Below are 71,421 nucleotides of genomic sequence, written 5' to 3' on the forward strand. Positions count from 1 at the left end.
GAGCTTCTTCAGGGGGAATTCTGCCTTCAGCTCCCCCACTTGCCTTGCGTTTCGATGTGTATGGCCGCGGTTACTGTGTTTATTCAGGCTGTGAATCACCTGTGGCCCATACCCGCATAACATGAACTGTGAGGGTATGTGCCACACGTGACTGATGGAGAGGGTTTCATGACGTACGCTGCAAGCGTTTTGAGTAATTTATGTCATAACCAGTGCATCGTGTTGGTCATAAACTGATACCCCGCTATGTCAATTTCGGTACATTACAAGTTATAGAGACGACCAGGAGAGCGCCCAGACGTAGGCGGCTAGATAGATAGATACGTAGATAGAAACGGCCAAAGTGCCAGAGGTTCGCTAAGAAATGTTTCGCGTAAAAAAAAAATCATGAGTTGGAAATCGGATACCGTGTCGGAGAAGGTAAGAACGTCATGAAAAGGAAATTGCCTATAAAGAAAGGAAACACTTACGCCGCATTGCTGTCTTAATATTAATAATAATTGTTGGGGTTTAACGTCCCAAAACCACGATATGATTATGAGGACGACGGCGTGGAGGCCTCCGTAAGATTCGGCCACTGAGGGCTCTTTAACGTGCGCCTAAACCTAAGCACACAGGCCTCAAACATTTTCGCCTGCATCGAAAATGCAGCCGCCAGCGACCGGGATTCCATCTCATAGTTTTCGGGTCAGCAGTCTGCCTAATAAAGAAGAAAAATCATCAAAACACATCCCACACTCCCGCTTCGCTTCGCTTTTTGTGTTCCTTCCTTCCTTACTTGTGGTACTACGCAGGCAATTTAGAACATGTTTTTGCGGGAGACATGCATCATGGCTTCGAACCATTGTGGCTGATATGGATTACTCTCCACAATTTATGCTCGTGTAGTAAACCGTTTCAAATAAACGAAAATAATCAATACTTTTTTGTGCTAATTAATTGAATGAATCGAATTTGGGTGCTCATCATCCGATGTCGCTTGGCTAAAAACAAGCTACGGTGAACAATTATCGGTCGGCAACCACCCAGTGTAGCGGGAAATTTTCACTTTCGTCAAGTACAGTAAAGTATGGTCAGCAATGTTACCCCTACATATATTCTTAAGTCGGATCTCTTGAAATCTACTTCACAAAAGCTTCGAGATGTACAACTGTGCTGCTTGGCGTGTCTTCCTCTCATTTCTCGGTAAAATGCTTATTTCTGAGTATGGATTGCCTCATGCACAAAAAATAATTCTTAGATTTCACTACAGATCCATCAAAGACGACGCATGCTTAATTTGGAGGATGCGAATTCGTATCCCGCCGATGGAAGGTCGTCCTTTGGTCCCCCTTTATCCCATAACTGCTGCGCTTTATTTAAAGCTATATAAATGACGGCCACTATAAGCTTCCCCTAACTTCGTTAACAAATTTCTGAGGTTTTACGTACCAAAACAACAATATGCTTAAGAGGCACACCGTAGTGGAGGACGCCGGATATTTTGAGCATTTCGTATTCCTTGACGTGCACTGGCATCGCACAGTGCACGGGCCTCTAGCAATTCCCCTTCATCAAAATGCAACCACCGCGGCCGGAATCAAACCCGCGTCTTTCGGGTCAGCAGCCGGGCGCCGTGACCACTCTACCACCGCGGCGGCGTTGCCTTTGCTTCATTGTCAGGATTGTGTGACTATACCTAACACAAATATACCCTTCATCGATTCTACTCTGACATTTATTGTTCTAGGCTGCCGAATTCACGGGCTACTTCGTACTCAAATATTGTGTAGAACTGCAATGTTCTCGTCGCAATAAATGAGAGAGCACCAATGGAGCGACAAAAATCGTTTTTATTTGTTCACGATTCAGTTTATGTGTTAACGAGGCTACCAAAAGTTACGTAATAGACGCAAACTACGTGAAATATATTTTTATCGCAATAATATCTTTCTCAATGTTACGCTCAACCGCTTATTTTGGCCTCATAGGCTCCATACTGCGTTTCAGTAATAACGCGTAATTGACATAGAGCAGCCGTTGCTGACATAATGGACAGCGGTTGCGGTCGCTACGCCAAACAGCACTTTCAATGTAGCCCCTGAAGTCGTAGCCGAGCTGGTGAACTTGAATGATCTGTAGATAATCCGGTTGCCCAGGTTTTGAAGCTTGCGCAAGTTGCCGGCCACCCGGTTCTTGCAAGTGCCGAAGTAGTAGTAGAGGTTGTTCCTTAGCTTCTTCAGCTGCATACAGGCATCAAAAACGCAGTTCGTTAAGCACGACCGGGTCACTCTCAACTTAAGGTGACAACATGAGTATATTAGCGCGAGTGAATTATTCGCATGCCTGTCATGCTCACCGATGCGTCTCTCGGTGCAGGGAAATTCGACCTAACTGTCTCTGACTAGCATTAATTTACTGCGCCGACAGTCGGCATGTCACGACAAGAATCGGAGAGCATTGCCAATAGTATAGACATCTACTTTGAAAGAAGCGTCGGGATTTTGCTCAGTGCCCTTATGACCGAGATATGGGTTCTTTTGACAATTGATGCAATTCTTAAATCTTAAGTGTTGTGACCGCACCAGAGCTCAACAGTATCTAGCTTTCTTTTCTGCAAGATCCTCAATTCGCTACCATACATCACGTAAGAAAACGGGGGCATTAAACTGTTATATTTTTGTATTGGGGCTATGATATTTGTTTTTCATATCCTCCAAAGCTCTCTGTTAGAGTAGCGAAGTGCCAGCGGCTGTCTACTTGTCATGACCAAAATCCTTATCTCCAATTGCAACGCTTAACTCGTAGGCGAAGTATTGCCATAACTGCAGTGAGTGGGTGAAGACGTTTCATGGTGTAGGATAAAGGCTTTAAATGATGACAGTGTTGCGGTAGGTAGAAATTAATTTTTACGATGCGTTCATGTCTTTCTAAATACCCAAGCTTTACGGCAACGACGCTTGCCTCTCAAGACATGACCCGAGAGTCATATTTTGAACAAGTGAGGACATGATGAGTTGATAAACGCCGCAGTTAGGTAAGTGGTTCACCGAAACATGACTGATGCCACATGTTTGTGTATAGTTTCGACAGTACTCGAGACAGCCGTGAAGCCAGAGTCAGGTGTTCATTTTTTAAGCGTGAAATGCTTTTACCTCCCGTTGTCGGCGACCTTCGAGTGACCTTGAGAGAAAAGCCAGCACCGTTATTCGGACTTTTAAACGAGATCATTTGGGTACGCAAATGAGACAATCCAGGCACTCAGAGAAGAACAAAACGAAACATCCGGCCAACCAGTGAAAAAACAATTAGGTCTCGCGGCACGGGTTCTGCCGCCTCTTCGAAAGATGGCGCCGCGCTGCGTGCGGCAATTGTTACCGTATATGACTCCTCTATGCGATGCACTAGGTATGCGTCGCGTCTTTGCAGCATGCACTAGAAGAACCCAAAGATTTTGTCCTTACAGCAAGAGAAAGAATGTCGTCCCAGTAGACCAGTTCAATGTGTGATGTGGTGTGGTGAGTTGGGTGCGCCTTTGCGAACATGCACTACACACTTTCTTAGATTGTGGCTGTATTATCGTCTCCAAACCATCTACTTTGTTGTTAGCCATTTCAAGTCGATATCTACTCTCGATTACAGGAGAGCCAGCCTTTTAGGGGCGAAGCTCCTTAAAGCGGCACCCTTTCGTCCCTCGTAGTCGTAGTAGTCGTAGTGCGTAACCAGTCGTAACGCTAGTACCAGATCTTGACCTCCAAGGTGGTGCCGGTGGGAGATTTTTCCTGTGCGTTGTTGAACAATAAAAAATTCGCAGCGTGCGCGTTAACTAAAAGCCGAATTCTTCTGTCTCTCATTCCCCATTAGCAGCCGTTGGCATGTTCCAGTAGAAACGAAGGTAGAAGTAGAAGTGTAAGTGTTAGCTAAAAGCCGACTTCTTCTGTCTCTCATTCCCATTAGCAGCCATTGTTTACCTCCAAGGTAGTGCCTGGTGAGATTTCTCCTGTGAGTGATTAAACAATAAAAATTTTGTTCAAAACGCCGATGACTGATGAAATAAACCAACGAAAGACGCCAGATGTTTTCTAAAAGCAAAACGAAAGAACGCCAAATGTTTCTAAAGCAAAACGAAAAGACGCCAGCTGCTTAACGAAACACGCCAGATGTTTTCTAAAGCAATGGTTTTCTAAACAATGAAAATTCACAGCGTACATGTAAAATTAAAGTGAGCTGCAAGTAGTCATAACTCTCATCGAACCTTTAGTATAAACGCGCCCGATCTCACGACGGTGATGATGTACTGGGGGCAGAATTCACGGAAGATTCACGGTTTACCGATGAACCTCCGCAGCTTCGCCCACTCATCATCATTCACTCCGTGGACATGCTGTGATTTTTTTTCTATACGGCATGTGCGAGTAGTATACGATAATGATAAGCAGCGACTAATAAGCGGACGGATATCGTCTTGCCTGCATCTCTCCAATGGAGACGACGTTGTCGAAAACCACCACGATGGCCTTTCCTGTGCACGGCGGGAAAGTGAGAGAGCCCAAGTAAAGGTAGTAGTTGGACGTCGAGTTCGGGAGCAGGAAGGCCATAGGAATGCGGGTCTCGGTCGTGTTGCCTCGCGTCGTCATGTGCTCTGTGGCGTTGATGAGTATGTCCAGGAATGGATTCGACACTTCCTTTTTCTGAAACCCAGCAGCGTTTTCGAGACAGCAGAGTCAGTTTCTGTGATGCATCCCTAATGCACTGACAACTGTCAACTTAATTTGCAAATAAATAAATAAATAGAATAAAATAAAATAAATAAATAAATAAATAAATAAATAAATAAATAAATAAATAAACGGAAAGAAAACAGCACTGCTGCGGAAAAAAATTTTTACAGAACGCTGTATCACGCACTTCGTGGCTTCATTAGAATTCGGATAATGCTACGAATATTTCTCTCAAGGCATCGGTCAGTGTATTCCTTTTTGCAGGTTTTCTAATGATCTAGTGGTTATGGTGCTCAAGTGCTGATTCGCGTGTCGCGGGATCGAATCCTGGGCCGCGGCGGGCGCATTTCGATTGAGGCGAAATGCTAGAGGCCCTTGCACTCAGATTTAGGTGCACATTAATAAACCCCAGGTGATCTAAATATCCGGAGCCTTCCTCTACGGCGTCCTTCAATCATAACGTGGTTTTGGGATGTAAACCCCCAACAATTATTATTATTATTAGGTCCTCTGATGAGCTAAGAAAGGGGGGTGGGTATGGTGCTCCTAGTGGACATCATCGTGTTTATGAACGATAAAGAAATGTGACACTTGGCGAGATTTCGTCGTTGCGGCAATAATGTAAATAACATATCTTTGCTTGAAGCGAAGTCGTTGACTGTGGGCAGCATCACATGCATGATACCTCTCTTGCTCATGCGCTATCGAACAATTTATTATTATTATTATTTAAACGAATGAGTCTTCCACGATAGTCGACAGCTCCAAATACATTAAAACAGCGCAGAAGAAACGTAACAATTAGTGGTTGATGTTTCGATAGGCCTAAGGTAGCATTCCCTGGCTTCGCTCACAAAGTCGATTTTCAGCAGCACACGTTCTTAGGCATAGCAACCTTGCGAACACATCGGTGTATGCTGTCTATTCATTCGCTCGTCACATACGGCCGAATAAATCCACACGGACCTAGACGTGCGAAACGCATTTAATTGACGTCTGATTGGCAAACGCGCAATAGGGAAACGGGACACCACACAAAAAGACCTATAAAGAATAGTTATCGTTGTCGTACAATTTAATCACATTATGTCAACCACAATTTCACAGATTTGTTATTGCTGCTGCTGTTACTGCTGCGGCTACGCATTTAACCGTAGCCGCAGCGTTTCACTGCGGCTACGGTTAAATGCGAGAGACGGAAATGGCATTTGACTGTTCATAAGTCGTTGAACGATTACTCTCACCCTGCTCTGGAGCTTTATGGACTTCGCTTTCACTAGTGAGCGAAAAGTCAAGCGATCCTGAACCGGCGTTGTATTGCCTTTGAGCGTCCGCGGCGGCCTTTTGCTACGGTGGTTCCTCTTGGTGCTTGCAAGCTTTCAGCTCCTATTGGCCTCGAGGCCCACCACTGGAAACGCCGGCGCCACCGTCGGCGTGACGTGCTTGGCAGGATCACGTGGTCTCAGCGGCCGCGTCGGCTGCTTGTGGCGCACTGCCGCGTGCTTTGAAAACGAGTTTCAAGTCCCACATGCGCTGCGGTCTGTTCAAATTCGGAAGTTTTCTCTCATTTCCTACTCAATTGAAACCATTGTAATAGAGTGGCTGCCTCCGAAGGCGACGAACATATGGGGCTCTACCGCTCGGTGCCGCAGTGCCGCGCTTACGCAAAGGAGCCCAGTGTCAGCCTGCACTGGTAACCGCGGGACAAGAAACAGCGTGAAGCATGGGTTGTAAAGCTAAGAACCGGCAAGTAGCCATCCGCTACGAGTTTTGTGTGCAACAAGCACTTCCGCGACGAAGACTTTTGCTACTGCGTCGGGCCTGCGATGTTCGGTGAGTAGCAGACAGCGCACACTGAGACGATGGCTCGCGCGCGCTTCCCGCCGGCAAATGATGCTTATCTGCCACAGGATGGTAAAAGCGCTACCTTTTACCACGTGCGATGCCATCTCAGAACCCTCCAATGCGACCTCTTGATCGTCGGCCCCGTGCTCAGCGTCCACAAAAATCGGCTGCAGATGCGCAAGTCATTGTTTAGATACGTTAAATTAAAAAAAAACGCACAAGGTCCCTTATGCATTCGTTACAGATGACTAGAAGGCGAAAGCCATCTTCTTGTCAGTCGATGTACTGATTCTCCCGCGCCCCGTCCAAAAGCGTTCTGCGCCTAACGCGGTTTTGCACGGCCTCCGTGACCGATCACGGAGGCCATGCAAAGCGACCATGACGTGTGAATACGTCATCATGTGACGTCACATTATGTGAGGTCATAATGACGCTACTATTTTGGCGATCTGTGACGTCATGATGACGTCATATGGTGACACCATCATGTGACGATTATTTTTTGCATCACTCGTGTTGACGCCGCCGACGCGGGACGCCGACGGGCAACCTTCTCATTTGATGAGGCATGCATTGCTTCATAAGCTACATAAATTTTGCATTGCCTCCGTGATCGGCCCACCGGCCAACCCCATGTATTTTCTTGGAGCCTCATTTATTTACGTGGGAAAGATGCCACCCTGTTGGCGTTAGACACGACACTGCTGCCAAAATTGCTGGGGTACTCGCCAAATAATTACTATCCTGTTTTGCGGCTGCTGGTTGCTGCAATAACTTCTACTTTATTCACCGCTATTTCAAGTTCATGTGGGTCCTAGTTCACAGCCGACGTTTGCAGAACAAGTCCGGCAAACGTTACTGTATTTTCTTTCTTTTCCTAGGCGTCGCATGCTACTACATGCTCGGTCTCGTAGACTGGTTCTTCTTCCACCAGCAATCTCGAAGTGGTGAAGCTTTGGTCTATGAATTTGTTGATGACAGAGAGCGGCAAGTTCACTGGAATGCAAACGAAACGATAATTAAGGAGCATTAAAAAAAGGCGTCGCATTTGCTCACGTTTTGTGTGAGCACCAAACGAAACGAATGCGCGGAATAAAGAAACATAAGCAGCGGCATTTGCCCGCTGAGAAGACCGATCAATACGCAGTGCGAGACAACTTGTCAAATGACATTGAAACGTACCCGAATTTAGACCGAAAAAGAAAAAAAAAAAAAACACTGAATCGTCGGGACGGCAGATACAAAGTTGCCATGCGCACCGAAGCCGCAGTTGTAAGGAAATTGTTTTTGAACTGCTCAGATAGCATCCGCGCTACAGTAGTTGTTTGTTTACTCACAAATTCTCATATTTTGCGGCCTAAAGTTCACAGCGCGGTGCCAAAATGCGCTCGTAGCAAAAGCGAAACCATCAGTATACGAACATACATGCAGACGCTCATACATGCAGAGGCACCGTCAGTCGTCGCGAAACCGTGCGATCGCTGGCTTGATGCTTCTTTCTGTAATGCTCCGCTTGGTTATACAGGCAGTCTACTCTAACGAGATATTTCACGTAGTTTGCACTCAGCGAGTCACTATCTTTCACGCAAGAAGCCGGTTCAGGGGTCTCCAACGCGGTGACAGCGTGAAGCGGGTGCTCGGTTTTCTGCAAAGAGACAGCGACTGTAGACTATCTTGTGCATCCAGTTCGTCGAAAATGATTATTTTGACATTAAAGGACACAGTTCGTTTCGAAAGTACTTACAGAAATGCCCTGGAGGGCTTCCGCGAGGTGTTTTTGTAGAGCGCCGACAGCAAAACCTATGGGGAGCGCGCCGGCGGTATCCTGCCTAGCACGCAATCGAGGCGCGTCCGATAGAGGGCGACTCCGTAACTCCTCGAGGCCAATAGCAGCGTTAACGCGTGTGCCATGTTACACGGTATATAGCCCTCAAAGTGAGCTCTTACCTCAAAGAGGATTACGAATATGGCCAACCCTTTGTCACGCCGAAGGCAGTCGGTAGGCGTTGGCTTCTCGCAGGACATCAGAAGCTGGAGCTGAGGAAACAGCAGAAGTTCCCACACATATCTGTGTGCTTTACGCACACTCTTTTTTGTAAAATCCATCGCTAGCATATCTAGACCTGCCACTTTGCATGAGTACTGGTGGCACCTAAAATAAACTTCATTACCCAAGGTCAAACAGAACAGTAACCTTCAGATGCTACGATGTTTACCGGGGCAGAACGTGCTGCAAAATGCCCCACAAAACGTGTCTGAAAGATTGTAGCAAGCTTTAAGACAGGTTTCCTATTTCTTGACAAGGCTAAACGGACCTTCAGCACTCGCGCTTGCTTTTTATAGATTCACCCACTTTTACTGCTTTATTTATTCTTACGCCCTAAGTAATATGTTTCAGAAATTACGCGGATGGACTTTTTCGGAACCTGTCACTATATAGACGAAAAATAAGAATCGATAATGCCCTGCATCGCTGCAAACGCGGCCTGTTGGGATGGGTTTATCGTCGGTTTTCGATTACTCGACGCAACCGCCCCAATACTATGATCTTCCAAGCTTTGAGTACCAATAGGTACCAAGCTGCGGGCTACGCGTACCAAGAAACGCGTGGCTCACAGGTTGATGCTTAATTCGCACGTAAAGCAACAATGTTCAGCATGAGCGGTTCTGCATGGACGGCTTGATGTAGTCATCGTAATAAACGGCGCGAAAAACTAGAGACGAAATTGAAGAACAACACGGGACGATGAATACACATCAACTAGCCAACTTACCACTCTCTTGAGCTTGATGTACACTGGAATCTTGTTACCTGCCGTCAAACTATCTATATCGCAATGAACTCATCCCGACAGACTCAAAGCGTTTCACTGCGGCTACGGTTAAATGCGAGAGACGGAAATGGCATTTGACTGTTTATAAGTCGTTGAACGATTACTCTCACCCTGCTCTGGAGCTTTCCTTTGCGACAGCAGCCCCACAACGCACAGGCAAAAGAGTGGTAGGAGCAAAATTGGACAAATATGATAAACCCTCGCCATGACATCAAATTTCTTATCGCGTGGCATTAATTTCCCGCAGTCTCAAAGCTTCCAAGTGCGCATGCACTTCATGCTGTAAGATATCAAACTCGAAGCGTGCTTTCGTGTCTCTTATTATTTCATTTTCTTCGTGCCCCTAGCAGTCGATGACGGCGAAACTGGGCCGATAAATGAGAGACGACATAGCGCCTTCCCTCTGGCTAGTGCACGGTGATACGAGCATCAGTTGACGTACCTCGGCGTCGTAGTAGCGTCCATCGAGCGTGTGCTCCGAGCCGCGCTCGCTCGTCTCGTTGCCGAAGCGGAAGACGGCCTTGGACAGCGTGTAGCGAGCGGGCAGCGGGCCACCGTACGACTCGAGATGCGCATGCTCGGGCGTGATGTAAACTGCGTTGCATTAAAGAGTAGATTCAATGCGCACTCTCAAACATCGAAGTGATCGCATTCTTTCTCTCGGGAGTTTCAGTACGACCTGCGTCATTCATTTAGTGCGTATGCTTACGGCAGCAGAACGTTGGTTCGAATTGCAAGCTATACAGAAAAACTTACTCTCAAAGCAGTAGCCGCTTTGTACTATACCGTAAATTCGTGCACTTTAACTGTGCACCACGCCACTGTGGTGCAGTAGTTATGGTGCTCGACTGCTGACGCTCAGGTCGCGGGATCGAATCCCGGCCCCGGCTGCCGCGTTTTTGATGGAGGAGAAAATGCTTGAGGCCGGTGTACTTAGGTTTAGGCGCACGTTGAAGAACCCCAGGTGGTCTAAATTTCTGGAGTACTCCGCTACGTCGTCTGTCATAATCATATTGTGTTTTCGGGACGCAAAACCCCAGCAATTAGGCTATTATATGTTTAACTCTAGCCGCACGATTACTTGGATAAGTGTCACAAGGCCGCTTTAACCAATGAGTCAACTCTAAGAGCGGTGGTTAATGAACTCCCATATTGACTCCCTTTGGAGAGTTGCAGTTCTCGGTGCTAGAACTGATTTATCTCTTCTTCCTTTCGCGCCGCACGCTTACGGGCGTGTCCCTCCATTCTCGACCTTGAAGCGGAAGGGCACGTTGTAGCCGAGGAATGCAATGGGTCCGAAGCTCTTGAAGCTGGTCTGCAAGAAGTTGATGTTGATGGGTGACTGGCCAGGATTGCCGCATGCCTTCTCGAAGTGTGGCCATGCGTCCTGATCTGCGGGAACAGAGCAACTAAATCCCAACATCCACGCGCATTTAATGCAGGTACCGCAGTAAAGAGATATGCCAAAATCTTAAGGCGTCTGAACACTAAACTCTTGCTAGAGATAGATATACCAAAGTCTTGTTGAAGCCGATAAAATAAAGAATAATATTGCAGCCGCAGGATTATTGTTGGTAGCGTGCAGGCTGTTTGCCAGACAGACGCGGATCATTATGATACAGCGTAATAAATTTATGGAAATAAGTTTAACGAAAGCTTGAAATAAAGCGAGTGTACCTTTTAGAAAATGGAACATTACCGTTAGTAGTTAAGACTATTTCGGCTTGTAAATGAGTGACAACGCAAATTAGGCAATTTTCTAGCAACCCTTTCGGTGCGATTGCTAGGATTTAAACGGTCTGACCCCTCTGCGAGCCATTCGGTGTTTATTTCTATGAGCGCACATTTGAAACCACTGTTACACCAGCCACGGTGGTCTAGTGGTTACTGTGCTCGACTGCTGACCGGAAGGTCGCGGGATCGAGTCTCGGCCGCGACGGCCGCATTTTCGATGGACGCGAAAATGAGGCCCGTGTACTTATATAGGTTTAGGTGCACGTTAAAGAACCATAGGTGGTCGAAGTTTCCAGAGCGCTCCACTACAGCGTCCCTCATAATTATATCGTGGTTTTGGGGCGTTAAACCCCAACAATTATTACTATAAACGTTTGTTACGCTACTGCAGCGCGATTTGCACGAGCAGACGCCGACGAATTGTGATTTTGGTCACATTACTAGTAGCTGTTAATCAGTGAGAAACGACTAGATCGAAAACAAGGAGCTTCATGAAACGTATTTGTGAATGACAACGCCTTTAAAGTTAGTCTTCATTTCTCTGGACGCATCTTACAAGCATGGATTTGCGATCTTATCGATGAGTGATCATTAGGGAAATGTAATATTATTGTTCACAAACTGCACCGTAACTTGTAATCACGTAGGTTATGTTAGTTTTGTGCAGTAAAAGATATTTCACATACTCTACATTTCTAAACCGACATGACTTGCTCGATTAACGCGGTATCTTACGAAAGTGTAGCGCTTCCTCGGGCAGGTCTAGTTTTCTAACTAGCGATCCTAACCGCAAGGGGGCAAGAGAGGTGCATTAGTGTCGCAACTATAAACGTGACTAGCCAAACAAACGAAAAATACATCAGAGCAAAATCACGAGCCAGAAAGACACACTTACTTTCTGAAAAATTGGGGTCCGTATTGGTCACGTTGCCGCAGTACGGCGACTTGTAGGCCCATCTACCGCCGTCGCAGTACTCGCGCCCTAAATAAAAAAGAAAACGAAAAAAGGTAAGAAGTGTTGTAAGAATAAATGTTTCCAAATTGCCATGCATATATGACGCGCCTCTTTTTACGTTTATTGCGATGGTAAGTATACAGGCGTATTACAGGAAGCAAACACCAAGGCATGTTGAAGCTGTTGGCACCATCGTGATGTCACTGGGCGAATTAAGATTTTAGGTCTCAAGAGAAGCGTGAAGTGGACATTGCAATCGCACAAACGCTTGAACACCTACATACACACGCACACGCGCTTACGCTGTGCAGCTCTGTACACATGCCGCACCGTGGGGCATATTTATGTCTCTGTAAAGCGACAGCAAACGTCAAGTAAAATCTATACATGCGACGGAGTTTGCGCAATAACAAAGGTGAACGGTTATCCTTCGCTCAGTTCTCATGGACCATACAGATGCGAAGCCTGTAACGCCACAAGTACGCTCTTAAACGCCATTAGCCTTTCCCCCTGCGCCTGAACTTGAAGTCACGGCTTCGCTTGAACGCCTGCTGTCATTGCAACTCCTGAAGTGAACGCGCCAAACGAGACGCAAATAGCGTCTTAAGAATCTTGATGTCAGGAGTTACTTTTTCACCCGGACTTTGCCATTCGATGTCATCGCTTCAAGTTAAGGGACATTTCTGAATACGGTGGTAACCATCGCAGTCGCTTTTCATGCGTGGCCTTCGAAAACAATCACTAGACTCCTCCCCGTAAACGTACCGTAAACGTACCTATATCACATTCCAAAATGCAGTAGCAGTTCTGGAGTTAACAATCGCGACTCATAGTTTCGGAATGCTTCTAACAAGCCACTTCTTGCGCTTCATAAGACTGCTATTTAATAACAGGCCGCTTCTTGCGCTTCATAACACTGCTATGCAAATATCGGGCAGATACAAGCTTTCGTGTTCTTTATTTAGAAAACAGATTTTAAGTAGCCATAGGAACCACAATGGCTTTCCGGCAGTGTCTTTTTCCTCTCAATGAATAAGCAACGCAACAAACACATTAGAAGAAAGAACTAATGCTGTACGCTATATGTGAGTACATGAGAACGGCCTGCATGAACGTATTGAAAGTTGTACAACAGCATTTTTATCCTAGCACAATTTCAGCGGCTGCAGTTGAAGCATACGGTAATAAATTTGCAAGCAGCAGACCAGCCGCACAGAATGAGGGGGCGCCGCTTGTGACGTGCACTTACATCCTGCCACCGGAATGATGTCGGCCAGGGAGCGGTGCACGGCGAATCTGTGGTATAGACCACTACCGTGTGCTGTGCCTGGCATGTACGCACAGACCAGCCAGGTGGTCACCAGCGCTGGACACGCTGGCAGGCCTCGCCTTTGATGCTGAAAGCCTCTCTGGAAGAGATTATGTATTATCGCGTGACTTAACTGCAGAATATCGTCCCTAAATTATCATATTCACTAAATCCGTATAAACTTTAGAAGGTTTCATATGAAATGCTTGACGTTCCTTACAGGTAATTTAGCGCATTAAACATGCAAGATAGATAGATAGATAGATAGATAGATAGATAGATAGATAGATAGATAGATAGATAGATAGATAGATAGATAGATAGATAGATAGATAGATAGATAGATAGATAGATAGATAGATAGATAGATAGATAGATAGATAGATAGATAGATAGATAGATAGATAGATAGATAGATAGATAGATAGATAGATAGATAGATATTTTAATGGTATTCCCGGAGATATAACCCCTCGTTCAATATAAGAACATGTATGAGGCCAGATAGAACTAGTATATCTTCGTATAAGGTGTCTTAAGAAGCCTGTCTGAATATACTGGGTACCCGAAGATTGTACCCACTGTCCCCCTCTAGCGCTTCCAAAATAAACGAGTATTCGGTGTCAGCCTGGTTTCTGCTAGGGCTGCAAGAAACACCGTCTTTTACACAACTCTTCCACACCTCTCTCTGGTCTCGAACATAACAAATCAGCTGTCTTTTTAACAGATGACGTCGTGTCCAATGCTGTTAGGCCTAGCACTAGAGGGTCCCACATCAGGTTGACATAAACATAACTTTGTTATGGCTTGTATGATTAGAGAGTGCGTGCTCATGCTAAGAGCTGGTGAAACTCACGAGCAGGCCTCATCTTGTCGGGAAGGGTGCCTTTGTCTCGATGGTTGGGCCAGGAGCCAGACGTTAACCAACCTCAACGTTGCGCCTTTCTTCTTCTTCTGTTTTGGCACGCGACCAGAACGTGAGTAAACTGCTTACGTCTTCCTCCTTAGCGTGAAAGTGCCATGCGCCGGCAAAATGAACGCTAGCATTGTAAATAATCGATACACTTGCTTGAACGCTGACTTTACAGCGAAGCTGCTAAGCATTTCGTTATGCCGTGAGGCAACACCAGAAAACTATCATCATCATGAACCGGCATGCTCTCTCTTCATCCTCTTCTTCATCTTCCGCGTCACTCCCAGGTTGCGTGGCCAAATTTGTACGGCGTCGTATGCAATAACTCTGACACGCGAGAGAACGAGTACAGAGAGACAAAGAAAGAAAGAGAGAGAAAGAAAGAGAGAAATGGAGGGGAAGAAAGGGAAGAAAGAGAGAAAAAGATAGAACGGCATAGAAAGAAATAGACGGTGAGAAAGAGATAGAAAGAAACAGGCACAAAAAGAGACGGAAAAAAGAGAGCAAACATAGCCATGTATAGTATTGTCTATATCAAGGCACAGGACTGGGAACTGAGGGTGAGGAGGAGGGAAAAGAGGAGGTGAGAGGGCAAAGCATAGCATAGTTTTGTGTAGTATACTATATCAAGGGGTGCGAAAGGGAAGTTAGGGTGAGAAGGAGGGAAAGGAAGAGAGCAACAACATCAGCTCCGCTGTTTCTTCAGTCTTCGCAACATTAGTGCGCAGATGCCCCAATTTTCTTGTCTGACCACCGTACGCCGCGTTTTCAAGGCCAGCATCTGATGAGGCACTTAAGGATTTCTCATTAGTGACATCATTAACTTGTTGAGGTTGATGGATGGTGCTGGTCCGTGCGGTTCAAAGATAAATACCGAAGCGAAGTGGGCGAGCCAAAAATATTTATTTACAAATTCATTGGGCCTTTGAGAAACCTCAGTGCTTGGCTTGTCTCAGCAACCGGTTGAAGCATATAATTTATATAGCTTTCAAGTTTCAAATCGTCTAGCACATGTTGCAGCGATAAAGCAAGATAGCGGCCGTGCATGTTAACGTTTTCCAACCAACAACTGCTTCTTGACTGGTCTACCATGGTGGAAATATGTTAGTGGGCGTTTGTGGTGTCCTGACTTCTTTATTGTGTCCTGGTTTGTACGCGCAGTCTTTTAGAATGTCAAGTTCTCAATTATTGTTATGGCCATCGTCATCATCATAATCATCTACACTGTGATAGCACGGGGAGCGCGCGGAGACGATTTTCAGAAGAAGCTAAGGAATGGAGCAGCAACTGATTGGCTCACCGGCGCGGTAGGGAAATTTTTATCTACATCACTTCAGTAGTGTTTGCATTCTCCTTTATTGCTTACACAAAGGGCTTATATGTTTGTGTATCTCTCACGTAGAAACCGGGCATCTCCTGAAGATACTGACAAAGATGTACCCGCCAACAATGGGTAAGCCTCCTGAGAACGTCGCTTATTCGCGTACACGTGCCTGTTTACTTGAGAAATTGATCATCCGAGAATAGTGTACCAACAATCGCTGTAAAAGGGCACGACGCTGGGCTAGTTGGTGTTGCATAGCTTGAAGTGAACGACAGTGCCTCAAAAAGGGCGGAGAGGATGAACGGCGCCCGTGTTGTCGTTCGTTCTCTCTTCGTCCTTGTTTTACGCGCTCTCGTTCACTTCAGATCACTGTACAGTGAAGATATCACCCAACTATAGTCTCTGAATCATTTCTTTATTTATTCATACCTGCCACGTTGCGTATTGATCACTAAGCGATATATCGTGCACGGGTGTGAACCATTGGGGCAAATTTGAAGTATAGGTGCGGATTCGACCATATAGCTTTTTCTTGATATAACGGGACTGATTACGTGGACCTATATATGCGTTACGTACAGTTGACCGGTTAAAAACTCTAACAGCATGTCCTATACGGAGCTAGCGTAACATCGAAAATAAGCGGGTCATCTGCCTTTTTGGTTTACCCAGCTTCCACTTGATTACCGTGCGGTGGTTGGTCGAAAATCTCATTGGCTTCCAAGGTGTGTTAAAAATAATGAAACATCTCGAATGAAATATTGTCAGGGCAATGAATACAGACCGAAAATGCTTTAGAGCGTTGCACTATAACAAGAAATATTTACTATAAGAAATAAATATATTTTATTGGCTGCTATAAGCGGTGACTAGCCATTACCAGAACGATCGTTGGTTAGCCATATTTGAATCCTTTCGAAACGGTGAGTGGTCCGACTATTCCTAGAAAATCCTTTTTGTTTGTAATACATGCTGTTAATTAGATGTACGTTCACTATGATGTGTTAACTTTCGCGGTTTTATGTGACATCGCGTGACAGACCGGCGATGCTGGCACAGTATGTGCAGCATGGGAGGCTTTCTATCAAGTTGATTATGTATACTCATAATCGGTCTTTACATGTGAGCATGACGTGGGGACGTTGGACGGTTTTCGTTGCATCGCATGATAAACAAGCCCTGTGGGAATGTACCCGGTATGTTAACCCTTCGAGGGCTTTCGCCGTACATATATGGCATCACATAGCAGGTACCAAAGGGTTTTCGTCGCACATGTACGGCATAGTCTGAATGTTTAAAATGTTCATCATTTCTCTTGCTCGGCATCTGCTGCCACACTTCGGGAATACGTGGAATGTTTTTCATGCGCCGATGTCTCTCCGTTGTTGTTATTTTTCGCAAAGCGATGCGCCCGCGGTGCGGCTGATTTAAAACGCGCGCCTTTTTCGATTATTTCTCTTGCTTGGAATGTGCTGCCACGCTTCGGGAATACGTGGATTTCTTTTTCAGGCGCCGATGTCTCTGCGTTGGTTTTTTCTTCCCAAGCGGCGCGGCGGCTTTCACTTGCGCATGAGAACGCGCGCACGCGATGCGGCTGGTTTCGGTTTCGTCCTTGGGGTGGTTATCGCTTCTCGTACCCGCAAAACTGATGGCCCAGTCTGGTTTATAATCTCTCAAAGGGTGACCGCTTCTTACTCTCTCATTTATTGCTCCCCGGGGCGCGATTACATCTGCTCTCGTGCGGCGCTAAATTACACAAACGACGCCGCCGTGGTTGCGTTTCTTGTTTTGCGGAGCGCGATCATTTTTCACCGGAAAAGTACTCTGGTGCGCTTATCTTCGTGTGTATGTGAGCTATGTTTAATAGAATGCATAATTTTTATTTATAAAAAATTGTATAAGCTTTTTTAGGATTTTGTTCGTTGTTACTACGAATACATCATGTGTATTTAACAACAAAAATTATTTTTGTCACTTTGCGGTCACGCAAAAAATTCTAGACAATTTTTTTCTGAAATCGAATCATCTGAAAAATTTGTTTCAGCAATAAATATTACACATTTTTGGTATGCATTTCGTGAAAAAATTCGACCCTCAAAGGGTTAATACCTATAATGGAGAGCTAACGGCGAGCTCGGAATATAGGCGATTGGAATAGTCTTACGTTAAAGCGACCTAGAACAGTCATGATCGCTGCAAGCAAGAATTCAATATGTTCTTGTTGAAAACTGCGACTTAAACAGCACACGCTTGGTGTTGTAGTACATTATGTGATTAACTGAGGCAGTTGGCAGTAGTGGCTCACTTGCTTCGCAAAGTATAAAGAATGACCTATCGTGCGTGGAGGTATGTTGTTCAACCCAGTCACGGTTTTTTGTTAGCACATTTTGAAATGAATAACGCTTCTTATGGCATCAGAACGGAAAGTCCTACATGAGAGTATGCTTCATGTGGAGGCTTTTGTTGTTATCCTAATCATGTTGCATTCATAAATAAAGAGTGCAGCTTGGCTAGCTTCAATTAATTTTTTTTACTAATTTTAAGGTTACCTGTGTCACAATTCACGCCGGCTGTTGTTTGCAATTGGACCATCGTGGATTATATTTCCAAACTTATTAATGGAAGAAATGCGTTTATATACGAACAGCCCTGCGTCAATTAATTTTTCTTTAAAGAAGTAGTCTAGGTTGAAGTTCACAAATATTTTATTTCATAACCGCCCTTCGCCATTGTTGACGCTGCTTTGTTCTTCAGGACTGGCTGACTTTTGAAAGAACAACTGTAAGTTAGGGCGTGTTAATGAATATGAGTGCTACAGAAGAATCCACAACTTTCCTGACTAAGGATGTTCTTAAGAGGAGACTCCCGGTAATCATAGTGATGGGCATAATGGCGGAGGCTCCGGTCAATGGGAAGACGCACTTATCAAACAAAGGCGTTGAAAATATGCCATATGTTTTTTTTTTTTGTTCGTTGCAATCCTGCCGGGCACAGCGCTACAACATTTTCACGCATCGAATACAATAATGGTATATTTAGCCACAATAAATTGTTGGCGCTTTTGATTAGCTTGATAGTTTTCGCCAATATGCAAGAGCGAAGTACTTATTTAAATATGGCGAGCGCACGCAGCTTTATAAAACAAACCAAAAATAAGACAAAATGCTGCATAAGTGATATTCACGTTTTTTCGATAACATGTGAACCTTAGAAACGTGTTTTTTTTTTTTTTCGTTTATTTCATGCAGAGCGCTCCAAGACGTCGTCTCACCCTCACCATGCGACCAGTCGCCGGCGGCAAAGCGAAAACTGACTCCGGCAGAAGCCGTCCTAGCCGGGTATGTGATCTTTAAAGACTCCTTCGACGTCTCTTCCGGCCGCATTTTCTAAAGGGCTATGCAGTGATGTACAATTTCTGACGAAAAATATTGGCTGATTGCGACACTGAAGACAGCGCTGCGTTTCGTTTCAACTCCCGTATTTATAGCACACATTCAACAATCAATAGAACTTGCTCATGGCCTAGTATGTTACACGCATGAGAACTAAGCATAGTATAAAAAGCTGACACGTTCACCTATTGAGAGAACCATTTTATGGCCCTCGGCCGTGCATAAACAATATGAGCTTGCGCTTGTTCTGCGAACAATCTCTTGTGAATGTAGGCACTTTCTGCGTTACCTTGAGGCCTAAGTAAGCAACGTGCGTTAGCACAGCGTGTGCTCTCTTGTGCTCGCTAAATATTTGCTAGCGATGACCCGTGTTTTAAATAATAGGTATTGGCAAGTAATGGCTGTGATGTTGGCTATTGATTAATATAACTGCAACATTGTCGTCATTTGGTTTGGGCCCAATCATTACCTTGCATACTGATTTTTGTCGTTGATGCATTGTAACACTTTATTCTTTGTATTGTCTGCGAAGCTGGGTATACAAAAAACGCCAGGCCTGCGCTGAAACCGCAGCACAGTCACAGCGAAAGCTGGAAGAGCGGCGTTTCTAGAGCCCGTTAAGTTCTCTTGGGGCTACAATACAAGTACGCTAGAAAGGTACCCACTACGCCACAAATCACAATTTTTGTGAAGTTGGGAAGCACCTACTAAGCCATTATTCGTCATTCTGCGGAGAAGCGAGGCACCAGCTACACGTCTGTAAGGCATTATGTGCACTTTGTTGACGCGACGACTGATGACGATGAAGAATTAAGGCTCAGCCCTTTGTAATGGGTTGGAATCTTTAAACGGACCACCAGTTATGTAATTTGCATTGGGTGACGCCCGGTCGCTATTTCCCTCTCCCGTCATGCTGTATAACATACGTTGACGTGGGAGAGAGACGCGGGGGCGAAGAACTTTACTGAGACCCCGAGGAAATGGATGATGCGCTTATGGGCTTCCTTGGCAACCAATACAAGTGCACTTGCGAGGAACCCACTACGCTATAAATCATTGTAATTTTACTAATACCCCGAGGAAGTGGATTATGCGCTTATAGGCTTCCTTGGCAACCAATACAAGTGCACTCGCGAGGAACCCACTACGCTATAAATCACTGTAATTTTTGAGAAGTAGGGCACCAGGCACTGTGCCATTTTTCGTCATTCTACGGAGAGCGTTGGTACCTGCTAAACGCATGTAAGGCATTACGCGCACTTTGTTGATGTTGTGCCTGATGACGATGAAGAATTACGGCAGAGCCCTTTGTAATGGGTTGGAAGCTTTCAACAACCAAGTCGTTGCGCAATTCGCATTGTGTGACGCCTGGTTACAGAATTCGCATTGTGCGACGCTTGGTGCCTATTTTACTCTTCTACCACGCTATATTACATATGCTAATGTGGTTCCTTCCCGACACGAAGCCTGTATAGGACCTTTTTGCAACGCAGTTTCAAGCACCGGGATGGCTCAGAGGTTGAATACTGGGCTCCCACGCAGAGGGCCCAGGTTCGAACCTCGTTCCATCCTGGAATTTTTTTCTGATTTCGTTTTTTTTCTTATTTCGAGCGATACTGGTTACGGACACCGGCGGCGGCGGCGGCGGCGGACAACTACGGCGCCAAAAACGGCCGGTGAAATGATCTCATAACAGCTTTCGCTGTAAAACTGGGCCAGAAGCGTACCGTAGCAAAATTTTAAGAGTTGAGGTTGAGTGTGACGGAGTAGGCCAATTTTTTATTCATTTTTCTAACATTTCTTTTGTAAAGGGGGGGGGGGGATTGGCTAGAAGGACGAATGGAAACGATGGTCAAATAAAATAAAAATATAATGAGTTGCATCGCACACATGAACCAAATGTGTGTAAGCTTATGACAGTTTGGGGTAGTGAGTGGCTGCTCCTATTTTTCAGTAATAACTTACAATATACTTGACACATGAAGAAATGGGATAATGTGAAACGAGTGTCGAAGTAAAGACGTGCAGTCACGCTTTGTTATAGGATTATGTGGGTATCTTTCTCCATCTAATATTTATGCCAAAATGTTTTTCCGTGATTATCCTATTATGTGTTTTAGTTATTGCCCAGTAATTTGGTACTTGTATAAACAATTGCGTTAGGATCTTTGTTATTTTAACGAGGGTGTCAATGCGGGCTATTTAAATTGATTCTAGTAAATGCGTTGTGCTCCTTTAAGGGTTCATAGACTGATATTTATGTGATATCTGCCAAAGTGACGTGGATTACAAGATACTCCTTAATAAAATAAGGCACCACAGTTCGTATCCACAAAGAACGTCTTGCGTTAGCATTGATCATAAAAGAAAAATTCAGCGAATCTTGAAGCTGGGGATACAACTAGCGAGTGGAAATATTCCTTATAATAAAAGGACTAAAGCTAATTAAGCTCTATTTCTAACACAGATAACAAAGTGACCGATACTCATGTGAGATAATTCCTTCTCATAATGCATTGGAAATTCTGTATATGTTGTAACTATGGCGTGCGCTGCCAACGCTTTAGAAAGCCATTCGTTGCCGAAAATTCAGCATTCATGGGAACTGATTCTACTGTGTTTTTCTAGCTCTTTCAGCAGTGGATGTGACGCTGCGATGCTTTGTGGACATTTAGAGAACGCGACTGGACTGTTCTACACCATCCAAAGCATCGTTATTGCCATATTTGTTGAAGTTTACAAACCGACTAAGGCAAAAGCAACACACAAATGTCGATGACACGTCGTTTTATATTTCAAGTGCGGAGCACTCTAGGGGCCCGGGCTGTCGTACGCTGTTGTACGTTGTCATCGCTTTGCGTAACGCAGGCAAAACCAGAGATAGAATAGCCATCTGTAGCATATTGAGCGCTCACTCGCGCCGAGGAGAAGTCTTCTCTTGTTGTACTTCGAGCGCCTTGATGGTGATATTAAGTGCGGAGCACTTTAGGGGCCCAGGGCTGTCGTATGCTGTCGTCGCTTGGCGTAACGCAGACAAAACCACGTATAAAAATAGAAAAGAAAAAGAGGAAGCAATCGAGAAATAGAGAAAGGGTAAAAAAAGGAAGAAAAATAGAAATAGGTAGAAGTAAGGAGAGTAAAAGACAGAAAAACTGAAACAAAAAGAAAGAAAGAGAGGAGGAATAAAAGAGAAAACCGAAGAGAAACAAAGAAGGCTGCCCAGCTCCGCACTTCCTTCAGGCTTGGCACTACTAGAGCGAAGCTGCCTCGACTTTTTCTTTGTTCACATAACATAAAAATCTCCAGAAGCAACACTCCACATTAATTTTTTTTTATTTCCCATGGGTCATTATAAGTAAATTGAATACCACCTTCTCTATGGTACCGTTCAACACAATGCGTTCGCGGGCTAGTTGGTGTGAACCCATAGTGTTTTTTTTTTTTGCGTGAAACGATATTGTCAGCTGAGAGTAGCACTTTCTCTTTTGGTGTCGTTTCGCGCAAAAAAAGCGCTATGGGTATGGTACCGTAAATGGCACAAAGCTGTTCGTTATAACCGTTGTACGGTGTAGTACAGTTCATTAAAGGAGGTCTTTTTCGTATGAGGCTACAGCAGGCATGAATAGATCAGGCGCATTCATTCCCCCTCTTAACTCGCATTACCCTTCATGACGTAAGAATTGTTTTTTTTATCTTTTTGATTCTTTTCCCAGGGAGATTCTGTTCCCCGATCAAGAAGAGCCGTGGTACGAACGCAGCATCAGCTTGCCTCGACATTTCGAAGGACCATCAGGGGCGCCAACATACGTCGAAGTGTGAGCACCCGTTGTACATTATATAATACGCTTACAGTGACGACGCTCTCTGCTGAATGTTTTTTAGGGACCAGGCTTTCTAGACCTCTCGAACCACATTACATAATGAGGTGTGATGTCGACAGCCGACGTCCGATTTCTGTCCGAAACAACCAACAAAAACAAAGGCAGCAAAAGATGTAAATGCTGCGCACTTCCGGCCTTCCTCTCAATATCTGGTTCAAATTGACTTGTGCGTTTCCACTTGCGGTCTGTCAATTCAAAATACGATGTGGTGACATCGAAAAGTAAGGAATTCAACGTTTGTCGTCGTTCTACTTCAATCTTACGACTCAGTTGTCTGACCTATTTTTATTTCCTCTTCTCGACTTCATTTCTTTTTTATGGAGGCCAGAAGCACTATCATATTAAGGGCTGCTATTGTGGGCACGTATGCAAAGTGGGAAGACTGATAATTAGAAGCTTTTGAACAAGAAATCTCGTGGAGGTGAACCGTGTCGAGAAAAGCGATTTGTCTTAGTCATTAAAGCAATTGCCGATTTAATCTTGGAGGTTGCTTAAGACCTCGTCCCCAGTAGAACGAAACGCAAAAGAGGTAGAGAGAGAGAGAGAGAGAGGGGGGGGGGGGAAATATTGGGCACTAAAATGCGGCAGACGCGTAGATCGTGATTCGGGATGGCTGTCTACTCATGACTTGAGGTTACCTATTGTGCAAAAAAAGGCGATATTGAAAGCATTTTGATCGTTAGTAGAACATCTTTTGCTATAAAAGGCCTTTTCGCCTTTGTTTACGAACTGGCCCCTGCAATGCGCATTACATGCAAAACACCCTCACAATGCCCGAATAGAGGGTTGTGTATGTAAAGCGTGTTATATTTGTAAAAATTTTTACGACATATTATTAAACTGGGGGGAGTTCAAACGCAGCTGCGACGTTTGAATTTGAAAGTTATTGCTTTACTATGAGCGTGACAAGGGAATAAAAAAAAGATGGTTGATCCCTCCGGCATAGGAATCGGAATAACACGAAAGTAAAACGTGTCCTTACAGAAGTAGTTCAATGTCTGTTATGATTTATATGAGAGAGTTTGCACAATGTATATAGATGTCCAGCAGCTATAGCACCGTTTAACGTCGATGCACCCACTTTGATGCTTAGTGGTTCATCGCCATCCCGACGACTAACGTACACTTTCAATGATTAAACAAACTCCTGTGGTAGCTGTAGTAGTTAACGGTAAAAGCGTAATCAGAGAACGAGGTGTGATAGCCAGAAGAGCGCCGCATATTGGACGCTGAACTTGGTCGCCATCCCGCGGCATGTTAAAGTGTGATTGAACACCACGGCCGGACTAGAGGGAAACGCAAAGCGCGTGGCACCGCCCCTGTAGCCCGGCCGCAATTTTTCTCGGGGGGAGCGCAAGCGGGGAACGCGGTGCTACGGACAGGTGAGGCAGGCGCGCGTCGCAGAGGTATTTTTGGTTTGGATTAGCGTGATGCTATGAGCGAGACCGACGCTTTTACGACGCTTATTGAAAACGTGCCGAATGGAACGGACGTTTAGCAACACGTGTTGCAGGTGCTAATCGCGGAGGCCACAATAATGACGAATTACTTTACTTTACCGATCATAGAGGGCAACACCACCCCGCCGACCTAGAGCACTGTGAGAGGAGAGAGTGAGATGTAAAAGGCGTGTTTGTAAAGCGTCTACTGACTGTGGCGCAGTGGATGGCATGCCCAGCATCTGTTCTTGCGGATCGAGCCGTCGTGGGTTCGATGCCCGTGGACGGAGATTTTTTTCTTTGCCATCTGATGGTGTACATTTCTTTAACGTCATTTCCGTGACGAAAATACGTCAGAAGTCTTGGTGGACCCCGGCATAAAACACTTTCGTGTTAAAAAAGTCCTCAGGACAGTATGCTTAAGAAATTCTACATAAATACCGAATATGTATTGCGTTCTATAGAGTTACTAGGACAGCTGTATCTTAACGTTTCTAGCATGCTTACCGATTTCTAATAAAATGAATGAGGACGTAATAAGCAAGGTGCCTAATAATTAGATGCGCGAGCATCCAACTATTACGCACCTTGTTCATTAGGTCCTTCTTTTTTTCTGTGCCGCAAAACGTTATTTGAGATATAGAATGCGCATTTATGCGGAATTATCAAACACTGACATTTTGTTAACGTTTCATTTTGCGCAACTGAGTAATTGCATGTGTTACAAACATCAAGTGAGGAGGCCTGCAAAGTAAGCCGAAAAAAGATCGTATGCTAAAAGTGTTCGTGAGACAAAATTTGAGACAATTCTGACGTCGCACGGTATATATTATCACTAAAGCCGGCCGGCCAAAAAAGACTTACGAGAGACAAGTTTTGTGAATTGGGCCCCGCATCTTTTTTTTCTCCATGTCTGTTTCTGTTTAAACTATTCTGCACCATTTACCAATAACGAGGCCTATCTCGCAGCGATGACCTATCCGTGCCGGTGTTCACGTACATGGTGTACGGCCTCTTCAGTGGATTCCTCATCGTGCTCATCCTTATCGCAATCGTCGCGTACATCATCTCTTTCGCGTCACGTGAGTCAACTCGTTTGCCTGGCCCGTTTTCCTTCTTAATTTATGCCTGCTTCTTATTAGTCCGTATGTGACCGAACGTTATTTAAGCCTTACTACATGGTATATTTCTTTCACTGATATATGCACGCGATGTATTTTGTGCTTCTATTGTGTAGTAATGTTACTTTTTTTTAGGACAACAACTTTTAGGACTCTTCCGCGCACATTTGGTGAGGGTACACGATGTATGATGTGCGATTTCTGGCCGCAGTGAACTGCAAGAGATGCGAGTTAATAATACAATGATACGCAAAACGAAATTCATTGTGCAATAGCGCAAAAACACAGGGACACAGGCAAGAGAGAAAATGTGTTCATACCAACTAGCCCGGCTTTCCTCACTACTGCAGGAAAGGAAAGCTTACGGACTTCCCGGCCGGGCTTCCGCATTTCCTAAATCACTGCCGGTTTCCACTTCTGGTCTATAAATTGACATACTTCGCGGGAGCTTCAAATAGAGTAAAAATGCCACATTGTCTTCGTTGAAACCTCGGTGCAGTGATTCGGTTATCTCGCAAGTATTGTAGTTTTTGCCTTTCTTGATATATTTTGGTTACCTTCTCTCTTTTTCAAGAGGTTCGTATAAAAAGTGTGTACTGGGTACGCCACAGTCATTGAGCTTGCCATCCAAATCTCGTAGTTTCCCCACACCCATGTGCAGCCGTTGCATCAGTTTTAATTTAGAGCTCATCATCAGCTTATCGTATCCGGGTTTCCAGGAAGGTGGCTGGACTTCTTCACTGTAAATCGTTGATAGTTTCGCAATATTTTATTCGACCGTGTTATGCGCTGGGGAAACAACTACGGGCATAAAGATGGACGGCCGCGCGTGTGCCAGGCTTAGTTCATTTCTGGCTGACAGCAATTACGAGAGTGTGCGCCGCCATGTAGAGAGTTGTTGAGACAGAATGTAATGACGTGCTAACCGTTATAACACTTCCTGGAAAAAGCGAGCCCCTAGCTAAATCTGGCAACTTAACAATTGTGTTGACGCACAGTTTACATACTGAGCTTCTCTCAAATCAGGTGAACAACGATTACTGTGAAACTTCTGCACAATTCAATACAAACAAAAAAGACTTCAATAACAGATACGCCTCGCCCGTTTTCTTATGTTCTACCTTCTCACATATAAGCAAAATTAATTTTCTTAGTTCTCGCAATCAGTTTGTTATATACAATCGTAGGTCATTTTTAAAAACTAGTGTTGTTCGTCAGATGAGCGTTTCGCTCGCCTATTTCCCATTCAGTTACGGCGTGGCGCCGCGGCCGCCTCCAAGTGATGGCGCCGCGTCCACATCTCCACATTTCCTGAAAATGCTTGCTTATCGCGAAGTCGTTTGTCGTGCTTCGTGCGTTCAGAAGCTGTGTGCACACAGAACCACTAGTGGGCTAAGCAGAAGCGTTATATTGAACTTTGTGGAAGGATGAGACCAGAGCTTTATATTTTCGTCCCTGTTCTGTTTTGTTTCTGTAGGTGAACACGCGCCACGTGAGTATTAACACTTGTTCCGGTTTGATTCCCTCGATACGCGGTTTATTTTTCTCAGAGCCACTTCTAATTCGTATTTCTTAACGCTCTTCAAGGAACGAGCTGAAATCATTGTGTGCGTACAAATGAGTTAAACGCGGGCAATATTTGTAATCATCCTCGTTAAATATAAGTTGTGTTTAAATATCGGAGTTTTCAATCGTTACACAAGCATCATGAATAATGACAAACAAAGAAAGAAACGTTTCGGAAATGTTTGATTTTTGACGTGCGAGCCGGATGTGTGCGCACCTTTTTAGCTAGGGGCTAGAATAGCCACAGTTTATTATAACCATCGTACAAGATAGTACTACGAAGGTTTTCAACTGAACGGGAAGGACGTGGGTGAGGGGGGTCTCTTCACTAATATTTAAAGAGAGGGGCGGGACTCTTCCTCGTCTGGTGATCATCGATGCACGTACGTGTATATACGTACTCACAAACTCGTATGGACATGGGGCTTATTGGCAGCGTGATCCGACAAAGACGCTATGAGTCGGAACGGTGAGGCAGCGTGATGCGCAGTCTAGAAAGACACCACCAAGGACCAGCACCAAAGGACCACCCTCCTTTAAAAAATGTTTGTCGAACTCGCAGCAAAGAGTCCGGCATATCAACCTCTTGTGTTGTGCTACTACGATCCGACCATGAGCACCAGCTTCTCGCCACCATTTACGCGGTCTAGCCTCTGCATCGAGTGCTGCTCCTATCTGATCTACGACGGCCTCGAAGTAGACGCCCAAGGTATTATCAAGGAAAGAACCAGCAGGGGCCCCGCACCGGGTGAGTGATCTTAGGTGGCTGAACGTTAGTCACAGTGGAAACGTTCTCGTTACAGACAGTGGTGCCACCTATATGTCTTTTCATTTTAAGGCGAAATCGTTTCTTGGCTAGGTTGTCGAAAACGCGCACCCAGCTGGCGTCCCCAAAAGCCGTTTCCGGAAAGCGTGGGACATCTCCCACCGGAACTGACACCAGCGCAACAACTGCCGCAGCAACCACCTGCAGCGGCGTGGCGTACGAGAGGGGGATCCCCGCAGCAAAAAGTGAAGTCCGGACTAGAAGGGGAGAAGGAAATCACATAGGAATAGCTGGCGCACTGCGCGAGCGTGCGCACGTTGAACACGCGGCCTGCGATGTAGCATCTCGGCAACACCACTCAACAGCATCCCTCCGAATAACCACCTAGCCAAAAGAAACGCTTTCGTGTTCTCTTCTCACAAGAGCATGCTTCGCGATCTTCAACAACTTTTTTGGGCTCCATGGATATTCCCACTTCTGCCTGCCGCAGTGTCCTTCGCAACGTGTATTCATAAACGTGTCTTTGCGCGAGCCTTCATGGCTGCCAACATCCTGTTTGCGCTGTAATTTTAACCTCACTTTTAACATCCTGTCGCGGGGCGACTTGGGGTTGCAAAATTCCTTAAGTGGTTTTCATCTACCAAATTAGGAGCCCACAAACCATGGGAAGGAGGTGTTTCGGCAGTAGAGAGATGTATAAAGGAAGGAGTGGGTGAATTTACTGGATCTATAAGTGCACTAGACTGGAAGCTCCGGTCGAATACATAGATGTGGAGTACAGGTGGGTAGTTATCGCGCAAACTGGAGGATGGAATTATGACCCCCAGCTTGTGGCGACGCATAATGAGGTTTGTCATTCATCTCTGGCTAGCCTGAGTCTTAAGACACCGAGTATGAGGAAACCGTTGTTGCTGCTGTTTAAGAAGGCGTGGAAAAAGTATACGCAGGCATCGACTACCACATGTCCCGAACTCGGTAGGTTGGTGCTTGTGTTCTAGCTATGCTAGCTGTTCTAGCTTTGAGTTCTCTCAAATCGCGAACACTGCAGTAACTGTAACCGTAAAAACTCCCACTTGTTTCGAAAACAAAATATTTTGCGTACAACAACACTTGTTTCGGATTCGGATGCATGCCTGTTTGACTTTTGGAGCAAGAGGTGCTCTCAGTAGCCTCCAGTTTCAGTTCCTAAGGATGCCATGTTTTATTGAAAATACGAAGCTGCGAAGTACACATGGCCGGAAGCATGTGGCGCATATCTACTGCGTGGCGATGGCTAAAGAAATGTTTTATAGATATTCTCACCATAGGGTCATATATGTTGTATACCACCATGCAGCCGGTGCACGTATACTTGTTTATTATTCAGTACGCCGTTACTGAACCCGTGGCGCAACGAATTTTTTACCTTCTATGCTTTATACCTCATGAAAGTCTAGCCCGTCTCTCACAGACTTGCTTCCTTATTTGACCGACTTGGTAACGGTGGCTTCACAACATTTTTTTTTCATGATGGCCACCGCACAAACAGCGGAGGGAATTAACGACTGGCTGATGATCAAGGAGGTGACGAAAATGAAGGTGCTCTGCGGTCTGCGTTTCGTACCGGCACCCGGATTCACGGACTCGACAGACCCGCGCATCAAGCAAATAGTGCAGTCCCTGAGCTCAACGTATGCCACGTTTGACGGCGCCGCCTTCATGTGGAACTCCCCCGACACGAAGCAAGAGATAATGCTTTACGAGGTAAGCGACGAAATCGCCATACAAGCACCAGTGCAGGAACGTATTATCCCCGCGTGATAATAGTATCCTGCGAGATCGCAGTGATGATAACCACTGAAAAATTAATACTAGGCAACATATAAATTGAACCTCTCTGCTTTGGGAGCATCAGTCATTTCGAATACGCATGAAGGCTACATACGCGTAAGGCCGTTTGTACCACCGTTACAAAGCAACATTCATGCGCCGAGATGTTTCCTTCTCTGCCGCTACGGTGGTAACAGTGCTCGGATACCGACCCGAAGGTCGGGGGTTTGATCCCGGCTGCGGGGGTAGAATTTCGATGGGGGCGAAATGCTGGAGACCCGTGCGCTGTTTGATGTTGGTGCACGTGAATTATAGAACACCAGATGGTCTAAATTTACGCAGCCCTCTTCTGCGGCGTGCCTCGTAAGCATATCGTGGTTTCGACATGTAAAACGTCACATAGTGTTATTGTTAATTGGTGGGCACCTGTCTATACAGAGCTGGCCATTTCAGATACCCATGACGGCTACGTGTATCTCATGTGGACATTTATATATGTATACATAATTTTACCACTAATGCAAAGTAACATTCAAGCGTTGAGAAAGTTTCCGACGGAAGTTTAATAAACAGAATCCTCAGTGTCGAAAACTCAATTTTTATTTGAATGTCTGTGCTAGTGCCGCACATATCCCTGCACACATAGTTTGTGCGCTTTGGCAAACACAGTTTGGCGCCCGTAAAAATTTTGAGTGTGTTTGAATTCTAGAATTACGTATGGTATACTTTCGCATATAATATACCCGAGTGCAACTGTTTGTCTTGGCTTCATTCTACGCGAAACTGCTGAAGCGTTTGTTCCTATAGGATCAACGGCAGATGTTACACGCGACACTCTAATTACGCCTGCACTCCCTACAGAACTTTGATAAAATTATCTGTTGCGGTATTTATTATTAGCATACAGTGAAAGAATGGATTTTTTTTATTCCATGCTGCAATCGAATTATCGATGAGCTTATTCAAATACCATCACCGCACTATCTGAATGTATTTCTTACAGCACTGCCTAAATTTTTGTTTAGCAGAAGCATATCGCGCATTCATCCTTCCAAATATTTTCCAGAAACTGCGCACCGACCTCGCTGGCGCTAACTACAAGATTATCGCCCACATTTTACCAGCATACCTCGACACCTACGATTTCGCTAATATGAACAAGTGAGTCCACAACAATAATTGAAATTTTCGGCAAACGTGTGTGCTAATTCGGAGAGGACTGGAATGCGCCATCCCCTTAAAAAAATGCTACCTGTGGTATGGACATTAACGGACAATCAAATGAAGATAGCACCTTACTCACTACGCATACGGTGAGATGCTGTAGATATTGCTTACTTGGGTCCGTGTTCAGAAAAACATCTCACGCTATGATTGTTCGTAGAAGGAGTATTCTGCTAATCGTAATATCGTACGTATCAGCAGTGGTGCCGTCTGACCAATTGGTTATAGCACTTACCAACCAAAAGCTTCTTCAATTTGGCCCGAGGAGTGCAAATAACGCTCAGTTTTCTTCTGCAAGCACTATTTACGAATATGCTCATCTGTCTGCCCACGCTATAGATAAGTATTTAGCCAAACCGATATGTCAGGGTCACTACTTGCGCCTTCGAGTCGTATTAGGCGAATACAGAAGCATATTTTTTTTTTCATTCGAACTCTTTAATCCTCGGCACTTTCAAGAACCCAAAGCATGCTGGTTCGCGTCCTTGCAGTGATACACGCATAAAGACTTCGCGCCGTGACGTGAAGATGGATGCTACCTTTATCTGACGTGTTTCTATCCACAATGTCACTCAGAAATACAGTGGCGCTACCCTTCGCCACCTCCCGATCTTAGAGCTCATAGTACTGGTGATTGGTAATCTCTGCCATGTAAAACAATTCGCAGGGTTTATAGACATCAAGGAGATTTCATGCGCCCTTCCTTCTGTCGCATGCAGTTGCTACATAGTCAGGAAATGTCATCGCGGGAAGTTATAAACACACATAACGAATATGGCAGGCTACTTGAAGAAACAAGTTCTTGCTGTGATCGGGAGATGTTGCCAGACTTGTTTAAACTTTGTGAATCAGTACACTCTTAATCCGGTCCTGGCTAAATGCGGGTTATATCCAGGAAACTAGACGAGAAATGTCCGGTTTCCCGGCTATATCTGGCACTTTAAGCGGGACCTGAATAAGAGTGTATAGAAAAGTAGCTTCGCAACGTGTCATACACCGGAACACCCCATCAATTGTTTACATATATTGGAGTGACACACTCGGGAAACAATGGTGGCATTATTGTGCGGAATCTATGGATTTCTATAGATTTATAGCCAGGCGGAATATCGCGCACGACAACATTTTCGGTTGCAGTAAGCAGGACGCAGGGTCTATTTGTAAGACTTATGCTTCTTCATTCATTTTTCTTTCTTTCAGATACGTGGACACTATCGTGGTTAATACGCACGACTTTGCCGTAACTGGGCGAGCTTTTCCACCCTGCATGTACGAACACGGTGGCATCATGGACGTTGTCGACAAAAACTTGGTGCGTGAAGAGCTGGCTGGAAAGTCTTTCCGTGCTTCTCTTTCAATTGTGCTCGTCTGCACGCAACTTGAGTGAGGTCGGCTACATTCTATGTTAGAAGATGTTTTCATGTCCGTGCATAAATGCTGTCTTATTCGTGAAAAATATTACACCATCTCCCACTAAAGGCAACCATGTGAGGATGCGAAGCAGCGCATGGGTCGACATAAAGTTCCGTTCATCACGGGAACCTTGCCCGATCTTAACGCGTCTTTGCAAGAGGAGCACACCACGAATTCACTGTAGTTGCTGTTGCTGTTACCCGACCCGAACTCTTGTTGTAGCACGCCACGCGGGTTCATCGCGCGTCTGCATAATCTCGTTCCCCGACGCCATCACGTGATTGCTGAGATATTGTAAGGGGGAGAGGCCACAGCGTCTTACCCAGCCCCTTACATAGGCCCGAACGCGCTAGCGCGTGCCAGCGGGTTCTGACTAGGATAAAACGCGTTGGTTCATCGCGCGTCTGCAGAATCTCGTTCCCCCACGCCATTACATGATCGCTGAAAGAGTGTAAGTGGAAGAGGCCACAGCGTCTTACCCAGCCCAAAAAAAACTGATCTCTTCGTGTTATGTAATGTAACGAAGTCCCATGCATTCTATAGTGTTGGGCTTTTATTTCCACATGTAAACGATTTGCTTTCCCTTTGTTTTTAATGTGCAGGCGACACAAATTGTGCTTCCAGCTGCTATGCAGGATAAGACATCTTGGATTTGCATATGATTACTTGCATTAACTCCCCTGTATATGCGTGTGCGTTTCTTGTGTTAAATAGTAAATATTGGTAGAATCGAGGTTTTGTCAAATATCTTGTCGAATAACGCGCAGATATTGCGTGGGTGTCATGAACACACGTTGTATTCCGTGAAAGCTTATAAAAAGCCTGCGGTTGACATACAACATCAGGCCTGAAGACATCTCGACCCATTACAATAAAAACCCTATGGGATTCTGGCGGCACCAGTATTACACCGGCGCATGTCCCGCAAACGAGCCGGATGCTTAACACTTCTATATGTATCACCGCTGCGACCAAGGTTTGCAGCAGAGGTAACAGTACCGTGAAATCATAATGTCCAGGATCTGGAGTACGCATATTCCTGCGGCCATATGACTGCAGGGATATACGTGCGGGACTCGTTGAGATCTTGCACGGCGTGACGTCTTAGATCAAGAATGAATGTTCCCCATTCGCTTCAATGACAACAATTGGCGGTGGCTAACACTGCTAGGTGTTACATATAAGGTACATATTCAAGTGAGTGGACGGGGGATCAGCAGTCGCCATAGCACATGCGTTACAGTAGACCGAACGCGTACTAGAGAGATAGTGGGATGACAATTAAAATACGGATTCGTATATGTGTCCTGTGAAACTAAGGTGTTCGTAATTGCTGCGGTCCAATGTCGACATGGCTGTGCTTACGCTCTGTTTCGTCCGGTATAGCTGGATGTCCTGCACCGCATTCTAATGGCGGCTCCATTCCTGAGCACCAGGCTTGTGCCGTCCGTGTCGACTGTCGGCAAGAAGTACGTCTTCGAAGACGCGACGAAAACGAGCGTCGGTGACCGTGTCGACCTGACGAAGCCAGTGGAGGACTTTCCGCTCTTCAAAGTACGCAGATTTAGATATGAAAATTGTTTGTTCTAAACGTTTACGGTATGCTGTCAGCGTGGACATCGCGTTTGTGAGTATGCCAGTTGTCTCAGCATTTTTTAGAGATTCGATGTTACATTGCAGTACCCAAAGAAAGATAAGCTTACCAAAGACTGCTGCACGAATTTGACACGCTTGACAAAAAGCAAAAGGCACGAAAGACTAACAAAGAGACCGGGACATGTGTGTGCTCAATACTTGTCATTTTCTATTTGTAAGTCCTTCGTGTCTTTTGTTCAGCGCAACTCAATTAGAACTACGAAAGTCGAATGTGCAGTGGAGTACAATTGGCTGAGCGGATAATTGGATATCGGCTTGATTCGAAAACTTTTCGTAGGAATGCTATTTCTGCAGACGCCAGCTCCGAAATAATCCCTCAAAATCTTCTTTTAGTTTGTTCTTAAGGACAGTGGACCAGCTGTTATCACTTCCACTACTATATTAAGCGCAGCCCGCTTGGCGTTCATAAATAAGATATAAATAGTTCTTAAAAGTGTGCCCATTTGTCGTCCATTTTTCGGTCCCCTCTTTTATTTAGCTTTGTCAAGAGAAGAATTCATGGACCATGCAGCTGGAGAGCAATACAAAATGCGAGATAGCCTTCAACGCCAATAAGGAATGGATTGGTTTCGAGAGTCCCACGTCCGTCGCCTTCAAGGTACGTGTTCTTCTAGACACTGACTCATGTTTCATCCCTCTTAAACATCTTTGTCTACGCACTCAGCGCATTAGAACAGCCAGTTGAGACGGTAACCGAGAATTACCCGTGGCAAAAGTTTACACAGTGCGGCGTCACTGCGTGCTGAGATTTGAATAAATCGAAGCGACAGAACCCTTCTTGCAATTGGCTGGCTCAATTAAGCCTCCTCAAATTTTGCGAGACCCATATATTCGCATGAAGCTTATTTTAATATAATACATCCGCAGACATTATTTGGCAGGTTCGTCCACGGTAAATTCGATGGAAACGTCATTTGTGGAGACACTTATAAAAAAGAAACAAGAAACGCTGGCGCAGGCCGCCATACAAAGTATGGCAGCCTGCTTGGAACTATAGCTAGCGCAAATAATTCGACATATTCGCAAGGGGGGTCCGTAGAACTTTCTGCGAATCAGTCGGATTATCCGCCTATTTATAGTTTTGAAGTGCGTCTAACACACTAGGACATAGACAAGTTCTACTTGTATATGGGCCGGCTTTATACAAACTGGGACATCAGTTGTCTGGTGCAATGTAGTGAGCGCAACTCTGTTCTGTATTTCCTGGTCCCTTGTGCTCTAGCCACTGTTGTCTGGTGCTGCAGTTGCAGTCAGCGAATGCCAATAAGGTATGCTGTAAACATATAACCTGCGTGATAGAACGGGTCTCGTTTGTTCATGCGGTATTCGATCTTTGGAAACATATGCACGGACGACAAGACACACACCTCCCGTGTGCCTTCGTTTGCTTCTCAACATTCTATGCTGAACGCTGCATACTTGTCGTGTACGAACATGGCCGAGGCCATATTGGTACGCGACCACCATGTTGGTACCAACACGGCCGATGCTCTGCGCTCCCGCAGTGATGAAATTATCTTTCCCGCAGACTGAGCTGGTGAAAAAGAAGCGTCTACTGGGCATCGCCGTTGTCCACATAGAACAGGACGACCTCGAAGCCTGCTCCAATGACAAGAAGCCGTACTTGCTGAGTGCTGTGCACCGCGGGCTCCATGTGCATTAAGGGAGTAAAATAACGATGGCCGACTCCCACGTGCATATAACGATAAGAAACTTTTGAATAGCAGCAGGTTGTATTTTCTCATTCGTGGCGTGTTTTCGCTAAACGCAAGTTTCTGTCGTTATTCACGATACTATTTACGAGTTGTTACCAAGGGACGAAATGACATGTGTACTCACACGTCCGCACATAAAATAAGATTCTTAAGGTGAAAGCCCTGGATGTCTCATCAAACGCGCTAATTGGCCATCGGAAGCGTCGGCTTCAACACGAATGATGCAAAACAAATCACCTTGTGATGACATCACATGTTGATGTCATCACATGATATCATCGTTTGGTCAAAGATCGGCCGATACCGGACGCACTACGATCCTGGAGGCAGTAAGTTGGAGGTAAGTTGCAGAAAGCCTTAGGGTGCCTGGGGATCAATAGAGTCGGCGGAGAAGAAAAAGAAAATGGCTTTCGCCATCGAGTCGTCTTAGGTGAATGCGTAAAGGACCATGTGAATTTTTGAAAGCGCCGAATAAAAACAGGATTGTTCATAAATAATGCTGACATAATGGTGACAATTTTCAGGTACGGAATAGGTATGTGTAAATTCTGCTTTAGGGGACTCTACACTCTAAGAAAAAAAAAACCATTTGACTCTTTTTGGGGAGTTCTGGCTTGCAACGCATATGACTGAGAGACACGCCAGCTCTTCTGGGTCCCACGAATCTCCGACGAAAGTATAGTGATCTCCTAAGAAAGTTCACGTGTCTCTCTAAAGAGAATCTTATGGGTGGCTAGTCGGCACTCGCCGAAAGGAGTCACACATAATCTTTTTTTTTGTTTTTTAGAGTGTAGGGGCAAATATTCAGTCGACGTGGATTGTAGAAATAGCGTTCCAGAAATCTCGTAGTGTTTGTTTCGTGCCAATGAAACGCTTTGTTTGAAAGAAAATCACGTTCGAGCGGTCCGCACATCGTTAGCGCATTTCCAACTGCCAGCCTCCAAGAACAGCCTTGTGACGGAGCGTTCGCCCTTCACTGCCAGGCAGCCAGCGCTGCCACGCAGTGGAGCATAGCCCTGCGAAAACTGAACTTGCGTCGTTTTTTAAGGCTACCTTCAAAGAGGTTTTTATGAATCAAACTGAAGCGCACAAGTTGCATTTTATTCCGTCTTCTAATGCACTGCAGTGTTGTTCTCTCTCGTGAGTAGTTTGAGTACTTTTGATTAGTTGTACTGAAGCCCTACTACGTCATCGAGCTCTTGTTCCAGAATGTCGCACAGCAGGCGCATATCGTGCCCATACACTTACCTTTCTTAACGCGATAGCGTTAAAGAGCTCGTTTCGCAGAAATTCCGGTGTCGGCGTTGGCGTCGATGTCGGGGTCGTTGGTTGCGAGTGAAAAATCTTGTCCGTGACCGATAAATGGAAAGATACAAATATAATAATAAAAATCCTAGGTTTCAGCGAGAATCCAACCCAAGGCGTCTGCGTGGCAAGCAGCTGTTCTACTACAGAGCTACGCTGTTACTTGAAACTGCTTCGGAAAGAAACGCTCTATGAACGTCTTGTAGTGGAAGGAGTTTCCTTAACGCATATAATATTGCGTGGCAGAAGTGTAGATTCGCGCCAGGCGTCATAGCATGAATTGCGCATCGAGTGGGTGTTTTAAAAGCCCACCCATTACAAAGCACTCAGACGTATTCGTCGTCATCAGCAAAAGCATCAACTAAGTAAGCAGCTGCGTAGGTTCGCGCGTAGCCTTACGAACGTGTAATGGGCCCTTCATTGATTCGCAAAAAATAGGAATTATGGCGTAGTGGGCAGTGCGCAACTGTACTTGCAGTAGGCTTTCCAGGATGGTTTGAAACGGCCAGTAGGTAATACGCGCACAGACTTTCGTTTCCCTACGGCACGGCTGAGGAATGCACATAGAACCGAAACAGTCTAGCAAGTGAGAAGGCAATGCGCACGGGACCCGATTACGCTATCGCGTTCTGCTCTTGAAGGCGAAGCTCAAGCGTCCTCCAAGATTTCCTCGATTACTAAAGCGCTTCTGTGTACAATATTGACGTTTAAAGGTTTCCAAGCATTGATCTTTCACTCTGAGATAAAATGTTATTGGCCTATATATATATATATATGAAAAAGAAAGGCTTGTACGTGTCGTGTTGCAGGAGGCAGATCAAAACGTAGAATTGTAAACATTGAGTCTTTATCAACACAACGTAAGTGCAAGGCTCAAAGATGACAAACATGATAAAGGAAAGGAGGTGCAATAGTAACACACAATGAAATAATAAATCACACCAGAGCACAATGTCTATACAACTTTCTGTACACTCGCAGGTGCTGGAAATGATTTGGCTCAGAATATTCTAACTATATCTAAAAAGGTGAAAAGGGAGTCCACGTGTTCTGTCGTTTATCAGGATTGAATATCTTAGTGCACTTGAAGGTATAAACTTAAGAAGGCGAATAAGTTCCGTGCAACTGCAGGATAACCAAAAAAGAATATCATCGCTCCGGACAGCTTTTGTACATTATTAATATTCCGTAGACGTGCAGAATTGGTAGAAGTGCAACGGAACACGCAAACAACGCGCATGGTTGAGCGTTGTTCACAGCACAATTGTAATTGATGTGTCTACATTGCAGTTTCTAACCTTTTAGTTGAAGTTACGCTGAAAATTCTGCAACTTGCGCACCTGCATTTTATACTGTTAGCAGGGGCAGTGTTTCCTTAATGCTTCCTACTTTTACACGGCTTTAAACTTTCTTACTGTCAGGTACGCTGTTCCGTCTGTATTTTAGGTTACAAAAAAAATAATAAATCACAATGTGTCATAGGAAAGTAGCCACTTCACAAATGTTTCTCCTTTAAGCCCTCCGTACGCCGCGGCGGCCGCATTTTCGATGGAGGCGAAAATGCTTGATGCTGGTGCACTTAGGTGCACATTAAAAAACCCCAGGTGATAGAATCCTCCGGAGTCCTCTACTACGGCGTCCCTCTCAATCATATCCTGGTTTTGGGCCGTTAAAAACCAACAATTATTATTAAGCCCTCCGTACGAATGTAATTTTGATGCAAATTATGGTTGCGCTCAGAAACAATACGGTTGGTTAACTTGAGTGCGTGCATGTGCCAAATAAAAGCACCCTTCAATAAAAATTGTGCGTTTCACATGAGGCAGTGAAATTCGGGCTACGGAATAAAAGTTAGGCTGCGCATCCTTAACTAAGCCGTTTAGAGAATTCGAATGACAACTAAGAATGATGTACAGCAAGCGATGTAGTGTTCCGTGACAGTTAAGGTGTTGTTTGTTAGGGTAAGCGCCTATAATAAATTATTACCCTGAAGTTCCTGTCTATGAATAGTCGGCCATGGAAGTTAAGCGTTCGCATTTAGTGTCACGTGTTCACAGAATTAAGGCGGTCAATTGCAACAAATAACATGCTATATTACGTCCTTCATGTAACATCAATAACCTTTCAGGCTATCTACAATCGGGCTATAACGGCAATCGCTGTCTCACTCTACGCTCCACACATGCGATTTCTGAAACGCCGGCATTGTGAACTGCCATTTTCAACAAGGAAAAGCCGACATCCTGAACAGAGCGCCGCATAAAGCACACGCGGCAGTTTTTATCATCTTCCGCGTGGTTGCTATACGCGTTGCTCTTGTAATTCGGCAGAATATGCTATGGCCTGAAAGGCAAATGTCTCAATCTTCGCCTCATAGAACACTACGCCGAAGTCAGGAATTCCACAAGCCCAATTGCGGCTGTACACTGCAAACATTGCCATTGGAATGCCTCTTGTAATCAGACCAAAGTGCTGTTCCGAAAAGAAAAAAAAAGACACCGTATTGTCGAGGGACATCACATGCACTAAGATTCTCTTGGTTCATAGTGCGAGACAGGTTTTGACGGGGCTCATGTAACGTGTTCCATGCAAACTGGTGATACTCGTGGCTTTCTGGTAAGTGATCGAGTTCAACACTTGGAGCTTTTTGAGCGAAAAACGCGCAACCACATGAATATACACTGTACAATGTCACTGTTCGGTAGCTACACTCGGTCTAGAAATTTCACTGCCTTGATAGAACCACTCTCATTCACAACTGTGTCGCACAGATCACACTTCCCCATCATGGCGTCCTCGAAGCCAGAGTCCCTCCTCTCCTGGCTCTGGCACGAAAAGTGACTGTGTTGGTTTCGTTTGTGAGCCATCGAGGAACGAAGAAAAGAAACGGTAGCGTCGCTGTTCCGTGTCATGGGCTCGTGCTGGCAGTAGTGTTGCACCAAGTGCAAGGGTGAATCGTAGTACGGCGCATACTGCGTGGCCGGTTGGTTGACGGTACCGTCTTGTGACTCCGTGGAGGTTAGCGACTCTAGCGTTGTCGTCGTGGTGTCGGTAGAGCTGTGTCTCGTAGAGTTTCTCGCCAAAGCAAAGTGAGACTTCCGGAGTCCTCCCGAGTAGGAAATCCTTTGTGGTGAAAAAGTCGCGCTCATTTCGTGCTCGTCGAAGGCGAATGACCGGCCTCGTTTCAGCACTGGTCGGCGATTGTACGAAGCCGCTGAAGAAGAGGCGTCAGCTGACGATGTCAGGTTTCCGTAACTGTGAACCTGCACGACGCTGTCTACTGCGGAGCATCTGTCGTACACTTCACCACCACGGACAACAGATAACACGCTGCTCTGCGGCTGTCGAATGGCGTTGCTCGGTCGGCGGTGCAGGGAAGAGTCGGTAACCTGGCGGCTCCAGACTTCTTGGCAGAAACTGCTGTTGCACGACGGGTCGTACGTTTCAATCGACTCGTCACGGTTTGCGAAGCGACCGCGCATACGGAAGGACATGCTGCGGTCGCCTCCGGAATGAGCGGTTGACTTCGCAGCTGCAACTTCTGAGTTTCGATCGAGCACCTTGGGAAACCTTGCAGACGCAAACTTGGAGCCGTCGAAGGATGCTCGTCTGTTGAAGTCACTCCTAATGGCGGCTACACGCAGGCTGCGTGCGGGTTTACACTTGTAGCGCATCTGCTCCTGCTGCCGTAGTTGAGGCTCTTCTGTTGCGTTGTCTAAAAAGAGCGGGTGTTGCACGGTAACGAATGACCTGCGGAAAGACGACCGCCTCACGTCGGTGGCGACGGTGACAATCTTCCAGTCGCCCGACTCACTTTGACACAGGGAATGCGTTACGAAGGGCGTCTGGTAGTCGACGCTTTCTTCGGGGCGCATAGAAGCGGCGCTACTAGGTACCTTGAAGTCCTCCGAGAACTTCCTCTCTTGTGGCGGGCTTTGGTGACTGAAATGGTAGCCCCGCGGAGAGAAGAAACTGGGCTTGCGCGTCAGCCGGGTGAACATCTTATGCACGTGTTTGCGCATTGCCTTGTTTCTTATGACGTACAGGTACGGGTTTATGAGCGACGAGCAGAAAAGAAGCAACATGGCAATGGCCGGCAGGTTATGGAGCGCTGTCTTGCGCGTGCGGGCGTGTGGTTCCACCAGAGTCATGGAAAAGAAAGGAAGGAAGCACGCCGTAAAGGACACCACCACGAGGACTCCAGTCCGTACGGCTTTCCACTTGTCGCCGAATATCGAAGACGCTTGACTAAGCGAAGACGTTCGTTTAGACCAAGCCAACTTCTTCTGCAGGTAAGGAGACGGGTGGCTTCCGACTTCCGGTCCCACCGTCGAAGGCTGGCTCACCTCGTTGCCAACGGCGGTGAAGTTGAGGCGAGTACAGGCGCTGTTACGGCGAGCAGCTTTGAACATGGAAGCATATATCCACGTGATCCGAACAAACGGAAGCAGGAAGCCCACCACGCAGAGAACGCATGAGTAGGCAATGGTGAGAAAGCCGGCGTCGTGCCAGGTTACGGTGCACATCGCCCAGCTCTCCTGGTACTTTATGTCCGAGACGCCGAAGAGCGGCGGTAACGCGATGACGATGGCGAAGAGCCAAGTGGATACGATGAGTCCGCTCGTTCGCTTTTTCGTGATGGTCATGGAGTAGTGCAGCGGGCTGTTGACTGCGCAGTTTCTGTCCACGGCTATCAGTAGAATGGAGAAAACGTTGGCTAGGGTGAAGCACAGAGAGAGGGTGCCGTGCATCTTGCACCACACGTCTCCGAATATCCACTCTCGTAACACGATAGACACGAAAACGAACGGCAAAAGGATGAATGTCTGGAGGAGGTACACTATGGCCATATTCAAGACGAACTTGTTGGAAGTCATGCGCACGGAAGGCCGCTGGTAGAAGAGAACAAACACGAGTCCGTTGACAGCGACGCTAGAAACCATGATGAGCAGCAGCAGTGTGAAGTGGACTTCTAGACTGATGTATCCCAACGAAAGCGACGATTGGTCGTCTTCTGCTTCGACCGCAGGGGCGGAAGCAATCGCACTGGCTTCACCGGATGGCACGAAGGGCAAGACTACCGACGGCGAGTCGTCCAAGGCAACGGAATTAGGGAAGGCTGGTGTGTGGCTTCGGGCAGTGAGATTGGCGTTGATTACAGCACCGTGCAGAGGAAAGCGTTCTTGAGGAACGTGCAGTTCCATATCTTGTAGCCACCGGGATTACGAGGAATCAATGCAGGAATATGCCATTGGTAGTATCATCTTACCTCCAGGAAAACCTGCGAATATGCAACAAAATGAAAAGTCCAGGTAAAATACCATGATGGTGTGAGCATCGATTACACTTGCTCAAATATCTCCCGTGCTGTACGCGCGTAACTAACCAAGCGAATAGTTTATGAACAGTAAACCCCAAGATGTGCTTTCACAATTTTTACAATTTAAATATTTTTGTATATGAAGTCGCAATGCTCGTTCAAATCCAAACACAATAATGACATTTTGACAATAATGACAATTTCTGATACAACAGTTCATAATACAAGTTTGGACTTATGGCCTGTATTTATATAAACTCTTTCATGCATCACTTTCTCGACACACGTAGCGCTCCCCAAGATCGTGGCAAAATTCCTTTGAGTGCTTTCCTACAACAACATGCCATTCAGCGACCACACATTGCAACTTGAAGTTTGAATTGTCACCTCAATGGATTTTAGGAAATCTAAAGACAAATATGAGCATGTAAACCCGGCTCTTTCTTTTTCTGAATGAAATTGGCAAGTTACCCTAATTCATTCGCTTCATAGTTTCTTGTGTTCCTTCATAAAATAAAGAACCAATATTGCTGGCATGCACGATTTAATAATTTAAGACTTAGATATTGTTGTTCCACACGCCCTAACGACTGCGCTGCTGTTTTGAACACTTTCGGTGGCACTGTGGCAACGGCTTTTTCAGAGGAAGAGGTTGTGGGTTCGATTTTCCAGTACGATAGCAGCGTTTGGGTGGAAATGTCATACAAGATCATTGCCACTTTAATAAAAATATTTACTATTTCATGCCGGAGAATTTATAATTGTCAGTTTATGCTGCTCATGCAATGAGAAATTCAGTTTTGGGAAAAAAGGAACTGAATTGGCAGCTCTCTTCACCAGAAGTGAACTAATATGGAAAGAAAACAGGGAAAATACTATAGATAATATAAGAAAATGCGAACTTAACAGCACTTCCTATAGGGTACCAAGCTTAATTTCACATTAAAAAATTGTTGAAATCTGTGGTAATTGAACTTACGATGTGAACACTCGATTACAAGTGCTTTGACGGCAGTCTACTCTGACTGCTTTGACAGCAGTCTACCCAGTCTACAAGGCTGCTTGACGGCAGTCTACAAGACTGCTTTGACGCCAGTCTACCCGTGAGGGAGAAAACCAGGCGAGGAAAGCGAAATGAGCACCTCCCAAAAATGAACGAAAATAAAAAAAAATAAACTCTCGCAAGAGTCAGTAAGACTCCGATTGCCTAACGCGCCACTGGCAAAAAAAATCTACAAGAAAGCCAGTTTCGCGCAGCAGTTTCCTGGAAGTGCCCCGGCACTGCTTCTCTACAATTTTTTTTTCCCAAATGAAAACAAGGCCGCTCCGTAAACACGAGACCCCATCACACGGGGCATTTTATTGTCATGCGGCAGCGGAGCGGGAACGGAAAATCTGGGCGTGCGATCGAAACATAAAACAAACCCAGGAGTGTTGTCGTAAGAGCAGCGACAACCTTCAGCGTCGCTCCCCGCATGCTCCCAGCTTGTGTCCCCGACCTCTGGTCCGAACGCGAATCCACCCGAGGCTGTCGATGTATGTGGGATAACACGTGTCGCTAGAACCACGGTCCCAGTTACGCTACGAAATCAGTTTGAACAAACAGATGAAGGAAAACGAATCGTACTAAAACGTCATTCGCCTTAAGGTCAGCATAGAACCGGGGCGAAGCCGTGGCGTTGCCCTTCGGTATTTGAAGACATTGAGCAACGCTTTTTTTTTGTTTTATGCGAGCTGCAGCAAGGGCACGAGTGCATAGGTACATTGGTTTGTCTTCTGCTTTTCTCAGTCTTTGTGTGGCCTCCGCGCGGTCCCCTGCAGAGTAAATATGTTCAACGACTATGAAAGTCCCCTTATATCAGGCCGTGTAATCCCTTAGATAATGCTTCCAAAGTCTCTTTTCCCTTTTCTTCGAGCACGTTGTTCCTTTCGCTGTCTTTGTTCCCAGCCATTTCGTAAGCTGCGGCGGCCGGCGCAGCGGTGTAAGTCTTTAGAGCACAGTGGGCTGAAATATTAGGCACGTGCCCCGCAGAGGGATTTATATACTTGTCATCTTTTGTATATTTTATGCGAATATCAACTTTCTCCACTAGAACAGGGGTGTGGATGATTATTCAGGAAGGGAGAGGCACAGTCTATGTTTCACCGGCGGTGGTCACCTCAACGCATTAACTATGCTTTTGGGGAGAAAGCGAGCTTCAGTTCAATTCACTTCAGTTCATTTCAGTTCAATGTATTTAATCTCAAATGGGTGAGAAAAGATTTAGAAAGCTTAAGGCAGAACGCTCACGTTCCAGCACCATCATAATAGCGTAGCGAGCTGCCTGCGCTGCCTCCGATTGGACGCGCTTCCACGAGCCTAGCCGCGCGTCACCTGCCGCTCCGTTTTTTTCCAACACCACCAGATGGCGCGCCTGTAAGCGCCCGCCTAAAGGCCCTGTTTTTTTTTTCAATTTTTTACGGGGATTTCGACCGCAGTAGTAGAAATGATGCTAACATTACATCCGCGTTTCTTTTTTCTGCCGTGAGTGGCGTACGACAGCGCGATATGTATTTCCATAAAAGCTAACTACCCGACAGACATACCCACTGCTGACTGTTCCAGCACACGTAAACAGCAACACGAGAAGTTGTTGTTGTTCATGTTGTTGTTGTTGTTGTTGTTGTTGTAGTGATGATGATGAAGCACGTGATCTCGTTAGCCAATCGCATACACTCAGGCGCTTACAGCTTCGATGTCCGCTCGTCTTAATGGCGTGAAACTGTCTTAATTTTTTTTGCCTTTGTTTGCCGAGCATTATTAGCTATGCAACATCAGACTAGATTGACAAAGAATGAAGCGATATACTCACTGCGCGACTGTTACGGAATACACAAAACACAACGCAAGACATAACAAACTAAAGTACTTCAATAAATCTGAGAACTCCAACTCCAGTACTCCAATAAACCTCTGAGAATGTTCAGAAGTAAAGCACATTCGTGACATTTATCGGGTGTTCTCTGACGGGTCAGTACGCAAATACTGTCGGTATACGCAAGTTCGCCTTTCAAGCGTCTCCAAACCGATGCGACCGAATACTGTCGTTTGTATAGTGCTGCACGGAACTTACCGTGAAAGGGTAAACATGTCACTTGGTGGTTGTAAATAACGTTGGGGGAAAAAAATCCTTAGCCGCACTGGCGCACAGATGGAGCAGTTTGAAATAAGCTCTGGGGGGAAATAGGACTGAGCGTCAACGTAGACTACGACACAAGCAGCAAAGCGTTAGAAGGAAAGAAAACAATATTTTATCGTGTTATCGTACGTATGAAGTAATCATCACAAATGGGATAAGCTTGATCGTGCGCACAGAATCTTGTACAAATAAGACCTAGGCCTTAGGCAATAGCTTTTCTTTTGAGAAACTTCATAGTGTGTTGCGATAAAAGTTTAGCGCATAAGACTCGTAAATCTCCGCAAGTAAAAGACACGCTTGTCATCTGAAACCCGAAAGCATTATTCGCTCAAAATAAATACTGTATTTTAGGAGATGTCACGTTCTTCCCATTCTCGTCTTTTTTTTCCAGCTTGTACGTTTCGTGAATAGCGAGTGCGCTCTAATCATGGTTCTTAATTTCTGTAGCAAAAGATATGAATAATAGAAGAATTGCCTGAGGCCGCGCTTCGAAAGACGTCTTGGTGATGTAAGTTTATGCTGGAAAGGTGGTTTTCCGTTCGAACATTGTAGAGTTGTTGTTTCTATTATTTCCGTATTATCGTCTTCTACTTTCTGCAGCAAACGAAAGCACAGATGCTCGTGACGAAATTGTCCACTGCAAGACGAATTTGTCAGGCTTCAAACGAACCGTTTGTTCTGCTTCGATGCAATCAAAGATAAGAACCAAAACCTAAACTGGATCCAGGACAGCTTATCGGAGACGAGGGAGAGAAGGAAGGGGGGGGGGGGTCTTTTGAATGTCTCCGTGTTAGTACCTCGAAAAATTTCGTAAAGAAATCTTTTTTCGTAGTTTAAAGTAAATATACTGTCTGGTTTCCAGTGAGCCATTTTTCTCTTTAGGTTCACTCGGTATTCGAGAAAGCAAAACAAAATGATTCTTCACTCCTAATCGTGGTTTCGTGTAAACTTGCTTCAGCTGCGATGTTTACAGTGCGCAGCACTGAAGTTACTGCGAAGCGCCAGAGAGGGCTTGAAGCCATAGAGGCTTCACGCTAATTCGTTTACTTGCCGCTTATTTTTTGAAGCCGCTTTAGGGATAGGTCCGCCGCGAACAAAAAAGAGAGCTCTCTTTTTTCCGACTTGTAAACATTTCAAATGGCTTTCAACTTGTCACTTTGTCGGTGGCGACAGCGTGTCAGCCGGCTAAACCACGTTTCTGTGAAACCGGGAGCACCGGGTGAAAGAGAACAAAATGTATACATAGAGTTTCGAAACGCTCTTCACCTCATTCAATGGCGCTGTGAAAGTGGGGATGACCACTCGGGCGATAGAGCTTGTTAAACTTCGATCTCCGCTTTGCTGCGCCGTTTTTTTTTTTTACGCTATACCCTGTATCCACGCGGAAAAAGGTGTTCGTTCGCACTTTATGTGGATGCTGATGTCGCTTCGAAGTCACGTGATAGCCGACAGGCCCTTTGATTTGTTTCAAAGGAGAGTCCGTGGTCCACACTAGGGCACCGATCACTCATTGCGACGCTGACAGGTTCGCGCCTTTGCGATTTTGTCGCATTTATGCTTGTTTCTCGGCGTCAATGAGGAGGTGTTTTCTCGAAAGACCCGTAAGACAGGAAGCACGTCTGTTCGCACAAATCTTTGGGCCACCATTGAAAGTTGAATAGCAAGATCGTGAAATGTGAAGGTTTGCATTTTTTTTTACAAGAATTTACAAGGGGGAGTCGCTTGTGAAATGTCCACTGTCGGAGGGAAAATACTGAATGGGTTAAATTTCTGGTGGGAAGCTTGAATGGGTATCGCTTGACTTAAAGCTGTAGCGGCCATTCTCGGAATCACTTTTCTATGCAATGATATCTAGCATGATTCCACGGCGAATTTTAGCAACAAAATTTTGTGTAACATCTTTAAAGCAAACATACGCAAAAAAGGCCTTAAAATCTCGTTGGCATAGTAAGAGCTCCTGAGACACATTAGTTGCATTTTCGAACTACCTCACTACACGAAACGTCCTCTGCTGAACTGACAGTTGAGCTAACTCTATTTATCGCGTTGATCAATGCTCGGTCAGTTATGCACGTAACTGTAATTGTTGCCGCACAGTGGGTAATCATACCTTTATACCTCCATGCTTAACGCCTCACATGACATATCTCTATACCCCCACGCCGTACTTCAACAGAGGACATCTCTCTACGCACCCGCGTCGCAGTTTTTCACTACTTTCGTGATTCGCAGCTGTCGCCTCTCCTATAATCGGACTTCGGGCCAAATACGCAGGGTATCTCCGTTGTTCAAGAAGCGGCATGGCAGTCATGAAGGAGATAGATTTTCTTTCAGTCCACTTACCACACACTTCGCGCCTACTACGGTTACTGCGCACTCCGTGGCAGTCGGCACATGCTAGTGAGCCCATCATATTTCTATGTTTTTCATCCCTTACCTGTTGTCAATCGCCGGCCTGACAGAAGAAAATTAGTGTAATTCCGTGCACACACACACACAAAAAAAAGGCGCGAAGTTCAGTAGAGAAGTCACTTTCGTCAATTTTTAACTCTACAACAGAAACAACCGCAAGGCTTCTCGAGGATATCAAAACACTTATAACTTTATTTGCATTGAGGTCGCCAGCTGTACGCACAAACAAAAAAATAAAGCTTACACGAGCCTGCTGTTCTCGCTAGGTGGTACGTGTGTCCTTAAGCTCTTCCTGGAACACATGCCCCGTCACTTCTCATTGGTCAGCGCGAGTATATTCAGTGATCAAGTAACAGCTTAAAGGAAAATCGCTTCCTAGCGAGAAGGTTCAGTTAGTGCCTGCTTTGTAAAACTTAAGGCTTTTGTCAATGTCCGAAAGAATCAGCGAGCCGTATTTAATGCGTCATGACATGTCAGTGCATATGTTTTGCGCATAACGTGCCGTTTATTTAATACAGTCATAGCAGTAATCTTCGTTGATTACGCGGCAATGTTTCCTTGAACTTTTGCGCTTATGGCGCACGCCAGCTTCGTTTAATGAGTACCTAGGCAAACATTTTACATCTCGTTTTTACTGTTGCAATAAGTAGCTAATGACCCACTTAACGCGGCTGGAAACATCGTTTGCTCGAGCGCGTGACGGTTAATTATTTGTGGACGCGTTTATAGCAGCCCAGTCGTCGTATTTGTTCCAGAGAGCACCGATAGAGGTGGGACCCAGCGGGGATTTCATGTAAACATAGCTGGCTACGTGAGCACACAATACCGCGTTCTTGTATGGTCCCCGCGTTGACAACTCTTTTCAACGAAGGCTCTGTGGGTGCCGCCATAGCCCTCTCGGAGATGTTGTAAATATGCATTACCCCCGAAAATGCACTGCCGAGACAAGGACGTCAGCCTTTATGGGCAACTCCTTTACGCACTTGGCTTCCGTGCAAGTTCATAAAGGAGGTGCTGCTCCTTTCCGCTATGAAGGTCTGTTAGGAAAAAGAGCCCGCAAGGAGCATGGAAGCCAGCACGAACCCGTGATGCTGTTTGCATTCGAAACAAGGTATTTTTTGTTGGACGTTTTCATTCAAACAAGTTAGTGTCGATGTCGCGAGCTGAGGCAGTTCACGCGCACTTGCGCGACACGCACTTTAAAATTGATTTTATACGTGTTCCATGCTATATTAGCCGTTTATATTAACGCGATAGCGTTAAAGAGCTCGTATCGCAGAAATTCCGCCGTCGGCGTCGGCACCGTTGGTTGTGAGCGAAAAATCATCATCTTGTCCGTGACCGAAAAATCGAAAAAGCTGCAAATAAAATTAATAATAAAAATGTTGGGTCCGAGTGAGAATCGAACCCAGGCCGTCTGCGTGGCAATCAGGTGTTCTACCACACAGCCACGCCACTGCTTGGAGCCGCACTGAAAGTAACTTTCATGCTTCCATAAAATACGCGTCCTGTATACAGGTGTCACAGTACGGGATGTAATATGGCAGTGATATTGCATTGTACGATGGCAATGTACAAGCGTACATTGCCATCGGGCGTCACACCACGTCAATATCATAACGACTTGCTGGTTTAAAGACAGCCACCCATTACAAAAGGCACACACATTACTGCGCGTATTCCCTTAAGACCACGTAGTGGGTGCATCGCAACTTCGTAAATGTTTCTCGCGCATAATTGCTCCTGGTTTAAAGCATGCTACCCATCACATAAGGCACACACCTCATTGCGCGCATTGTGTTAAACACTCGTAGTGTTCGAAGTGCGCACTAGGGGCAGGATATTGCTATCGCGTTCAACTCTTAAAGGCGAAGCTTAAGCGTCCCCAAATTTTTTTGTAGATGATGTGTGTGCGTCCACACAAATATATCTCACAATTTATCTCGCCTTCATTTTTTTTTTGCCAGTTCACTTCTAATGCGACTTATCATAGGTCGGCAGTAAAAGTAGAGCTCACTTAGACGCACTAAACAATTATGTTTTGCGCTTAGGGCTCACTCATACTCACTCGCCAAAATTTTCCTCAGCCGGCTGGATCTCGGTGCGAGTGAGCCTGAGTGAGTCAACTGATGAGTGCGTTAGCGTATAATCAGCTTTTTCGATCATGGTGTCAATGCTACTTAACGCCAACACCTCACATAACTGGCGATGCACCTTTTGGGCTCGTGCCTTCAAATACGAGGTATCATGTGGTCGCTGTCCAGTAAAGACATTTATATAAATACATGACTCACACTAGATATGTTTATCAGGGACATACCGTTAAAGATCTTCAGAAGCAAATCAAGGTATTCCCACCTCTCCCTCCCTAACAACTCACGCCTGTGATCGATAAATATTTAGCTGGTGTATGAACGCTAGTGCATTGAAATATGTGGAATGAGACATGAGCATAAACCTTAGCCGACATAAGGCTGATAGTAATGTTGATAATGAGTAGATAAACCACGGCCTAGGCAAAAAAAAAATAAAATATGGAGCTCACTCAGACTAAATAAATATATTTTGCGCTTAGGGCTCACTTGGATTCAGACTCAGGAAAATTTTCCTCATCCGGACTCACTCGGACTCAGACTAAGAAAAATTTTTATCAACCGGACTCACTCAGACTCACCAAAACATACTCAGCCGGGCTCACTCAGACTCAGACTCACAGCTTGATATGAGTTTGGGTGAGTCGGCTCATGAGTGGATATGCCCACCTACATGCGCCTGATAGACGCGCTGCAAGCTCGGCCCGTTACAACAATAATCCTTTTGTACAAGAAAAAAAAATCAGGCTCGTGATTTTCGGCAACCAGCTCCGACAACCGTGCTTCGCTGCTCTCATTCTTACCTCTAATATGCCTAATTAAAGCAGTCGTTATAATGAGCGGCCACTGTTTCTTTGTCATGTAGAGGCTGCGTTAACTCAAGCTTATTTGCTTCCTATGTCCTGCGAGGCTTTGATATGTTGTACAGTAAGTTACATGTCCTTTTATATGCCTGTGGTCTCCATGCTCCGTCGACAAGGATTCCTCCGTGCTAGGAGGTCGTCCTTCGTGAATTAGCGTTCATAAAATGTCGCCGAGACATTCCACATGTCGCAACATTCCACGCGGATCTCTCGTTCCACCATTCTCGTAACGTTACCCGTAACGCGAGCGCGGCAATTAGGCGTCGCGCGTAATTGGCGCTGGCCTTCGCATTTCGCAGGAACCTATACGGACACTGACACTGGTTTAATGACATTGCCGACAGGATTGCTATTGGCATTCGCTTCTAGGTCATGAGGTTAGACGGCCTTAACCTCGCGGGAATAAAACTTTAATCGGGACTCAGCCTTAATCGGAAGGTAAAATAGATGGCCCCTAAGCATACATCTATTTTCTTTACTCTTATGTACGGTCCGGACAATTCACGTATCTCTGTTTCGTATTCGGAGCTGCTGAGGAAACGTTGAATAACGGTTGTTGAGATGAACTTCGAGGAAAGGGCGCCGTTATTTTGAGCGTATCTTAATTTTTTCTACAGCGTAGTATTGTTCTATTTGTTGGCCAGCAGTGCAGTGGTAATTTATCTTCATTTTAAACCTCGCTGAATATTCTCACATGTGTGAAATATTAAAAGCTCTGCGGACAGTTCGGTGATTCGTTGGCCACGCTCAGTGTGAGCAACGTTTCCACACCTCACATTGCAGCGTATATGAACAGAAATGAGGGGAGATGTGCGTAAGAGAGATACTTTAATACAGACCCGTAGCCAGATATTTTGGTGAAGTAGGTGTTGTTACCAAAAGTAAATAATGAAAACAGGTGTTTTTCTGAAATAGTGAAGGCTTACAGCAAGTGCGCCCCCCCCCCCCCGAAAAATATTCCTGGCTACGGGCCGGCTTCAATGTTTGTTTATATATATATATATATATATATATATATATATATATATATATATATATATATATATATATATATATATATATATATATATATATATATATATATATATGGTCTTAAAAGCATGCTCAAATGAAATGAAGAGACCTTTGTATTCTCTAATGCACCTTTACTGACTCTTCATAAGTTTCCTCTTGCGGATGCAGGGCATCAGTTGGGACCAAAGCAGTGTTCTGGTTTCTTGCTTCCTTTAGACTTCGACCGACACGCGAAAGAATGTTTGCTATAAATGCAAAAAAAATTAAGAAGAAGAAGATAGCTCCACTTTGTCGAGTCATTGCCGCGTGCACCATCCTATCTCCAACCCATTTTCCACTGTTTCGAAACACAAGCGCGAACGAGTCAATATATTGAGCAGGGGTGCCTGGAAAGTCATCATCGGGCCATCTGTTTCAACTCAGCGAAGGACTTGCGGCTGTGCTGGCGATGAAATGGCGGGTCAAGGTGGCTAACCGTCGAGAAATGTGGGTCACTCCTGAGTTCTTTCAGTCCCCGCCACTGATCGGCTAGTGCCCCCTATCTGCACAGGCAGGTACAGTTCACAGCGGAAGACGCTATGCATGCAGCATATCGAGGCAACGGCCTTCACGTTCCAGTTTGGTGCTTCCAAGCCAGGGTCACACCGCCGAATGTGTCGCTCTCGTCACGTCGTCACTTCGGCGCTCAAGGATGTTCTTTTTATTTTCTTTTATATTTTCTTTTGGCCTCGTTGTGCTTCGAAAGCAAAGTAAAAGTAATGTTCACTGCCCAACCGCGTTCTCGGTGAGTTTCTGGGGTCACATTCATGAGACCTCAGAACATTCATGGGGTACACATTCATGAACCTTTGGTGAGTGCTGTTATCCAGTGACTCGCCATTTTTGATAATTCTCTGTGTAATGCCAAAAGTCTCTCACGCCGGCATTTTCTCTCTTACGCTCTCTTACAGATAATGCCAGCGTAAGAGAGTTTTGTTAATGTGTACACGGTCACGCAGCGCAATGCATTATATAAGAAGAGTGTGCGACTTCAATCATACCTTGTAGCTGTGCCATCGCAGCCGCGTACGCCAACTATGTGACACTTATAAACACATGGACTACGCTGCATATCTGTGGTTTTCCCGTGTTCCCATGCATTTACGACGCTGCATACAAAGCCGTACGTAACTTGTGTGGGGAAACTTGCTCTATTATTTTGTGGGAGGCTGGGGTAAATTTAGTAGCTTATCTCGCAAGCACGCAATCAAAATGAAAGTTGATTTCTTTTACATTTTTAATTGCCTCTCCGGTGTATGTTGTTTTATAAGCGGAGAAGAATATCGTATATAACTACCGCTCTGGTGTCGGTGTTGCTAATAGCGCAGAAAAATGTCGTTTGCAACCGGAGCTTCGCATAGCATTGAGGTCACGTGCGAGAGTGCCTCTTATCAACGTGGGTCCCCACTCGAGCAGTACGACCGAAATGGGTCAGGCGTCACGGCTCCCATAAAGCCGGCGCGCCAGTCGAAGCACCGCGGCTCGTTAGGGCGTGATTGTGAGAACTCGCTACGGTGCTTGGATCCCTGGAAGTGCAGTTTCCGCACGCTTGCTTTTATTAACTACGAGCCTACAGGTGGCAAGCGTTATCAAATACACATAACCGTAAAGTTTACCATTTTATGTAGTTGCAGAGCTTCTTTTTTTCTTTTCTCGCAAGTCTTATAATTCATCATTGATATAAAACAAGCAAACGACCTTGTAGGAATTAAGTTTATCATCTTTCGCTCCCGACGTGGGAGCGGCCCGCTTCGGGCTAGGAAACTAGCGGGACCTATTGGACCTTAATAAAGTTCTTTCATCCATCCGTCCATCCATCCATCAAGCAACATTAGAATCTGCATTGCGATAATGGTCCCAAGATGCTGTGTTGTTTTGACGGGCAACATGGTGCAAATAAGAAAAAGACAACCTAATCAGTGAACATCATCAAGGAAGGAAGCTTACATTTTGTAAGCACGTGTAACGACTCTTTAATGACTTCCAAGGGTGAGTGATTGAAACAATTTCGCAAAATGAAAGGCTGCTTTCGTCAACAGAGAACGTACACTGGAGCCACGAGGGAACGCCCTGGCAAGAGGAAATCTTGCCGTCGTCATTTGCTGTTATTCCCGCTTCTCCCTCCTCCCGTTCAATGTTATTAAAAAACTCTGGTTCACGCCTTTAATGCGTTCCGCAAAAAGCGTAATTTCTTTTCCCTATTCTCGTTTAATCTTTCGACTCGAAATTTCCTTTCGCTTTTGTAAACAACGCGTCCGCAAGGGTAGTTTCGATCCTGTAAGCCATCCGTGAATCAAATAACTGATATTTTTGGCAAGCGTCATTATTGTACCTATCCGTACGAAACGGGTGCCGACAAGGGTTTAATAGCTTTCTGTAGTGTATTACATTTCTTTAACTTCTCCTGATCGTATAAATGGGCAGTCTGGCCTTCATCCCCAAATAGCTAGCTATGATCTCCAAATAGCGCTGTGTTCGTTGCTTACTTTTGGCTCAAATAAGGAAAAAAAGCATATAGCAGAACTACCAGTGGCCAAAGAAGAGTGCACGAGACGACGGGAGACGTAGGAGCTCAAGGTAGCAACCGTTTATTCTCGTCTGCCTCGTGCTTCTGAAAGCGGCAACCGACTGACAGTTTATGAAAGGAGGTTCAGCCGCTAGAGCGCCGCAGGATCGCGGTTGCTGAGATGAAGTAAGGCGTATACACATTTAGCCTAGGCTCTCTTCAGACGCACTATAGCAGCTTCAATAAATAAAGCTTTCCTGGTAGTAACCGTTCGCTGCAAGCGCTAGAAGCGCTGTTCGCGAGGAATTCAGGACGCGCTACGTACCACCACGCATGAGCTGTACGGTTAACCGCAATATTGCAACATCGGCATGCGTGTGTTTTAGTGAGATGAAACTGACGCTTTATAAGCATATGATGATGCGTTTCCGCATGGATTATTTCAAAAGCCAGATTCCGCAGCCTAAACACGACCATAATTGAGTTTATAACCGAGTTGCGGTGTAATTTTGAGCATTTTTAAAAATGTAAGAACGACTTACGAATAACTAAACTAGTGCATCGCAGCTTGTAATCACTTGAAAAATGGCGCTAGCTTATTGAATAAGTGAACACTCTTCATCCAAGGCAAGAAAGTGAAAGGAAGGCTTCTAACCCAGGTTTATTTGCGAAAGTCGACTAGCACCCTCCTGCATCCATTTGCACCGTTTTGCGCAGCTTTTAATGCGTCTTTGATGCCGAGCAGGCAAATTCGTCGTTTTTGCTTAGCTTTTTTTAAAATAAAAATTGTAAGAGTTGTCAAGACTGCTCTTCATTGCTAAACGATGCTTTCTGCCGCCTTATAAGCGGTGCTTTTGTCGCAGGCGCTCACGTTAATAATAATTTAGGTGTCAGGCATAAGTCCACAAAACTTTGCGACAGCTGCATTTCAACATCCAACGTTGTGCGTGAAAATTTCAAATATTTACAGCTAACTGTTCGAGCGCGAGGTTGGTACGCATACACTGCTACCTAGGCGTACGAAATCTAGAAGCTGTTTAATAATTTCTAGGCTACTTTTGAGGACGACAACTTTTTGAGTTGATTGACGTCAGGAAATGGCTCGGTTGCATTCACATAGTTGTTACGAAAGCTTAAAATTTTCATCACTGTTCTTTGTATGAAACTGAAGTAATATTATGTCTTAAGCCCTGGAAAGTAGTATACCTACGACCGCGCCACCGCTCAGAAATTCACAAGAAATCCATGTCTGCGTAATACTGGAAATACGCAGTACGTTCCCTGTTTAATCGTGTAAGAACTTTCGTTTGCAAACTTCTGGTTTTGAAGACACTGTGGTTTGCGCATCATGTGATTTCTGTCGCACACGGGGATTTAGGTTTTCGCGCTAAAACACATACCATTTCATTAATAATTCATAGTAAGATTTAACTCCGCGCACCCCAAAGTAGCTTGAGCATCGCCGCTGTAATGCCACCATGTTTAATTTTGCCTGCGCTGTCTTCTATGGCGTTCGTTAATGACTCGCATCATGATGACTTTTCCGTTTCCAAGCAATGAAAATGTCGCGACATAACTATATGCCATAATCTACGATGTGTCTAATAAATAAAAGGTAATGTTACTTATGTAACTGCCTCATAAAGCTTCACGCAGCCGTAAAGAAACACGAACGTGTTAGTACTACAGAGTGATGACTGCGTACGCCTGTAAGGCCCGCAGAATCCTAGACATGAATCGCAACTTAATGCAAGTTTAGTTTTGCCTGCATTGCCTTCCACAGCGTTCGCTCAGTACTCGCATCATGATGACTTTTTCGTTCTGATCAACCAAAATGTCGCTACATAACTATATGCGATAATCTACGAAGTGTCTGATAGATAAAACGTACACTTCACCATATAATTTTCTTAATATAAAGTTTAACGTAGACGTAAAGAAACATGAATGCGTTAGTACTACAGAGCGATGACTGCATGTACCGATAAGGGCCACAAAGGTTATTCGCAAATCTTTAACTATAAGCAAGCACCCCGTAATACACTCCAAAATGTGCTGAGGTAAGCAAGAAGTGGATGATGTACTACGAAAGCTATCAAGCCACCTGTGCTGAAATATGTGCGTTCCGTCTGAAGCAACCTTTTCAAACAAGCAGTGTGGGAACAGATGAAAGCTTTTGTATAATCACGAAAAAAGTTGCGACGCTTGCATAAGAATGTTTGCCAGGAATTTCCACGTTCCGAACGAAAGAACGAAAGCTTTGTTCTATTATCTTCATAACTACAGTATTCATTTCTTTTTCTTATAATGCTACGGAATGAAGGACCGCTCAGCGTGCTCTTATATAGACCCTTGATAACCCCATTGCTCTCTTCCATTTGGGAATTCCGCAGTATGCTGAGCTGCTCTGCTGAGCTGGCGGCTTGCAACACACCTCAATCTCTCAGACCGAGGATGAAGAGCGCACCAAGCAGACGTCTGAGTCATCAAAGATGAAAGGCCCGCGGTTCTGAAGTGAAGAAACCAGCAATTTATTGACTGAAAGTTCAACGAGTGCGGGTTATAAAGGCGCATTATTTAGGCATCCACGTTGAGGCGCGATCGATTACTGAACTGCGTTCCTCTTCGAACCTCGAAATGCCTGCAAGTTAGCGGGTCTGCCCCAACGAGGAACTCGAAGACGCTTTCTGAACTTCACAAGGACGTTAGCACTGGGACAAAGAGAAAAAGTTAGCCTGTCGATGACTCAATGTTCGCCCGCTGCACCCCCGGAAACACTACAGAAGAGAATTCCTTTTTTATATATAAAACAAATGAAAAATGTATACGATTCACCCGAAAAGTCTCTGCAATTATGAGAGGGGACGCAAAGCGTTGTCAAAAATTTAACTAAAAGGCATCTTACGCGAGAGGAGCGAGCCAGGATACCAAATCTTGGAAGTTCAAAGGACGAACTTTCTGCGCGAGGTGGTTAAACACGAAAACGAAATGAAAAAGATAATTTCGACTGCAGTTATTTTGTCTTTCGATCTCCAAGTGACTAATTATTCCCCGCGAAAAATACGCAGCTTCTACCCATTTGTACTCTGCTTTGCTAGAAAGTGTTTATTGCGTCTTGATTCCATGCTATAAGCATTTAAAGCTGCCGCAGTATATTCTTCTGTTACACACGACGATTGTGGGAACTAGGCCTGTGTTGCACATTTAGCAATAACACTACTTTCCTCGCTGATTATTTTATTCTTGTTTTCTCTCTTCTTTGTTTATTTTTCTACATTATGTTCTGCTAAAGCCAATTTGTGAGGACTTCGTTAAGCATTCCTTACGTCGCCCACTTTCTCACAGCCTCTTCTCATACTAAATGATTTCTGCTTGATGCAAGAGGCAAATCTGAATGCTACTTGAAGCGTGCAGTGTGAGGTATGGCATAGTAACTATTTTATCAACAAAGTTTGGAACAACCTTCACCACGACGTGCTTTTTTTGTAAATTTTCACAGCTAGATATTCGAAAGCAAAAACGATTGGCAAGAGTAATTTACTCTAAATTTATAGGCTTAAGAAAAAGAAGGAATACAGAAAAGGCAGGAAGGTTAACTAGACTACGCACAGTTTGCTACCCTACTTCAGAGCTTGAGAAGCTCTCACAGGGAGCGAGGCGGCTAGAGGAGAAAACTAGGGAGGGAAGATTCCCGCGCATATGCATTTTTGTATTTTTCCAGACATATTTTCTCATTCTATCGCACACGTTCGTCTTTTGGCGGGGAAATGCTTAATTAGTTTGTTGGCATATTTAATTATAATGCCAATGCGAAATATACCCGAAACACCTCAATAAAACAGGATGTCATATCTTATGTGAGCACACGTTATAGGTGTTATGTTTGAAACAAATCTGAGCGAACTTTTGTATAAGTGACAATATTTTCTTGAAGTCAACACACCGAGGTCAGTGACTGGCAAGATATTACGGCTAGCGACTCTAGTTACAGGCTGTGTAAAAGACGGGAAAAAAAACTTTCCGAGCTACATCGTAAACAGTCTGCAAACGTTGTGTGACCTCCTTCAAAGAGGATGTGTTGGTGCTAGACGAAAAATGAAATAAATTACTCCTGTCGCGCTCGGGCGTTAGCGGCTGCCTCAGCTTGTTTCCTAAACTGCCGTCGCCCGTTCCGAGACACCTGGGGAAAAATCGTTTACAGTTGGTAAAAGCTTTCCAGCCTTTCTTTAGTCCATGTCATCTTTGATCGATGTAGAACGTGATAAAGACTTAGAGAACAGCGGTGTTTTGTCAGTAGGCTAGGAAAGCCTACAGACAAGCAAGAGAAACATGGGAAGGTTAACCGGAATACTAGAATGTAATATTAACTCGCTACCCTCCACTGAGGGGCTGGAAAGACGAAGCACGTAGATAAAGTAGGAAGTAAAGTAAAAAAATGGCGCAGCATGCACACTAACACGAGCGATCGCAGCACAAGCAAAGAATGAGCCCTCGTCAGTGCTAATATCTCTTAAGCCGGTGTTCTCCGTGAAAATTGCAATAATGCACACGTGGATCTCTGCTCTAACGACTTGTGTGGCCAATTTTCGAAAATATATTGCTCGGGCAATGGAATATGTCCTAATATGTAAATGATGTCTAGGAAGTAGAAATTCGTCAAATATTTATTCGATGGCAGATCACTTTCTTTAGGCGAACGAAATCGTGTCGTGAGTTTCCGCTCAAATTGCTGCCTGGCAGCGGACCTTCAGCTGAAAAATCAAAAGCAGTGTAATGATACTGCGGCCTCGTACTTCCCCTACAGAGCCATTAAAAATTTACAGATTAAACAAGGACAAGACGTTACGAAAGCATGACACGTCGTGATTCTTTGGCAATATACGGGTAGCACTCATTCAAGCAAATATGAGAATAAAAGAACCTTAATAGCAGTAGTCAAGGTTTAATATGATTGCACGCTATGGATAGATGAATAAAGACAATTCACATACATGTTGTAAAAAGATGATATAAGTACAATAACGATCGAGTGATCGGAGAACGCGACAAAAAAAAAACGAATGGCTTGACTTTAGGGTACAAGATAGACGAACGAAGTAAGAAACAGCAGGAAAGATGCCACGAGCGTTCTCCAACTCGTTGGGGCGAACGCGATCAAAACTTTAATACGGGAGTATCATCGAGATTTTTTTAGTATTTTTGACCACGTTTGGCGGTGAAGGCAGCCCATTGGAAAATGCTCCGAGAGACAATGCCTGATGGGTCGCGCGGGATCACGGCACGGTGAATCGATAGCTCTGTCTGGTGAACTTGGCTGGTTGCACGCCACTCGATTGTGCGCGCCTCGTTAAAAATAAGCCCTGGCTTCTTGCGCAATGATTTTGATCGATTCCCTGTGCGGCGAAAGGCCGCATGACGTTTTTGCTCATGGCCTTCGCTGACATACCTCGCTTCGAGATGTTTCGTTCTTTTTTTGCCATCTTTTAAGGCATGCAACTTTTGAAAGCAATCTACGTATACGCGACATGGTCATGTTAGCCAAAACAGATCATTGGGATTGTTTTGTCCACAGTAAATTGCGTTTTAAGGCCTGTTTTTGTGGCACAAATTATCCTTATTCAACAACTGAACAAAAATATTGTAGCGGGGTTGCAGCTATGACTGTGGTTAGGTGTGCGAAGAAGAGGCAGAGGACGTGTCGGTGTTCTAATAATACGCAACCGCCATCTTGATTGCTGGACTACTCCATACTGTAAATAAGTTAAATATATTCGTAACATTTTGGTGGTGGTGCTGGGTACTACGCAAGACGGAACTCCGCAGCGGACGTGTCCTGGACAGCCTCAATATGTCAACAGAAAGCAACTCTGCTGCTGCCGCTTCGACCGCGACTCCGGTACAACCGGTACAGCCGGTCGTATTGACTCAACCGCGCGATCCCGGTAACTTCTGCGGCACCGACCACATTGACGTCGATGACTGGATTGCGAAGTACGAGCGGTTTGCAGCGGTCTACAGGTGGGACCCTACAATGATGCTCGCCAACGTTGACTTCTATCTCTGCGGAACAGCAGGCGCGTGGTTTCAGGCTCATGAAGCTGACTTAACAAGTTGGGATGCCTGTAAACAGAAGCTTCGCGACCTATTTGGTAGAGCCGTCGGACGCCAGCGGGCCGCTTCTAAAGAACTCTCCTGTCGGGCACAAACTTCCACCGAATCATACGTCTCCTATATCCTTGACGTCCTGGCCCTTTGCCGTCGTGTCGACACCAACATGTCAGAGGCTGACAAAGTAAGCCATTTGCTCAAAGGAATTGCGGATGACGCTTTTAATTTACTTGTGTCTAAAGACTGCTCAACCGTGGACGACATCATCAAAGAGTGCCGCCGGTTCGAAGAGCTGAAGAGTCGCCGCATTGCCCAGCATTTCATGCGACTTCCGAACACGGCCGCTACATCATCCTGCGAGGACCTTCAGCCGCCATGCGGTCAACCGCCTACCAACGAGAGCGTAGTTCGCATCGTGCGCCGAGAAATCGAGGCGGCGTCGCCATCATCTTTGCTGACGCGACCATCTGATGATCTTCGACCAACGATCTCGTTGATCCAGCAGGTTGTGAGGGAGGAGCTTGCAAATGTCGGACTGCAGCCGGTATGTTCGTTGACGGAACCTCGTGTCAGTTCCATAACGCCTCCTCGTGCACCGGAAATGTTTCGCCGCTATCGTGACCCTGCCCAGTGGAGAACGCAGGACGACAAGCCGATCTGCTTTCGTTGCCACGGTGTAGGACATATTTCCCGCTACTGTCGTTCTCGCACCTTTTCATCTCGCTCGTTTGCTGGCTATCGACGTGGCGACAACCACCGGCCCCTGCAGTTTCCCGCTCGTGACGGTGCACCATACGATGAGGCTCTCACGACATCGGTCCGACGCTCCAGCCGTTCGCCGTCCCCACACGATCGTCGCTCCCGGTCACCTCAGCCCCGTCGCCATTCGTCGCCTCGCCCTACTGGACGCCCATACTCGGAAAACTGAGCAATGCAGCTCCCGGAGGTGACGCTGCATTCGAACCCCGACCTGAAAACCCTCTGCTGACCCTCACTACGGACCAGAACCTGCTTGCTGTGGAAGTGGATGGCCTGCCTGTTACTGCCCTCATTGATACCGGCGCACATATTTCTATTATGAGCTCTGATCTCCGTGCACGATTAAATAAGGTCCTTACGCCGCCCGAGTCCCTATTTGTACGTGTCGCTAGTGGGGAAACTCCGGCTGTACTCGGAATGTGCACGGCACGTGTGAGGTTCTCCGACCGCCAGACGTCCGTTCTGTTTCATGTTCTCGCTCATTGTCCTCATGATGTCATCCTCGGACTCGATTTCTTGTCTGACCACTCTGCTGTCATTGACTGCTCGGCCGGTGTTGTACAACTTGACATGCCTGCGTCCGCCGACGTGTCGGAGGTGGTTCAGACCAAACTTTCGTGCGCTGAGGCTATTCGTCTGCCACCACAAGCCCTAACTTGCGTCGCTGTTGAACCCTATCCCAATGTACCGGATGGTGATTACGTGGTTTCTCCTTCTCCCAGTGTTCTACTGGCCCGCAACGTCTCATCTCCGTACACAGTTGTAACTATTACAGCGAACAAGACGTGCCTTCCTCTTCTGAACTTCGGACTGAGCCCTCAAGTCCTACCACAAGGCATTGCTCTCGCTACTCTGTCACCGTCGTACGAGTGCCAGATCTCATCGGTGTCACCCGAACTGCCCGCTGTCGTTTCTCCAAACCCGCATAGAGTCGACGCAGTCACCTCTTCTACACTGCACAACAACATAACCAAGATGATTGCCTCAGACCTTTTGCCATCTCAAGTTAAAGACCTCAGTGACCTCCTTATGACCTACTCTGACATATTTGACTTTGACGGTAGGCCCTTAGGTCAAACCTCGCAAGTCAAGCACCGCATAGATACCGGTGATGCAGCTCCAATTCACAGGCGTCCTTACCGAGTTTCACCATCAGAGCGCCAAGTAATTCAACAGGAGGTCGACAAGATGCTCACAAAAGGCATTATTGAGCCTTCTTCGAGTCCGTGGGCTTCCCCTGTAGTCTTAGTTAAAAAGAAAGACAACACCTGGCGTTTCTGCGTGGATTATCGGCATTTAAACAAGATCACCAAAAAGGATGTCTACCCGCTTCCTCGTATCGATGACGCCTTGGACTGCCTTCATGGTGCTACCTATTTTTCTTCGATAGACCTACGCTCTGGTTACTGGCAAATCGCCGTAGACGACCTCGACTGTGAGAAGACCGCCTTTTAACGCCTGACGGTCTCTACCAATTCAGAGTCATGCCGTTCGGTTTGTGCAATGCGCCGGCCACGTTCGAGCGGATGATGGATACGCTTTTGCGCAGCTTTAAATGGTCTATCTGCCTTTGTTACCTGGACGACGTCATTGTGTTTGCTCCCACCTTTGAGTCTCACCTCGACCGACTGTCGTCTATTCTTTCCGTCTTTCGTGCGGCTGGGCTACAACTTAATTCATCGAAGTGCCACTTTGGCCATCGCCAAGTTGCTATTCTAGGGCATCTCGTCGACTCATCCGGCATCCGACCCGATCCCGACAAAGTTCGCGCTGTCCTCGATTTTCCCGTGCCAACTTGTGCCAAAGACGTTCGAAGTTTTGTGGGCCTATGCTCATATTTCCGACGATTCGTCAGAAACTTCGCAGATATTGCCCGCCCCCTCACTGACCTTCTCAAGAAAGATGTGCCATTTTCGTGGGGTCCTGACCAAGCCAGTGCTTTTTCCCGCCTCATTACGCTGCTCACCACACCGCCGATCCTCGCCCACTTCGACGCGTCCGCTCCAACCGAGGTCCGCACCGACGGTAGTGGTTACGGCATTGGCGCTGTGTTAGCCCAGCGTCAATCCGGTCATGATAGAGTTCTTGCGTATGCCAGCCGGCTCCTTTCTCCTGCCGAACGCAATTACTCTATTACTGAGCGCGAGTGCCTGGCGCTTGTATGGGCAGTTGGTAAATTCCGCCCCTATTTATATGGTCGCCCTTTCACCGTTACTACAGACCACCACGCTCTATGCTGGCTTTCAGCACTCAAAGATCCAACAGGGCGCCTAGCTCGTTGGGCTCTGCGCCTCCAGGAATTCACGTGCACAGTGGTCTACAAGTCCGGCCGTCTACACCAAGACGCCGACTGCCTTTCTCGGTACCCCGTCGACGATCCAGACCTCGAAACGGATGACACGTCCATCTGTATTTCCTCGCTCTCCGCTTTCGGCAACATCGGTGACGAGCAACAGCGTGACGCGTCCCTACGAGATCTAATCACCCGCCTGAATACTGACTCGACGGACAGTTCGCTTCGCATGTTCGTCGTCATCGACGGCATTTATACCGCCGGAACATGCGCCCAGTGGGACAGGAACTACTAGTTGTAGTACCCACTCATCTCCGCTCGACCGTACTTCAGCAACTACATGATGTACCAACAGCCGGCCATCTTGGTGTTGCCAGAACGTACGACCGTGTCCGCCGACGCTTTTTCTGGCCCGGCCTCTACCGTTCCGTACATCGTTATGTCGCTTCTTGCGAGTCGTGCCAACGCCGGAAAAAGCCAGCTGTGCACCCCGCCGGGCTCCTTCAACCTATCGACGTACCTGCTGAGCCTTTTTTTCGTGTCGGCCTCGACCTTTTGGGACCTTTCCCACTTTCTCACAACGGTAACAGATGGGTCGCCGTTGCTACGGATTATTCGACCCGTTTTGCCATTACGAGACCTCTCCCGAGCAGCTGCGCTACAGACGTCGCCGAGTTTTTGATCCAAGACGTCATCTTACATCACGGCGCTCCTCGTCAACTTATCACGGACCGAGGTCGTTACTTTTTATCCAAGGTAATCGAGGACCTACTTCGCTCTTGTGCAACCAAGCACAAGCTTACGACGGCCTATCATCCCCAAACGAACGGACTCACAGAACGTTTGAATCGCACGCTCACTGACATGCTCGCCATGTATGTCTCGACTGATCATCGCGACTGGGACATTGCGCTACCCTTTGTCACTTTTGCTTACAACAGCTCGCGCCACGACACTGCTGGATATTCTCCCTTTTACCTTTTGTATGGAAAAGAACCGACCTTGCCGTTCGACACGCTCGTACCCACCCCTGCCCACCTGTCCACCGAATATGCTCGCCACGCTATTAGCACAGCCGAAAAGGCCCGTCAGATCGCCCATCGACGCCTTTCGGACTCGCAACTCCGCCAGAAACATACATACGACAGTTGCCACCGGAACGTTCGCTTCAATCCGGGTGACCTCGTTCTCCTTTGGTCTCCGTCTCGGCATGTTGGCCTCGCCGAAAAACTTCTGCCCAAGTACTCCGGCCCTTACCGTGTGCTACGCCAGGTGACTGAGGTTACCTATGACATCGCCCCTCTGGACCATATGGCGCCCTCTACGTCTTCCAACGTCGTCCACGTCGCTCGCCTGAAGCCGTACCTTTCGCCCACCACCTGCTAACAGGCGCCGAGTCGGCGCTTTCGCCGCCGGAGGTCGATGTAGCGGGGTTGCAGCTATGACTGTGGTGAGGTGTGCGAAGAAGAGGCAGAGGACGTGTCGGTGTTCTAAAAATACGCAACCGCCATCTTGATTGCTGGACTACTCCATACTGTAAATAAGTTAAATATATTCGTAACAATATCTTTCAGTCTAAGCAATGATGGCGCCATATGTGTACAGTGGGAACTATTCAGATGTCCCATAAAGGATCGCAACACAGTAATATGAGGGTGCTGCGCCCTTGATTACTGACTTCACAATGATGCGTGAAAATACATTCTTTCAAGAGCAGTGTTGTACGTCTGCCATATATAGTTACAGAATGATGCAACATAAAAAAGCTATTAAAAAGATCTATGCATATGAAGGTTGAACAAGAAGGGGTTTTTTCGTTGCGTAATAAGACCAGAAGACAGGAACATATACATTATATCCATGCCAGGTATTTGAATATAGAATCTCACACAGATAATCTGCCATCGTCGTTTGCTGAAGTTGTAAGTCGCGCAGATATCAGTTGTCTTGGTGTGGAATGCGTATCCGTTATTTAATCATAGGCACGAAAGCTGATTAAACTTCCCAGATTCCCAAAATGCACATCAAAAGCATTTGATGCCTCGGCACCTGCATCGAATAGGTCACAGACATCACAACTAAAACAGTACGTTCTGTACATTATGAATTAAACCTACACACGACCGCCCAAGCAATGATAAGTGGCCATTTTCGCACCTTTATGCCTTTATATTGACGTAAGTTACCTGTGTGTGTATGAATCTCACTTCTATGGGTGCTGACGTGACCGCCACTCACGGGCTGTCGGTCAAGAAAGCGGCGAAAAAAGATTATGTCACTACAGTTGTTTCGCAACTTGCGGAACCTAAGCTGGTTTCAGCAAAAGAAGCATCTAGAAAAACAGCTCGATCTGAATATTTTGCGCGCATTTTAGCTCGTCAGGACGCCTTCAACGCATGAGGCGAATTATTATGCAGCGTTTAAAGGGCTGCAACTGCTTCGGTGCTGCTCCACTTTGGTGAAATCGTTTACGGTCATGCCGGAATGGCTGGATGCATGCAAAACGTTATTGAAAAATCTTGCGCTGAGCGATTCAGCGGGCACCGGGCCGCTCCCACAACGTCATCAATGATTAGGCACATCAATTTGCCTTTGAAAATCAACCTACCAGCCAACTAGATGTATACAACGCTTGCTTTGGTATTTCTTGCAGGACAACAGGCAACGAACACGCGCTCAGTGCTAACACTTTGTGGGTCAGGGACATATGTGCAATATTTTGCCGGGCCAAAAGTGTCTCCTAAAACTTGTCGTTGTTACACACGAACGTGTTGGAAAATAAAGTACAGGAATTGCATAAAACCGCAAATAAGCTTGGCAAAATAAGATTCATACACAATTCTACAAGTTTCTTTTTGTTTCATTCTATTTTGCATTTCGCAATGACGTACATTCAAAAAAACGCCAGGCCTGCGCGGAAAGCGCAGCACAGTCACAGCGAAAGCTGGAAGAGCGGCATTTCTAGAGCCCGTTATAAACTCTCTTGTGGTTACTGATACAAGTAAACTAGCAACGTACCCACTACGCCACAAATCATAATTTTTGTGAAGTTAGGAAGCACCCACCACGACATTACTCGTCATTCTGCGGAGAAACGCGCTACCATATGTACGGCGTTACGTGCAGTTTCTTGATGCCACGGTTGATGACGATGAAGAATTATGGCTGAGCCATTTGTAATGGGTTTGAAGCTTTAAACGACCCACTAATTACATAATTCGCATCGTGTGACGCCCGGTCGTTATTTTATTCTCCCACCACGCTATATAACATACGTTACCGGGGGAAAGAGGGAGACAGGGAAAGAACTTTAGTGAGACCCTGAGGAAATGCATCATGGGAGCCTTATGGGCTTCCTTGGCAACCTATAGAAGTGCACTTGCGAGGAACCCACTACGCTATAAATGATCATAATTTTTTGAAGTAGGGAAGCAGCCACTATTTCATTTTTCGTCATTCTGCGGAGAATCGTGGTACCCGCTAAACACCTTTAAGGCATTATGTGCACTTTGCTGATGCTGTGGCTTATGACGATGAAGAATTATGGGAGTGCCCTTTGTAATGGGTTGGAAGCATTCAACAACCCACTCGTTGCGCAATTCGCATTGTGTGACGCTTGGTTGTTATTTTACTCTTCTACCACGCTACATTACATGTGTTAATGTGGCTCCTTCGCGGCATGAAGCCTGTATAGGGTCTTTATGCAACGCAGTTTCAAGCACCGGCATGACTCTGTGGTAGAACACTGGGCTCCCACGCAGCGGACCTAAGTTCGAACCTCGTTCCATCCCGGAAATTTTTTCTTATTTCGTTTTTTTTTCTTATTTCGAGCGATAGTGGTTACGGACACCGGCGGCGGCGGCGGCGGCGGCGGACAACTACGGCGCCAGAAACGGCCCTTGTTGTGATCTCATAACAGCTTTCGCTGTAAAATATTTTTAAGAGAACATCCGCTCTCGTGGACCTCAGCACCTGCAAGAACTCCACTATCCACACGAGTGGCGGTACCACGGGATTAAAGAGGCCCACAAAAGGCTGTGAGCTTCTTTCGACTGGTGGAAGATAAAAGAAAAACCTCAAGTGTTTTAATTGGCATGGAAAGAAGCAGCTCATTACGTTTTTTTCTTTTTTTCATTCGCTAGCGCCACTGTTTTTCTGTGTAAGCTATAGCAAAAATGATCGCACCTGATTCAAATCACACTCTACAACTTGGTTCTCGCGAGTTCACTATTCATTGTTATCTGTCAGATTAATTAGGTAATACACAACTTTCACGGAAAAATTCCCACTAAAAAAACTGAACGAGCGGCCAGGCAAGCTTACGACTCTTAAGTTATGCTTGAATTGTCCGAGGGTTTGTCGTAATAGTTCAGTTGCTGTTCATGATTACTTTCGTAAGACCCCATTTGGCTGCTTTTCACGTATTCTGCCGCGGAAGCAGAATACACGAGAGAAATTATGGGAAGTTGCTAATGGATAACCTTCTATTGTTCCCTTCAAGGAAGGGCAACACATATAGCGCATGCCGCCAGCAGTATGTCAATTATGCGAATGTACGGGCGCTCCGCAGTACGACAGAGATAGACGACGATGATTGTCGAAAGACAATGCTCTAAGCCCCCAACGGCACAAGTGTTTTCCGAAAATACTGGTCAAACTGCTTTTTACATGCAATACCAAGCAACCTTCATCATTTATCGAGTTTCTTGAAAATTTCTGTCAACAAGGGGCCGAATTAATGAAGATCTTTGTTAATAAGTGCGCTTATTCACTGGCAGAGCACCTTTGTTAATAATATGCGCCGCGCTGTCTAACTGTGCTGCTTTTCAATAAATATCCCTTCCTCCCTACACCGCGTTACCATTGCCGAGAAGTTTCCTTGCAAACAATACTAACGCCAAACTTCCGTGAATACGCGCCACTGGTTCTATGAGAAACTCGGAAATACACCGAGAGTTTCCACTCTGACGAGGAACATCTTTCGCGCATGCATCTAAGCCACTGTTTGCTAACTTGGGGGGGGGGGGGCGGGGGGAAGGGAGATGTACACAGACATTCGTATTTTTTAGGGGCGAAGCACCTTAGGATCTCGGCCTGTCGGCGTGCAACATGTATGCTGTCGGGACAGTCCATTTGCTTGAGCGCAAGATATTTGAGCTCAAAAATATTTGCTTCTGGCCACCGCGTCAGCTTTCGCCGTGCGGCGAGACAGGGCGAACGGCGCGCGTTGGCTATGGAAATGCTCTTTCTGGGATGAACGCTGAACTACCAGCTCGCGAGGAACGAGAACGCGCCCTCGCCCGCGAGAGACAACGCCGACGAAGGCAGCGTCTGCTAGCGATCTTATTGATTGAAAAAAACCGACTGCTTACGCTGCACAGCCATTCACCGGCCACCCTTTATATATAGGTACTGGACCTCGACCTGCAATGTAGTGCCGGTGGGAGATTTCTCTTGTGCGTAGTTGAACAATGAAGATTCGCAGCGTGCACGTTAACTAAAAGCGGACTGCAGGTCTCTGAGTCTAATGTTTCTTCTGTCTCTCATTGCCCATTAGCAGCGATTTTGCTGTGGGAAACACCGGTGCACACTGCATGCTTCACCCCTCCACAGGTTTCACGTTAGTGGAGCTGAAACACCCTTCCCTACGTGCTTCGCCCCTCCCCATTTTTTCTTTTCTTTGTTTGCTTTCTTACTGAAAATTGAAAATGACTTTATGGACGTTCATTGAGGTCACGGCAGTGCCAGGAATAGATCATAACGGTGGCTGTAGGATCTGCAACTTTAGAAATGCGTACGTAAGTAAACGCCGAAAGATGACAGATAAAAGCAGATGAACAGAAAGAGCGAATCTCACAAGATGAGTGCAAGAACGATGAGGTCGAGAATGCACGCGTCCTTGCTCAGCGCGCGCAATAATCTGCACTTGCGTGTGGGCAAGAAAAATATTTGCTTCTGGCCCTCGCGCGAGAGCGCACACAGTTTGAGAAGAGAGAGCATTGCCGCTTGTTTGTCTTCCAGCCTCACGAAGGCAATAGCTGTGCCACTGGAGCGAGAGAATTAGTGCTAAGTTGGGTAACGAAAGCTATTTCTGCCACTGCATGCAAAGCAGGATCATGGACAGGAGTGCATGATTTGATCATTTTAGTTCGTCTCGCTATCGAGCTACCTGTATTGCATGCGCAGAAACTGGACGTGCTGTCTTTTACGAGTACGTTCACGCCGCAAGCTCTAGTGTGCTGGTTTCGTGCATACATCACTTGCACTTCGCGTAGGAGTTGTTGGTGCTCTTTTCTTACTCTCTGTTTTTCTTATTGCGAAAGTAAGTATGTTGCCTCTCCAGTAAAATCTTCGCTGTCACCGTCGTAAAGGCTGTGGTCGTGACGTCTGCTATAGACGCTCCAGTTTGAGCAATATACATTAAGCTAGTGTCATCGAATAGTTCAGTGGGCGCACACTAACGTGGAAATGTTCTCCTCAGTCTCTTCGCATGCGTAATTGAAGTACGAAGCCCGCAACGTTACTGATGGCACTCAGCAAGCAAGCGTTTGAGAAGCCTAATATATAGTTGCTGGGCAATTCTCTTAAGCAGCAGGAGTTGCCTGCGCGCAACGTCACGCTAACGAGTCACAAAAGAATATAATTTGAACCACGTCTCAGAAATTCAAGCGCACCGCCAATGCTATTGTTGTCAATGACTAGTCTTTCGAGCGGGATAGCTGAAGTTAATTTGTTCAGGCAGAAATTTATACCGTGGAAACAAAGCTTTGAAAGGGTAGCCTTGGCAGACACGTGGAACAATACTTTATAGAGCTCTCCTTCGTAAATTTTTTTCTGTGCTGCGCTTATAGTCTCGCTGTAACGGGGAAATTCACCAGCGAACAAAATATCGCTATGCCGTTCTCCATGCCAGAGGTGGCGATATCACAGCAGCTGGCGTCATCTCATATGCACTTCCACGCGTTGAAACCCACTTAGAGGGTAAATATTGCAACAAAATAACCGCATAACGTTTGTGAAAATATGAACTTCGTTTTTAAACGTCATAAGCAACAACAAATTGCTTCAAGTAGTGACCATCTGCTGCCAAACGTTCTGGGTAGCTTCTAAGCAGGGGGGGGGGTATTCATATAATATAGGAGCTTGCACTCAGTCATGAGTATCAGAAAGAAGAAAGCCGTCTTTAACAAAAATTCGTTGTGCTATTATTATAATATCGTGCAGGCCTTCACACACTGCCCTTAATAAAGGCAAAAAGTAGGGCCTCCGCTAAACAGGCACATTGTCGAGATTCCATAAGAGTAACGTATCCTCGAACTGAAGGTTCAAAGGAAGTCCTTTGTTTCAGCTCTAGAGCTTATTTCGATAAACACTACGCAACTATATTGCATAGCCGAGCAGTCTCCTTAGAAGTAGTTTCGATTGCTCTGCGGGTAAAGAAGTTGTGCGATCCTCTGTTGAGGGTCTCAATTGGCACAGTAGTGTGAGCCACAATAGCCCGTCCTATAAAGAGTAGCATTACCTGTTCTTACGTGTTCTCATTTAGCGTTTCTTTTATATATTTCTCGCTTCTATCCCATTACTCTTTTTCAGGGACTAATTCCTGTCTCTTGAATCGGTACGCGTAGTGCAAGACGACGTTGACTCGGTGGTGGTTGACTAGATTCTCATTATTATGTTATCCCATCACGTTTCCGTGCGTGTACAAACTATAATGTCGGTGTTTTTAATTGAATAAGTGTCAATACTGTTAGAGCTTTAAACCAGGGTACCCACACCTTCGCGTAACGAAACGCCTTAGTTTTTTGCCAATTCACATGCGTCAGACGCAATCCTCTGGGGTACGCACGCTATTTTCCGAAGAGTTGGCACTCGCGAGGAACCTGGGTACCTAATCCTCAAACTCTCCTCTGAGTTTTGAAGAATTGCGTACA

General features: G+C 45.8%; 4 protein-coding genes across 4 annotated transcripts; 2 read left to right on the top strand and 2 right to left on the bottom strand.

Annotated features, from left to right (window-relative positions):
* Positions 1–4,421: 4,421 nt before the first annotated feature.
* On the bottom strand, positions 4,422–13,459 carry LOC119391216 (carbonic anhydrase 12). Its single transcript, XM_037658890.2, has 6 exons — positions 13,318–13,459; positions 12,009–12,095; positions 10,613–10,771; positions 9,822–9,973; positions 8,493–8,582; positions 4,422–4,670 (listed from the first exon to the last, which is right to left on the bottom strand). Exons 1-6 carry the CDS (start codon positions 13,400–13,402, stop codon positions 4,422–4,424), a joined length of 822 nt encoding a protein of 273 aa, XP_037514818.2. The 5' UTR covers positions 13,403–13,459.
* A 2,106-nt stretch (positions 13,460–15,565) lies between these two features.
* LOC119391217 (uncharacterized) lies at positions 15,566–27,769 on the top strand. Its single transcript, XM_037658891.2, has 6 exons — positions 15,566–15,597; positions 15,693–15,743; positions 18,863–18,952; positions 22,720–22,821; positions 25,296–25,408; positions 27,576–27,769. The coding sequence occupies exons 1-6, from the start codon at positions 15,566–15,568 to the stop codon at positions 27,767–27,769; spliced, it is 582 nt and encodes a 193-aa protein (XP_037514819.2).
* Positions 27,770–29,312: 1,543 nt separating this feature from the next.
* On the top strand, positions 29,313–35,738 carry LOC125758041 (probable chitinase 10). Its single transcript, XM_049414623.1, has 6 exons — positions 29,313–29,522; positions 30,655–30,749; positions 32,013–32,124; positions 33,612–33,779; positions 34,360–34,479; positions 35,410–35,738. The coding sequence occupies exons 1-6, from the start codon at positions 29,331–29,333 to the stop codon at positions 35,542–35,544; spliced, it is 822 nt and encodes a 273-aa protein (XP_049270580.1). The 5' UTR covers positions 29,313–29,330; the 3' UTR covers positions 35,545–35,738.
* A 3,703-nt stretch (positions 35,739–39,441) lies between these two features.
* Positions 39,442–42,105, bottom strand: LOC119391218 (uncharacterized). The gene has a single exon (XM_037658892.2). The coding sequence runs from the start codon at positions 42,103–42,105 to the stop codon at positions 39,607–39,609; it is 2,499 nt and encodes an 832-aa protein (XP_037514820.1). The 3' UTR covers positions 39,442–39,606.
* Positions 42,106–71,421: the final 29,316 nt, after the last annotated feature.

Source organism: Rhipicephalus sanguineus, chromosome 4, assembly GCF_013339695.2.
Source record: "Rhipicephalus sanguineus isolate Rsan-2018 chromosome 4, BIME_Rsan_1.4, whole genome shotgun sequence".
Classification (NCBI taxonomy): domain Eukaryota; kingdom Metazoa; phylum Arthropoda; class Arachnida; order Ixodida; family Ixodidae; genus Rhipicephalus; species Rhipicephalus sanguineus.

What these genes read in the sequence shown, in the direction of transcription:
- LOC119391216 (XM_037658890.2), bottom strand. Translation starts at nt 13,402, where the DNA reads ATGCCAGGCACAGCACACGGTAGTGGTCTATACCACAGATTCGCCGTG. An exon ending in GGACCCCAATTTTTCAGAAA is followed by an intron (nt 10,772 to 12,008) that starts GTAAGTGTGTCT and finishes CTGTTCCCGCAG; the next exon opens with ATCAGGACGCATGGCCACAC. An exon ending in TATTCGTAATCCTCTTTGAG is followed by an intron (nt 4,671 to 8,492) that starts GTAAGAGCTCAC and finishes GCTGGGTTTCAG; the next exon opens with AAAAAGGAAGTGTCGAATCC.
- LOC119391218 (XM_037658892.2), bottom strand. Translation starts at nt 42,105, where the DNA reads ATGGAACTGCACGTTCCTCAAGAACGCTTTCCTCTGCACGGTGCTGTA.
- LOC119391217 (XM_037658891.2), top strand. Translation starts at nt 15,566, where the DNA reads ATGGAGCAGCAACTGATTGGCTCACCGGCGCG. An exon ending in CTGATTGGCTCACCGGCGCG is followed by an intron (nt 15,598 to 15,692) that starts GTAGGGAAATTT and finishes TCTCTCACGTAG; the next exon opens with AAACCGGGCATCTCCTGAAG. An exon ending in GCGCCAACATACGTCGAAGT is followed by an intron (nt 22,822 to 25,295) that starts GTGAGCACCCGT and finishes CCTATCTCGCAG; the next exon opens with CGATGACCTATCCGTGCCGG.
- LOC125758041 (XM_049414623.1), top strand. Translation starts at nt 29,331, where the DNA reads ATGATCAAGGAGGTGACGAAAATGAAGGTGCTCTGCGGTCTGCGTTTC. An exon ending in ACGTTGTCGACAAAAACTTG is followed by an intron (nt 32,125 to 33,611) that starts GTGCGTGAAGAG and finishes CGTCCGGTATAG; the next exon opens with CTGGATGTCCTGCACCGCAT. An exon ending in AGGACTTTCCGCTCTTCAAA is followed by an intron (nt 33,780 to 34,359) that starts GTACGCAGATTT and finishes TCTTTTATTTAG; the next exon opens with CTTTGTCAAGAGAAGAATTC.